The sequence below is a fragment of the Gymnoscopelus microlampas genome (assembly GCF_963454915.1).
Source record: "Gymnoscopelus microlampas genome assembly, chromosome: 5".
Lineage (NCBI taxonomy): Eukaryota > Metazoa > Chordata > Actinopteri > Myctophiformes > Myctophidae > Gymnoscopelus > Gymnoscopelus microlampas.
In genome coordinates this window covers 13,499,170-13,571,258 of record NC_139942.1, presented here as the reverse complement: position 1 = coordinate 13,571,258, position 72,089 = coordinate 13,499,170, and the positions used below count along the sequence as shown (strand labels likewise).

Sequence of the window (72,089 nt, the reverse complement as noted above, 5' to 3'; positions counted from 1 at the left end):
CAATCATATCTTTGATTTATTGAAGTGAGGGAATGTATTCTACTATTTCTTGATACATTTCCAGTAATCCCATCAGCGTGTTTTTGCAACGAGTTCTGACTTTTTGATGGTTACAGTCTGTAAGAGACATCAAATTTCTCTTTTGGGCCTTGAGTCCCAAGACTCAAAACCCAAAAGAGTCAGGAGTCGAACGCATTAGATCCAAGTAGACATCAAATATCTCTTTTGGGCCTTGAGTCTTGGGACTTAAGGCCCAAAAGAGAAATTTGATGTCTACTTGGATCTAATGCGTTCGACTCAAGACTCTTTGGGGGCTTGAGTCTTGGGCCATCTACTGGCCCTCTACTGGCAGTGACGTCACACAGTTCGGTGCTCTATATCCATTGCCATTGACAATGCATTGGGCGCTTAAAGTTAAATGTCTCAAAAACTACAAAAGATTTCAAAGTAAAAAGTTCAAGCATTTGTGTCCACAGTAAGATGAATTATAAAAAGTGTGAATGGAGTTTCTAGGTGAAAGCGTTGTTTGAGGTGCCAAAACTTTTAAAGGAGTACCCTTCGCTAAGCCCCATGCCACTCAAGTCTGTGACTGGTGGTGCGCAGTTATTCACACCCAGGCCTGGCAGCGTCTGGCAAACTTTGCTTCTCACCCATTGACTTGCATGTTAAATGACGGCTTTTCCCCTTAAAAATAATCGATCATTTCAGCAGCAAGAGCTTCAAAATCTCTTCTAAATCTAGTCAACAAGGCCTGCAATAGGCTATGCACTGGACAAATGTGCATGACATTATTTCAATAAACTAAAAACACGGGAAATGTTAGAGGGAGTAATAGCCATGGATACACGACGGTCGACTGTCTCGACCGTCATGGATGAACTTCAACCTGGTGTTTGCACTTTATCCATTTACGGCCCGTACATCTACAGAAACGTTCATATTTCAAATATAAAGTGCTTATCCCATGGCCACGGATGTTACATTTATGTACGGGTTCTCAAAAGTACCCGTATCATCCGTATTGTTCAATGAAAAGCATTTTAATCTGATCGGTGGCCATTTTCTCCATATGCGTTCAACTAAGCGACCGTATCGGTTGGTAGGTGTATTGCACTGATACATTATAACTCTATGAGAAAATGGCCACCGATCGGATTAAAATGCTTTTTATTTAACAACACAGAATATACGGGTACTTTTGAGAGTCCCGTGCATAATTTTAACATCCGTGACCATAGCATAAGCAATTTATATTTAGAAATTTGAACGTTTATATAGATGTACGGACCGTAAATGGAGAAAGTGCAAACACCAGGTTGAAGTTGATCCATGACTGTAACAGGAGTTTTCATGTACCGCAGGGTAAGACTACAGTAGCAGTTAATAAATAGACGAACAAATGAATGAATATACTTTAACGTGCGGAATTCGAAACAGGCAGCGCTGGGATTCTGAATTGTGTTACGATTACGGTGATTAGTATCATTGACACCACCTGAGCGAGTGAGTCGTGTAACTTTCCCAACGTTAAGCTGTGTTCAACAACACAGGCACAGCCATAACCTTCCAGTTTAAGCGCAGATTTCAGCTTGAGAAAAGAACCCTCCAGTTGTGGGTAAGTGAAATCTGTTGTTGCTGTATGTTGCAAATGATTGTGTGTGTGTGCGGGCGAAATAACATTGACAGCTATGGCAGTGGCAGGTGACGAAAGTTTGCCAGACCTGTGCCAGGCTAACAACGGTTGCTAAGCTGGCATTGGACAATCGCTTTTGGGGTGGGGTTTAGCGAAGGGTCCATTCTAAAACTACGAAACATTTAAAAGATTCGAATTAAGGCAAACATGTTCACAGTAAGATGAACATTTTAAAGTTTCAATGGGATTTCTGGGCTTAAGCATGTAGGACTAGTAGCCTGCCAAAGTTTGTACATTTCCCTTTAACATCTGAAAAAAGAGTGACGGTCAATGGCAAAATGGACAAGAGTTTCTAGGTGAAAGTGTTTTTTTGAGGTCCCAAAATCTTCCATCGGCCTTCCATACCTTTTTCCCTTTTAATGTCCATTTTGCCATTGTCCTACATACTTACACCTAGAGCCCCCATTCAAACTTTAAAATGTTCATCTTACTGTGGACATGTTTGCCTGAAAAGGAATCTTTGAAATGTTGCATAGTTTTAGAAATGCACTCCTTTAAAAGTTCAGAGATTTATAATGGAGGTCGGTGGACGATTTTGGGACCTCAAAAAAACATTTTCACCTAGAAACTCCATTCACAGTTCAAAAATTCCACCTTACTGTGGACATGCATGCTTGAGATTTTTTCTTTGAAATCATTTGTAGTTTTGGAGATATTTAACTTTAAGCGCCCAATGCGTTGTCAATGCGGCAATGGACATTTAAAAGCAGGCTTACAACTACATACTTACGCCTAGTAACCTCATTCATACTTTAAAATGTTCATCTTACTGTGGACATGTTTGCCTGAAAAGGAATCTTTGAAATGTTTAATAGTTTTAGAATTGTACTCCGTTAAAAGTTCAGAGATTTATAATAGAGGTTGATGGACGATTTTGGGACCTAAAAAAAAATACTTTAATCTAGAAACTCCATTCACAGTTCAAAAGTTCCACCTTACTGTGGACATGCATGCTTGAGATTTTTTCTTTTATACATTTGTAGTTTTGGAGATATTTAACTTTAAGCGCCCAATGTATTGTCAATGCGGCAATGGACATTTAAAGGCAGGCTTACAACTACATACTTACACCTAGTAACCTCATTCATACTTTAAAATGTTTGTGTGACATGTTTGCCTGAAAAGGAATCTTTGAAATGTTTAATAATTTTAGAATTGTACTCCTTTAAAAGTTCAGAGATTTATAATGGAGGCGGATGGAAGGTTAGGGTTAGGGTTAAGGGACCTCAAAAAAACACTTTCACCTAGAAACACCATTCACAGTTTTACTTTGAAATGATTTGTAGTTTTTGAAATATTTAACTTTAAGCGCCCAATGCATTGTCAATGGCAATGGATATTTAAAGGGAAAAGGGTACAAACTTTGCCAGGCTAAGTTAACAGAACAAGTCAGAACCTCTGTGGTGCAGTACGTGGTTTAGATACAGGACTTGCAACCAGAAGGTTATGTTGTGACACACACACACACACACACACACACACACACACACACACACACACACACACACACACACACACACACACACACACACACACACACACACACACACACACACACAGAGAGAGAGAGAGAGAGAGAGAGAGAGAGACATTAGTCGATGCAATTGAACAATCGGAGAGAGAGAGAGAGAGAGAGAGAGAGAGAGAGAGAGAGAGAGAGAGAGAGAGAGAGAGAGAGAGAGAGAGAGAGAGAGAGAGAGAGAGGGGGGGAGGAAGAGATAGAGGGAGGTGGGGTTTCTGGTGTACAAACTGGCTTCAGTGTCTCTGTCAGTGGTGGTGGCAGTGAGTTCACACCTCCTCCCCATCGCCTCCACCCTCCTGGTCGAGGGGGAGAAGAAGGCCCATCCTCCTCAACTGCTTTTGGTCTCACATACTGTGATAAACTTCTGTGTAACGTATAGATTTTTAAATATTTATTATTCTCTCTTAATAGGCGTGCATTGTATCATGTAAGATATACAAGCATACACTGAATATATATATATATATATATATATATATATATAAGTTAAAAAACAATGTTTGTGTGTCAAATGTAACCAAGTCATTGACAGCATTGTGGGACTATTGATTAGAAGCATAGCTCTCCGCCAGCCGTTGTTGATTGTAAAGCAGCTATTTTAGTATATAAAGGTGCAACTACAGCCATGTGCAGCTCTAGTGTAACTTCACTTATGTTGCTTTGAATTAGATCTGTTTGTACCAGGTTGCAAGCCTGGTTTATAAACAGAGCAACTCAACAGATATGAGCGACCTGTTTGACTTCTTCATCATTGGCTGTCCTTTAAGCCAATGGGGAGACCTCCCCATACTCTGAACAGCGGTCGTCCTCCCATGCTATGGCTTCATAACCTTACTAGACCCGCCTGCCTGCAAGGGTCTTATTTGTACCCTCTCAGAGTTAAATTAACACCGGTAAATTGCTGCGGGAGGGATCCTACGGAAAATAAACACATAGAAAACATGCAGCCCAAACTGCCCATTTTGTTCTATAAACAGCGGCGTACTGTACAGTAGTGGGGTCGACATGGACGAAGCGAACAGTGCAGCAGCAGCAGCAGCAGCAGCAGCATCGCCAGATTCTGTGAGAGAAGTAAGCAACCAGGTCTATGAAAACAAGCCATGCATACACGGCCGTGGCGCCCCAGCGAACACACACACACACACACACACACACACACACACACACACACACACACACACACACACACACACACACACACACACACTCACTAGAGTTGCACCGATCATATGACTTAATTCACGTATCGAGCATCGGATTCGGATATCACGTCACCGTTCCACTTTCCTATCCAACCTACAGTATGTGCAGACTAGAGACTGCAAACTCACTACAGACAACAGATAGATAGCCCCACTAAGGTACAATATGCAAGAGAATGGGATCACTTACAGTAAGTGACTTTAACCGTCTGCTGATCAGTCATGTCACTGCAGCAGCTGAGCTGAATGTTGTGGAGTCTCCACAGCATTCTCTCTGATATTATTGATGAGATGATTGAGATAGCCTTGTAAATCCATGCTTCTGCCCTTTATTAACTACACACAAGTAGCTGTGTGGGGGCAAACCTTAACCTCAGTAAGATAAGGTTATTTCTAACCTTATCCTCAGTAAAACAAATACAAGAATACCATAACCGCTGGTCCTCGAAAAAAATGGGGGCGAGTGTGTTTTGCGGTGAGACTTTACCATAAAATCACCTAAAATGTCCTCAAGTATAGTATAGTAATACAAACGTGTGTCATCGCAATCCGTCGTCGCGTCTAGTACATAATTGGCTCAGTTATCAAATCATAACATTTTTGTTTGAAGAAAAGCTCAAATATTGATTCAGATGCTGTAATGCAACTGTATTGCAAAATACGGTGTAATTCTGTGAAAACACAGAGTTTTGAAATGTATATTAACCAGTGGTGGAAGAAGTATTCCGACATTTTACTTAAGTAAAAGTAGCAATACCAACATACAAAAATACTCTGTAGCAAGTAAAAGGCCCGTGTTCGGTACAAAAGCATTGGCTTCAAAATATACTTAAAGAAAAGTACTAAAATGTTTTAAAATAGCAGATCTACAAGCTCACACCGCATGGCATCGCAACGTGTTGTGAGCTTGTAGATAGGCTATTTTCAAATAGCCAGCCTATGTATAAAATAGGGCTAAAGTGTTTGTTTTATAATATAATAATGTATATCTGCAAAGCAACTAGTAACTAAAGTTTTCAAATAATTGTTGTGGAGTACAAGTATACAATTCTCTGAGATGTAGTGGAGTAGAAGTAGGCACTGAAAATTGTCACATTTGGTGCAGAGAATCTGATGAACATAATATCATGGTGTGGGACTCAACATTTCCTTTAACCCTTTAAGACCGGGAACGCATCTGTAGGTATTAAGGTATTACAGCCTTGTATATCATTACGTAACAAACAATATTAATAATATGACTGCGCTGTTATTTGAAGCCTATCCTACAATTAAACTAAAAAAAGTGCTCCTCGGAGCACATGTCTCCGCCAGGTCAGGAAGGATATTGTGGGCCAGCAATGTTTGGAATTCGCCAATCAGGATGGAATATAAAGAAGCGCACGGAACCATCTTGCTCCCTTAACTCTAGAGGTCATGTGTACCGATTTGCATGATGTTTGGACAACATTTTTAGGAGTAATATAAAAAAGATAAGTGTTGCAAAAATCGGCCGCCTGGTGACGCTATAATAGGGCAATGTTAAAAGGGTGGTATTTGTTATTCAACGTAGTGTGAATCTGCGTGCAAGGTTCCACCGCAATCGGACGGTGCGTTCATGACTTCATGAACTTTAGATGTCAATGTTAGCCAATGAGGATGGAATATGAAGAATCAAACTCATCCATCCTGATCACATGAGATCATGTGTACCGATGTGTGTGAAAGTTGGATAAAATCTGAAGGCTTAATATCAAAAAATGTGTTTTACATAAGTCAGCCTGCTGGTGGCGCTATGAAAGGCGAAAGTGAAAAATGCAGGGCAGATTCTTTTCCGTGTCCTCTAGAGAGTGTGCGTACAAAGTTTGATGAAGATCGGTGCAGTTATAGTTAAAACCAAAATCGGACTGTTATAGCACCACCATGAGGCAAATTCTAAAACTTTCAAGTAGCATTTCTTCCTCGGCCTAGTGGGAATGTGCGTGTGAAATTTCACGGAAATCGCAAGCTGCGTTCATGATTTGAGGCATTTTGTTCAAAACGGAGCAATCCTGCAAAGTTTAGAAGCCAACTTTAGCCAATCAGGAGGGAATATGGAAAATCGGACAGATTCGTGGTGATCACATGACTATAGAGTTGCTGTGTACCGATTTGCATGACATTTGGATAAAATCTGTTCGAGTAATATCAAAAAAATGGGTTTTGCACAAATCGGCCTCCTAGTGGCGCTATAACAGGCCCATGGGAAAATTTTGAGGCAGAGGTTCTGAATTGGCATTCAGGGAGTGTGTGTGCGCTGTTTGGCTGCGATCGAGTCAACGGTGTCGGAGATTAGCTGTTCACAGACGGACGGACGGACACACACACTGACGGACGGACGGTAAATCATACTCTCTCGCCATGCCTTTGGCCTGGCGGAGACAACAATAATGGTAACGCATGTTTTGTCTTTTTTTTGTTTGTTATGTAATTATCTGTTATCGGGAAAGTATCGGGAAATATACAAATTAATATATTGGATCGGAATTAAAAAAAACGTGAGCTGATGGCATTTCCAGAATACACCGTGCCCTGTCGTCAAACAATGACAGCGAGCAGAGAGAGAGAACGTACGCTGAGGTAACCGGAACAATCGCCCCAAAACACACTCGCCCCCATTTTTTACAGAGGTTACGTGTAGGAGTACCTGGCGGCGACCGTTCCCAGGTCGCCGGATTTGATCCGGGGCGACCATGTTTTAGGGCGAGTACCTCGCTGAGGTTACCAAACGCTCCGTAAGATGTTATACAAGTTTATATGAGGCCATATAGCTATATATTGTTGACCGTGTTGTGGTGTTACTATTATTATTTGGCATCAGGACGGAGAGCTCAGTCTGACATTATTCTATTTGTCAAACGTCAGCCTCGTTAGTTAGGCTGCTGTAGCCTACGGATTAAACAAGTGTTCTGTGTTTAATAAACACATGTTTACAAAATAAAGTCTAATTTTCATTATCATTAGGGCTTTGATGCAAATTCTAAACATGATGGGTAAAGCTGCAGAAGTTGTGGCGCTTAAAGGAAAGCTTAATTTGGCTCTCCACTTAACTGCTGCGAAGCAAAATAGATAAATTAAAGAAAAATCGATCGACACATGCCCTCGACACGTTGACTTGCAAAATATGAGTCGTTTCACATCCCTAATTTAGCATGTGACAATATTGTGCTACTGTAGACATTTAAAGCGACTTTGGGTACTTAAAAGAGCGCTATATAAATCTGAGCTATTATGATGATAATAGCTCTTCATCAACTTCATCATCATCATTTTAACGTCCATGGAGCAACACACACACGCCGTGCATTTGCATTTCATGCCTTGTTTACATTACATTTTGTGCTGCAGATACAAAAAATGTTTTGCAGCAACCAGGCATAATATTGTGTCATTTCCTGTTTTTCTTTCTTCTCTCACTCTGTGACAGAGACTGACGCCATTTCGTACACTAGAAAACTCACCTCTCTCTCTCTCTCTCTCTCTCTCTCTCTCTCTCTCTCTCTCTCTCTCTCTCTCTCTCTCTCTCTCTCTCTCTCTCTCTCTCTCCGGGTGCAGTGCTGTCTCTCTGTCTATTTGTGGTGTGGGCTGTGTGCATCATGACGCACGTCCTGATGTATCTGTGTGTGGGGGATGCGCGTACACATGCATTATGTTATAGTTAAAACCACACTTATATGTGTGTGTGTGTGTGTGTGTGTGTGTGTGTGTGTGTGTGTGTGTGTGTGTGTGTGTGTGTGTGTGTGTGTGTGTGTGTGTGTGTGTGTGTGTGTGTGTGTGTGTGTGTGTGTGTGTGTGTATGTGTGTGACCTCAATGACATCTGTGTGAGAATTGGAGTATCCCTGCATTGGATTCGACTTGACTCGGACACTGTAGTAGTTTCTGAGGACATTATTACCAACTGTTTGATCTCAGTAAGGGCTACTGATAGAACATCATGTATCACCAGTCAATGCAAGTACCTTCTAATGTTACAACAGCAAAGACAACGCCAACACTGGACTGGTTTAAAACTACAAGAGAGAAAGCTAGCTTGCCTTCCTGCTGCAGATCACACCGTCTCTCATTATGCAGTTGATGAGGATATAGTCACCTTTACAGTCAAAGCTATAGATTACAGGTCCTTCCAACCAGACTCAATCTTTCTCTGTGGTACTAATACGTTTCCTCCTCATTGTCCGCACCGGGGACTGCCCATACTCCGACTAAGTGGCTGCCGTGTGCGGTTAGGGTTAGGGTTAGGTATAGGGTTAGTAACCGCCGTCTGCACCATGACCACAATCCAGTTACTAAAAGTATGTCACATATTCTGAATGGCTGCTATACTGTATAAGGGAATGTACATTGCTAGGCATGAGAGAATTGTTGACCTATTAGTTAAGGACATAAGTTCATATGGAAATGAAAAGAAAAGCATGTTTATAGAACAACACTATAATACTGCCTCACCAAAGTTGGTATGATGACTTTATAAGTTGTTAGATACTTCAACGTGTCCTTATATTATCATGACTTTACCCAAATACGGCTCAAGTGGAGTTAGGACATTTTTGACCATTAATGTGGAGATTTTGTTTTCCGTCTGACTTCGTCATCCTAATCAATGATGGATAAACCATGTAACTCCACAAGTTGGAGTTAGGTGGTTTGACCGACAGTTTTGAGGATCCAATGGACTTAGGCGGTTTAGTCAGAAGCGCTTTTTAATACTTTTCAATGGTTCAATATTTGTAAAACCCACACACAGACACAAAGGCTGTTCAATAGCACTGATTTATAAAAATAAAAATTAAAAGTTGAAAAATGGAGATAGTTGGTTTCTGCCCGACAGTGACAACATATTGATTGGCATATCGGCCTACAGTAGCCAACGGGACTCACCTGGGGGCGTGGCCTTTCAGGTTTCATTTGGAAAGCTAATAAAGCCAAAACCTAAAAAGTTGTTTTTAACCTATAATCATTGCCTTAACCCAAGGCCACACCTACATACAGGATACATCACTTCTAGTAACTGTAACTTCAAACTATGATGATGATGATCATCATCATCATCATCATCATCATCATCATCATCATCATCATCATCATCATTATTATTACACTTCGGTTTTGACTGCCTCCTCCTTGTAGCATACTGCCGCTGCAGAGAAACATTGTCAATTCAATTCAATTCAATTTACAGGGGCTTTATTGGCATGAGAAAACAGACGTGAACATTGCCAAAGCAAAACTGAAGCAAACAAATTGAAAATCTAAAATGTATGTAATATTAAAAGGGAATAAAGAGATGGGTCAAACAGAGCGTGTCACTTCGCATTAGAAAAACTAGCTTAGAAAACCAGACGAATTGCGCATTTGCTGTTAGAAGCAGGCCACTTCTGGTCCCCTAGTCTATCAATGACATGGTATAAAAATTCAACAAATAACTCTTTCACAGATCCAACGGTTAGGTTGAGAACATGCATTGTCAAACCATCCTTTATATCCTTCATCTCCATTCCAAAACACAACACAGTCACAGTCTTCTACCTCTCGATCCTTGTCATCAGGCTGACCAGGGACCCAGTACCTGATGAAGTACAAACATTGAACACGTTACAATATTGTTACATGTTTTCCCCTCTAAATATTTTGTTTGTTAATCATGACCTCAAATTATATTCTAGATATTAGTTACAAATGAACTGGATAGTGATAGTCAATAGGTATAATTGTCATATTAACATTTAATACCATTTAGACAAAGGCAGCAAAATATGTGAAATATAGTTAAAATGTTAAAGTTAAACATAAGGTAATGTCTTACGTTGGTGTGGTCAGTGGGGTTCCATCTACCCACTTCCAGACTCCTTCTTCGTCTCTGTCAGTCAAACCCAGCCACATGTTCTGGTCTCTGCCAGTAACTCTCTTAACAAGGTCCTGGACAGAAAAGCTGCTGGTTACTGAATTACAAACTGTAAAACAGATATGTTACAGCACGCATGCACGCATGCACACAAACACACGCACGCACGCACGCACGCACGCACGCACACACACACACACACACACACACACACACACACACACACACACACACACACACACACACACACACACACACACACACACACACACACACACACACACACACACACACACACACACACAAATCATACCTGTTTTTCTTTGCTGTTTATGACCATCAGATCTGATTGTCTGTCTCTACAGTATTGTCTACTAGCCTCCCATGTTTTCCAGTCAGTATAGGGTGAGACGTAATAATATACACCACCATCAAATGTAAATCCATATGATTCTAACAACAAAATAATAAAGTTAGCAACTGTTAGCTCATATCAATGGCAAATGATGAACAACATGATATAACAATTAATAAACACAGCGATGTCTCACTGACCACAGAGTCTCCTCCTCAGGTCATCTCGCTCTTTAGCTGCATCGTTACATCTGGACTGTAGCTGGTCTAGGGCTTTGACCAGGTTGTTTTTCTCTATATTCAATTCAGAATCTGCAAGAAGGAAAATCAACAAACTAATGAGCTTTACTGTTTGTACAACTTTGTTCTGATAATCTTCAATTGGTGGTGAGACAAAGGACCCTATTTTGGGGGAAACGGTGAACCGGTGTGAAGCTCAGTGAACGGTGCGGTGGGTGGGGCGTGGTGACAGATGTTTGGTATTTATTACACGGCTTGGTTGAATGCTTGATCCTGATTGATCAATCACTAAATTCAACGGTCTGTTATTTTTCTATAATGACCGCTGCTATCAATAACAGACTGCTGCAGACAATGCACATGAATGGTTGTTGCCCTATTCAACAAGGCAGCTGTGCAACACAAACACACAATGTTATTTTACAACTAAACAGTAGCTACACTAAAGAATGATTTGGAAAACCTTTGAGGTGAGAAATTGTAGTGACATAATATTGACCTGTTATACTGGACACACCTGGCATAGCAAACTAATGAACTAGAACATTCTTTACCATAAGCAATGAAATCCTTTTACAATCAATGAAATAATATTCAATATATAATATTGTTACATGTTGTTATTCATTTATTAATTGCTTTATTAAATAGCTGTGTAATTAGTGGAATAATTATTGGTGAGCAGGTCATTATATTTGAAATAACCCCCATTCAGGGTGATGAAGACCCTGTCTGTGTTTATTTCTCAACAATGACCGCTCAGCGCTCACTATTCATTTTTCTCCTGCTTATTGGACTAGATAAGAGAGGGGTATTCACGGTTAGGTTACATTGTGCTAAACTGTACTATTGATGGGTTTGCTGCAGGTGGATTCACAAGTTAATGACTAATAAAAATGTGCTTTTCATGACATTTAAGAGCAGTGCACTGCATGTGCTCAGGTCAAAGGGCCGGAGTAACCCTTTGTGGTGCCCAGGGCTACCACCCGGTTCGGTTAATTAAGGTTCTTGAGATACACAGTGACACACTTAAACACTCACTGAGATTTTATGAATGTATAGATAGATTGTCTACCAATGCAGCTACAGTTTCTGTTGCTACTACTAAAGCGATTACTGCATCTATTAACTCATTGTGCCAGGATTGCCAGAATTATTTCAGAATTAATTCTGAAAAGTTTTTTCACAGAAAACAAAAAGTGCTTAGGAAGCGAGATAAAGCCTTTTTCAGTTCTAAGTTAAACAAGGAGTGGATGGAGCTGCAAATCTTCAGATGATGATATCTTGGGTTCTGAACATGTTTTTTTTTTTTTTTTTTTTTTTACTATTTTTTCAAAAACACGTCAAACACGTCATTGGCACCCAGCGCCATAGCGGTAAAAACACGTGAAACACGTTAATGGCACTCAATGAGTTGTTAATATATTGAGTGGGATATAATATAATGCTAATGAATCGAAATTAAAACAAAAGTTGGCTTACAGAGAGAGAGTCGGAGACCAATGTTGAGGAGAGCTTGAACACCACAAAGCAATCCAAAACCCATTGCAAGCATCCTGTACCGTCTTCTGCCTGGACACACACACGCACACGCACACACAGAGTGTAAAGAGAGTAAAGAGGCAGTGAGATCAGTTAAAATTGTTCAACCTCTTGTTTAAAAAGTAAAAAAGTTATTCTTTTTTATTATTTTGTTGATCTGTATAGTTGTAGTAACATCTCTTACCAGACTGCAGCATCTTCTGTAGATGTTTCTGCTGAGCTGGAGTCTCAACATCATCATAAATGTCATCATCTTCTTCATCATCATCTTCCTCTTGGATATCACTGTTTCCAGAATGTAAAGCCACGGCCATTTCTACCTTCATGACTTTAACTCTTCCGGCAGGTATTTTACATTGTTCACCTCTTCACAACACACTGAAGAAAAGTGTCTTTCTTTTATTCAATTATGAGATGTCATAACATCCACCCCACCCCCTCCTTCCTCCTGTTGTTTCCTCATTCAAGCAGAGGCAGGGCGTTCACACCTCCACCCCTTGACCACTTCAAGTCTAACATAGTGTGATACATTTCTGTTCTTCACAATATATATATACTTTTATTTTTATTATTATATCTTAATATGTGACTTGTCAAGTCAAGTCAAATGTATTTACAAAGCACATTTAAAAACAACTCTCAAAATGCTTTACAGATCAGGAGGTAACAACATCACATAAACCAAAATTTAACAATAAGACATACATATGCTTATATAAGCAATAAAAACAACCAATTATAAATATCAGCCACATAAGTTGGGATCAAAAGTAAGTGAACAAATAATACATAAATAAATATATGTTGAGCCTGGACTTAAAGCCTGGAGCAGATCTGACAGGGAGAGCAACACTGTTCCACTGTATAGAGGATGAGACAGCAAGGGCATGGTCACCACTAAGCCGTTTAGTCCATGGGACAGGAACCCCAAGTCAGCTGACCCGAGGGGCCTGTATCATAACATATGAGCATTGTTGTCTCCGCCAGGCCGAAGGCATGGCGAGAGAGTATGTTTTACCGTCCGTCCGTCCGTCCGTCCGTCCGTCCGTCCGTCCGTCCGTCCGTGTGTCCTTCTGTCTGTGAGCAGCTAATCTCCGGCACCGTTGGCCCGGTCGCTCTGAAACTGTGCACACACACTCCCTGGATGCCAATTCAGAACCTCTGCCCCAATGTTCACATGGGCCTGTTATAGCGCCACCAGGAGGCCAATTTGTGCAAAACCTATTTTTTTTACATTACTCCTACAGATTTTATCCAAACGTCATGCAAATCGTTACACAGTATCTCTATAGTCATGTGATCAACACAGATCTGTCTGATTTCCCATATTCCATCCTCATTGCCTATGGTTGGCTTCCAAAGTTTGCAGGATTGGTCCGTTTTGAACAAAAAGCCTAAAACTATGCACGCAGCTTGCAATTTCCGTGAAATTTCACACGCACATTCCCACTAGGCCGAGGAAGAAAGCAGGTCTAATTTAGCAAAACACATTTTTGGAACAAAATGCCTCAAATCATGAATGCAGTGTCTGATTGCCGTGAAAGACCTAAGAATAAATGGCACCCTTTTCGCATTGGCCTATTATAGCGCCACCAGGAGGCCAGAATAACGTACCTGACCTGGCGGAGACCTGTGCTCCGAGGAGCACTTTTTCTAATTATATATTCAATACTCTGCTCAAGGTCTCGCTATGGGAGAGCGCTCTCTAGCGCGAACACGGAAGCATTATTTTGATAAACCTCCAGACTGAAAACTCCCTGGCTGGAAATCTGATTCGTTCCCCTGAAGCGGAAGTCCCGCCCTCCGCTCTATATAGCCAGGGGATGAACACTCAGTCCTTTCGTCTCTTCTCATGAATGAGCACAGAACGCATTTCCTCAGTTTTCACCACAGCCGATTTCTGCCTGGCCTGCGGCCTGATGGAGACGGAGCTCCTGCACGACCACCTCGCCGAGTTCCCGGGAGCCACCTTGCCGCTGCCCTGGACCCTCCTGTCGGGGTCGATCTGGGGGATAGCACGGGCGATACGGCGGGGGCCACAGTGAGACCACCCCGCTCCCCATCCCCGGCCCAGAGCTGGGGCAGCCAGATGGAGGCGGCCGACCCACTGTATAGCGTAGACCTTTCACGGTCCTCAGCGTGGGTGCACGCACCCTCAACTCCTCCCTGCTCCTGGGGGTCTCAGCGATGCACCTCTTCAATTAAGGCGGCCAGGAACGTCCCCACTGCGGAGCAGATGCGGGAGCTTCGACGGTGGAAAAACGAGGCCCTGCAGCTAAAAGCGTCAGCCCTGTCCGCCGTCGGCCGCGCCATGGCATTTCTAATGTCCATGGAGAGGGCAAGCTGGCTGGACCTCTCCTGCCTCCCCGAGGTAGAGCGAGTCAACATCCTGGTCTGGACCAGCCAGTAAGCCAACACGGCCTGTTCGGGGAGGCTGTCAACAACTGGACAGCCGCCCGAAGGGCGAGGCACAGACGCGAGGGGGTCCCAAGGCCCCCCGCCTCCAGCCCAACACGCCCTGCCGCCGCAACACAGAGGCCCTCCGGGACACCAGCGCATACAACCAGATCATAGTTAGGCTACATTAGTTGCATCTTTGATGCAATTGAACAATCATAGAAAAAGCTTTTCCTGGAATAGATTGACTGCATGAAGAACACCCTTTTTTTGTTGGTTTCTTTCTAAGACAAAAAAACAGAGGAACTCTCCACTTTGAAGTGTCATCTTCACCAGGATGTGGTCTGTCTTATGCAACAACATGTGATTGTTATTCTCATGCACATCAAGTGTCATTATGCAGTTATCTCACAATTTTTTTATAGCATTTTTGCATATATAAAACAACATTCCTTCCACATTGTCATAGTCATTTAATACTGGAGATTTCTCTTTAGACTGTAACCTTTAGACCTGTAGACCTTTTTTATTCTAAATAGCTGATCTACAACCTTACAACCATTAGCAATGTGACACACTGTGAGCTTGGAGAGAGAGAGAGAGAGAGAGAGAGAGAGAGAGAGAGAGAGAGAGAGAGAGAGAGAGAGTGTGTGGGGTTGGGTTTCTGGTGTACTGTACAAACTGGCTTCAGTGTCTCTGTCACAGTGGCGGTGGCAGTGAGTTCACACCACCTCCTCCGTCGAGGAGGAGAAGGAGGCCCAACCTCCTCAACCGCTTTCTGTCTCAAATACAATGATAATCAGTCTATTCATCATTCATAATGCTGTGCACCACCAGCAGAGAAAAGTACATTGAACCTAAGAGACATTTCTGTTTTATGAGCGTGTGTGACAGAGAGAGAGAGAGAGAGAGAGAGAGAGAGAGAGAGAGAGAGAGAGAGAGAGAGAGAGAGAGAGAGAGAGAGAGAGAGAGAGAGAGAGAGAGAGAGAGAGAGATTGGTGTACAAACTGGCTCCCTCCTGGTCGAGGGGGAGCCTCAACCACTTCCTGTCTCACGTACTGAAAAACTTTTGTGTAACGTATAGATAAAAATCACACCCTGTGTGAAGGTAGCGGCGCCTTTGATACATTTTGTCATCGATATGTGTTTATAATGTGTTTATAGCCATGTGTCACGTGAAGCTTGACCAATCACTTTGTTGACGCACCTGACCAATCAGAACGTTGACGCACACGGACAAAGTCAGGTATAGAGCGGCTAGCGCCGCTAAAAAAAAGATGTTTATTTGTCAAATGTAACCAAGTCATTGATAACACCTTCAGGAGGCTGCAATTCAAAATGGTCCCTGTCAAAGTCCTAACCTATCAATCAGTCAATAGCATTGTGGGACTATTGATTAGAAACACTCTTAGCGGTCTAACAAAACACCCAACATATTACGACAACCCTAGAAACAATAACAGTAGAAAGGTGTGCTCAGTGACAACATATTGATTGGCATGTAGGCCTACAGTAGCCAATGGGATTCACCTGGGGACGGGGCCTTACAGATTGCATTTGGAAAGCTAACAAAGCCAAAACCTAAAATGTTGTTTTTAACCTAATCATTGCCTTAAGCCAAGATCAAACCTACATACAGGAGACATCACTTCTAGTTGTAACTGTAACTTCAAACTATGATGATGATCATCATCATCATCATTGTCTCCGCCAGGAGACTATGTTTTCGTTCTCGTCCTTCCGTGTGTCCACCAAGCTAACATTGGTCAAGCTTCACGTGACACGTGACAATATGTTGAAAGGGTGTGCTTTGATTGGCTAGCGAGACGCATGATGAAATAGAGACCTATAAATAGGTGTGTCACTTCAAAAGATCAATTATATCTTTTGAAGTGAGGTAAGACAGGATTAATCAGGAACAGTACTGGCGGAGACCTGTGCTCCGAGGAGCACATTTTCTAGTTATTGTCTCCGCCGGGCCGAAGGCATGGCGGAGAGTATGTTTTCGTTGGATTTTCGATGTGTCCCCCCCCCCCTAGCGCGTTCCGAAGTGACATCAGTGCCATCAGCCAAGCTAACATTTAGTCAGGAGATATTAGATATTAGCAATAAAAAACATTGGGGAGGATTTTTGGTAAGGTGTCCAGTAATACATCTAACAAAGACTGAAATGCAGTTTCCCTAGTTTCCCAGTTTCCCCACACATATCCATCAGCCAAGCTAACAGGATTAATGGAGAGTATCTTTTCCTCGCCGTCCGTCTCTATGTGTCCGTCTGAGAACATCCAACATTGGTCAAGCTGCATGTGACATCACAATATGTTATATAAATAGGTAAGAGAGGATCAATCAGGAACCGTGCTTTCCAGTACAAATTACCCGACCGCACGCGGGTGTCCGTCTGAGAACACCTAAGATTGGTCAAGACCTGCCAGTGGCTGGCAGGTCTATATTACATATTCTGTTGTAATATAAATAGCTTAGACAGGATCAATCAGGAACAATACTTTCCAGTACAAACTGAGATCACAGCTGAGATCACACAATGCAAATAACTCTCATTACGCAAACCGAAGAAGAAGGAAATTATCGTCTGAAACCTCATGAAGAAGCTTGCCAAGCGCAATGCCGACGGCAGAAAGCCAAAGCTACCTTTGTTTTAATACATTGTGAGAAACTGATCAAGGCCAAGACACAACAGACAGGGTACAAACCCAATGAAGGGCGTTTATTCACCAGAGTGGGCCCAGAGGGCATTGGTTATACGTTTTGTTTAACTATAAATCATAAATCAAACATAAATGTTCTCCCCAGGTCGGGGTTCTTTTCCATGCGTCACAATGTCATCTTTTTACTCCACATGCATCGTACGTCAGTGTGTTTAATATCTCTCCCCGCAGGTTGCCTAAGAAGCAGAAGAAACAGTCCTTTAGTTCTACATTTCACCAGTAATTAGCATTGTCAGGGAATAACAGTGGATATCGCTTACCGCCTATGCACCCGTCCGTTCACCATGAGAGTCAGTGCTAGACTGGGCAGAGTGGCCTGTCTTGTAGTTTGGTGCCACACCTAGGTCCTCTCAGGTGCGGACAATTGGGGCTGATTCATGAGGGCTATTGGTAGGTACCGCCCCTCTATGACGCGCCCCAGACTGCTGCGCTGGCTGCAGGGCCTCTCTCTGCCTCTGTCTACCTGTCTCTCCATGGTGAGGTGCTTACCAAATAGGCGGTTTCCCAGCGATACGCCACAACATATAAGTAATAGATAAATAACCGTCTATTTTCTTCATCTTTTATTTCAAGATTTTTTTTATAAGTCGTAATATACACTTTTGCATATATTTTGATAAATGTTTACTAACTTTAACATTCACCTTTAAACAAACGATTTTTTTTTGAAGATATATCTTTTACCCTACCTTTAAGTTTTAGAAATAATTTCTAAAATCAGCCTCAGATCATCTCACCACTCAAACAGAGAGCGTCTCCTTCCCAAACCCCAATGGTTCTATTCAGCCCCCCGCCCACAGGAGTGGCCCAATTCACTCACAACTTGCTACAAAAATCGCTCATGAAAAACTATATAACCTCCTACATTCCATTTTCCACCTTCACATCTGTCTCCTTCTCTAATAATCATAAAGTGCTATATATTTCATCTCGCACTTTACTTCCGGATGGTTCGTTTTGCACCTTCTTTGCCACATCCGTCACGGGACAGAAACAAGCCCTGCCGTGCTCTATGGAAAACAGCCCAAAAGCGCGCCCAAATGAGCCCAAAATCGCTTACACACAAAGCAGACCTGGCACCCCATTTCAACGTCACAGCAACATGCAGCCAATCAGCGTCGACGGCAACGCAGCCTACGCCAATCATGTGTGAGAGATCTACAAGCTATGGGGCAGAGACGCCGTGTGCCATGCACCGTATCTTAGCAACAACGAAAGCGCTCACTGTCATTGGTCGTGTCACGCTAAGAGCAGTTCCCAGACAATGGCATCGCATGAGAGCTTGCTGTTGTGTTTATCTATGGCTGTAGCCATCAGTCAGTCGCAGCGTGGCTACCCCCCCCCAAAAAAAATCATATTTGAACTGGGGACCCCCCCAATTTCGTTTGACTCCGTTCCACAAGTCAATATTGTGAAAATAGCCGATCTACAAGCTCACAACGCCTCACGTTGAGAGGCGTTGTAAGCTTGTAGATCGGCTATTTTCAACATGTTTGCCTCTTTCTTAATTTATTTGACAATGTGGCCAATGTTTTATAGTATAGTTTGTTGACTACTTTTGCTGCAGTAATGCTCTTTTCCTTCACTTTAGCTTTTTTATTGTCTCCGCCAGGCCGAAAGGGATGGCGCGAGAGTATGTTTTACCCCCTGTCCGTCCGACGGTCTGTGGATAGCTAATCTCCCGCATCGTTGGCTTGATCGCAGCGCAACTGTGCACACACTCCCTGGATGCCAATTCAGAACCTCTGCCCCATTTCTTTCACATGGCCCTGTTATAGTGCCACCAGGAGGCCGCTTTTTGAAAAACACATTTTCTCACAGTACTGCTACATATTTTGTCCTAACATCACGCACATCGATACACAGTATCTCTATAGTCATTAAAAAAAACACGCTCTTTCAGATTTTTCATTTTCCATCCTGCTTGACTAAAAATGGCTTCCACAGTTTCCAGGACTGCTCCGTTTTGACCAAAATGCCTCAAATTATGAACACAGCATGCACTTTCCGTGCAACTTTGCACCCACATTCCCACTATGCCGAGCAAGAAATTCCACTTGAGATTTTTCTAATCAGCCTCATGGTGGCGCTATAACAGTCCGATTTGTGTTTTCACCTATACCTGCACCAATCTGTGTAAAACTTTGTATGTGCACTCTCTAGAGGTCAAGGAAAAACCTTTCCCCTACATTTCTCACATCTACCTTTTATAGCTCCACCAGGAGGCCGCCTTATGTACAACATATTTCTTTACATTACTCCTTCCGATTATATCTACATTTCACGCAAATCGGTACACATGATCTCTATAGTCATGTGATCAAGACGGATCTGTTTAATCTTTCATATTCCATCCCGATTGGCTAAGATTCACATCTAAAGTTTGCAAGTTTGCAAAATGCCGCAAATCATGAATGCAGCGTCCGATTGTGGTCAACTTTTCACGCACATTCACACTATGTTGAGGAACAAGTGCTACCATTTTAACATTGGCCTGTGGGGGGTCCCCACCGACTCTACCTGGCCCTTAGGTGGGCCCCACCTAGGCAATTCTATGTGGGGCCGAGGTGGGTCTTAACTGCTATGCCCATGCGGGCTATAAGTCGCTTCTACCTGGCCCTTAGGTGGGCCCCAACTAGCCACGTTTATGTGGGACCAAGGCGGGTCCTAACTGGGTTTGCCCATGCAGGCTTTAACTGGCTTCTACCTGGGCCCTAGGTGGACCCTAACCAACCAGAGTGCAGTGCCCATCGCTCCAAATGTTGTGACGTCAGGGCTCTCAATACTGCACATTGGTGGAGGAGGAGGGCCCGCAGGGCGCCCGCACACATCGCTGAACCAATGGTAGCCCACGGACGTTTCCTCTGGAGATTTCAAATCTGCCCCTCTATGCCACATATCATCCGCGCTACAGGGTCTTCACTGACCGAGCCACGGCCCCACTGGCCCTCATGACGCTATGCCACTTATATGCGCTGCCAAGTGGCCGCGAGCGCTACGTGGGCGTGGCGGCGGGCTAGACGCGAGGCCCTGCGTAGCAGGCCCTGCGTAGCAGGGCCGAGCTTCTAGTAGTAACAATGGCTATTCAATGGTTGATTTTATTGTGGTTGCTTACCACTTCTATATCTCATTAGTTATTGCTATAATAATAATATAATTACTATGACACAGTAACATGTTCTATTTTTAGTAAGAATTAGAACATAAGAATTAGAACATTCCCAACATTCCCAACACAAGTCTGCTGGCGGAGATTTGTGCTCCGAGGAGCACATTTTCTAGTTATTATTATTATTATTATTATTATTATTATTATTATTATTATTATTATTATTACACTTATTATTATTATTATTATTATTACACTTCACTTCACTTTTGGCTGCCTCCTTCTCCTACTGCAGCAGCATGGCCAGAGAGAAAGATTGTCAATTCAATTCAATTCAAAGAGGCTTTATTGGTATTAGAAAAAATATGTTTACATATCCAAAGAAAAAACAACAACAACAAACCAATCTAAAATTAAAAGATGTATGTAATATTAAAAGGAAATAAAGAGAAGGGTCAAACAGAGCGTGTCACTTTGCATTAGAAAAACTAGCTAACAAAACAAGAAGATTTGTGTATTGCTGTTAGAAGCAGGTCACATCTGGTCCCCTAGTCTATATGAACATGGTATTAAATGTAACAGACGGCTGTTAAGTTCATGTTATTCACATTCTATAGGCTCCCCTTTAAAAGCAAACATATAAACTACCACATGTAAAGCACGCATCAACACACCAGCTTAATACATTGTGAAAATTATGAATTCAACACAGAACTCTTTCACAGATCCAACGGTTAGGTACATTACATGATTTGGCGTACCATCCTTTATTATCTCCATTCCAAAACACAGCACAGTCTTCTTCTCCACGCTTGTTATCAGGCTGACCAGGGCCCCAGTACCTGATGAAGTAAGAACATTAAATACATTACAATACCGTTACATGTTTTCACCTCTAAATATTTAGTTATTTAATTATGACCTCAAAATATATTCTAGATATTAGTTACAAATTAACTGGGTAGTGGAAGAGACAATATGGTATAATTGTCATATTAACATTTAATACCATTTAGACAAACGCAGCATATATTAAATGTAGTTAAAATGTCAGTTGAAATAAAGAAAAGTGAAACGTAAGGTAAAGTCTTACGTAGGTGTGGTCAGTGGGGTTCCATCTACCCACTTCCAGACTCCTTCTTCGTCTTTGTCAGTCAAACCCAGCCACATGTTCTGGTATCTGCCAGCAACTCTCTCAACAAAGTCCTGGACAGAAAAGATGCTGGTTACTGTAGCACGAACTGTAAAACCAATTTGTTACAGCAAGCGTACACATACGCACGCGAGCAAACACACACACACACACACACCGACAGACGCACGCACGCACGCACGCACGCACGCACGCACGCACGCGCACACGCACACGCACACGCACACGCACACACACTACCTGTTTTTCTTTGCTGTTTATGACCATCAGATCTGATTGTTTGTCTCTACAGTATTGTTTGCTGGCCGCCCAAGTTTTCCACTCAGTAGAGACGTAATAACACACACCACCATCAAATGTAAATCCACATGATTCTATCAACAAAATAATAAAGTTAGCAACTGTGTGCTCATATTAATGGCAAATGATGAAAACATGATAGCAAGTCTCACTGACCACAGAGTCTCTTCTTCAGGTCATCTTGCTCTTTAGTTGCATTGTATCTGGACTGTAGCTGATCCTTCTGTTCAGTTACATTGTTATATCTGGACAGTAGCTGGTCAAAACTGGACTGTATCTGATTCTTCTGTTCAGTTACATTGTTATAGCTGGACTGTAGCTGGTCTAGGTCTTTGACCAGGTTGTTTTTCTGTGTATTCAATTCAGAATCTGCAAGAAGAAGAATCAACAAACTGATGAGCTTTACTGTACGTACAACTTTGTTCTGATAATCTTCAATTGGCGGTGAGACAAAGGACCCTATTTTGGGGTAACCGGTGAACCGGTGTGAAGTTCAGTGAATGGTGTGGTGGGTGGGGCGTAGTGACAGATGTTTGGTAATTATTACACAGCTTGGTTGAATGTTTGATCCTGATTGATCAATCACTAAATACAACAGTCTGTTATTTATAATGACCGCTGCTATCAATAACAGACTGCTGCAGACAATGCACATGAATGATTGTTGCCCTATTCAAGCAGGCAGCTGTGCAAACACAATATATTTTTACAGCTAAACAGTAGCTACATGAATGAATGATTTGGAAAACCTTCGAGGTGAGAAATTGTCAATGCAGTGACATATATTGACCTGTTATACTGGACACATCTGTTATAGCTAATCTAATGAACTAGATCTTTCTTTACAAGCAATTAAATCCTTTTATAATCAATATAATCATTGTTGTTACATTTTGTTATTAATGTATTAATTGCTCTATTAATACCTGCGTAATAAGTGGAATAATTAATGGTGATCAGGTCATTCTTTCTTAAATAAACCCCATTCAGGGTGATGAAGACTCTGTCTGTGTTTATTTCTCAACAATGACCGCTCATCATTCATTTGTCTTCTGCTTATTGGACTGGAGAAGGGAGGAGTATTCACGGTTAGGTTAGATTGTGTTGAAATGTATTACCAATGGGTTTGTTGCAGGTGGATTCAATAACGAGTCAATAGACTAATCAATTGATGGCTTTTCATGGCCATTAAGAGCAGTGCATTGGCAAGATCAAACTGATCTCTGCAGGAGGTGCAGAGTCAACAACAACAAACTAAAACAGTCCTCCAAGCAAAGGTTTTGTAAAAAATATTTTGGGAGGAAATAATACAGTTGTATATGTTTGACACTGGTCGTATGTGAAGCTTTAGAAACACAAGTCCACTCTAGTCTCATCATTAGTCTTCAACAATGGGAGGGATTTACTACGATCTACAAGCTCACAACACATTGGTTTTGACACCTTGTGCTCTTGCAGATCAGCTATGTTCGGTGCATGAAGTACAAAGTATAAATCATGCTTAAATATAGGCTTTAGTAAATCATTTATTTTGCTTGCAAAGGTATGGACCATATCAGTGCTGTACAGCAGTGGTTCCCAAACCTTTTAGCTCAAAACCCCAAAAAGACATCCCCAGGAAACAAACTAGTGAAGCAATCACGGTGTGACACATTGTGAGCCTGTAGATCGGTTATTTTCTTACTAATAAAAAAACTAACTTCGATATCTTAGATTTTTTTTTAAATGTATGAAATTCTCTTTACAAATGTTTGCAATTCCTTTTTAATTTCAGACTTAAAAATAAATAAAAATAAAAATACTTTAGACCCATGAAAATGGGACTGCGATCCAAACATCCAATGTTTTATTGGGAAACACTGCTGTACAGAATGAAGGCTCCCCCTACAGTGGAACAGAGTAGGCTGTACAGTATGCCTATATGGTGGGGTTTAACCAGTCATTCTCAAATTTTTTCGGGTCGAGGATCCCCAAATTGTTATGCATTTGGCTGTGTGGTCCCCCATTTTAAAAGTCTTTGTCCCCATAAGAGAAGATTTTGTCAACATTGTGTCATTATAGCTGATCTACAAGCTCACAGCGTATATCTAGGCTATTAAAAAGAAAAACATTTCTTTTTTTCATTTTGATTTAGGAAAAAAGTGCAATATATCCCTATACCATATCGCAATAAATTGAATTGTGACCTCTGTATCGTGATATGCATCGTGTCACCAACTTATTTGCAATACACAACCCTATTAAACATTATGCATTATGACATACAATAGTTTTGTGGGACACGAGCATTTAACCATTTTCTCGTGTGGGTTAGAATGCATTTCAAAAGGTTAAAATTAAGTTTTTCATCTTGAGGGAAGTCTATCTTGGTACCAACTAAAGTGTGTTGAAAATAGCAATGGACAAGTGAGCACTTTGCTATACACCGGTCCGTCTAAGCAGGTGGATGAAACATATTGTGCTGGAAAAACACAGCACTTTGCCTCCAGAAATGGTCAAGTTCCCCAACTGCTGTACGCTTCACCAGTCCACCCCAATCCTGACCCAATATAGAGGCCAAAGTATTCTAATCAACAGCCATCAACACTATTTCTGACACACATATAAATGTAAAGATAGTGTTTATAGAATGACACTCACACTTGATGACCAGACCAATGATGACAGCCAATAGAAGACTCAGCAGCACCAGACACACTGCAGCAGCTCTGGAATGATTGTTCTTTGACTGATCAGAGCCTGAAAAACATAAGACAAACCTATGAGGATACTACAGATGGTTTTAACAAGTTATGATGCTTTATGACAGATAAGTAATTTATGTTCTTAATTGACAAAATAATATGACACCAAGTAGAGTGGTTTGAAACAAAAATGTGTCAGTTCTTCCTTTGATGTGTAAAAAATATTGTGGTGTTCCAGATGTGTTAGTGAATCATTGTAGCATTTATTTGTACCTTCATTCTGCTCCTGTGCTGTGTTATTCTGCACAGCATCCTGCTGTGTCCCAGGGACAAGGTTAAGGTCGTCTGCAGTGACATAGATGTCTACTATCCTCTCTTCTCTCTCTCCTCTCTCCTCCATCTCCTGCTCCCTCTCTCTTCGGCCTTATCTGACCTTCTTTGTCAGGTCTGGTATGGCGTACACGTCCTCACTCATTCTGGTTCATCTTCAAACTAGATTTGTTGCGCAACTTGTTGGAGAACAGTAGTCACAAAAGAGGAAGTTCACACATTGTCTGTGACGTGCATGAGATAGGTAGCCTATATGTTCTAAAACTTCTCACTTCACACCCACAGGTTTCAGGTCCACTTCTACTGTTGTGCGTCATTAAAAGTTTTAGATAGATAGATAGTTATTTGAGAGTTCATATTTATTTATTTACTTACTATTAATTCATGAGCGGTTCATTAATTCATTAATTTATGTATGTATTCATTCATTTACTTTTGAGTTGAGCATTCAAAAGTACAGCAGCAGTCAGTTCTCTTGTTTACTGGTAAAACCAGACTCATGAGGAGGGGAACGTAGACATAAAAGGACACTTTCTCCTATGAAGACAGTTGGACACGGTGCTAGGGCACTGGTTGACATGTGCCTGCATGATGCATGACATATCCTTAATTGCTTTAAAGAGGTTAGACACAATGGAACAAATGTCATGTGAGCAACTGTCACAGGAAATGCTCACCACACTGCTTTGGTGAGCATTTCCTCAACAATGATCTTGGTGAATTCACTGCTACAGTATCAAACGATAGTATAGGTATTCCACTCTGAAGGGATTTTCATGAATGATAGCTACCCATCCATCCATCCATCCATCTTTTTCAATTAGTTTAGCCCATTTGAGCAGAATTTAAATTTTCCCACAAGTCCAATTTCACACCCTTTATCACATATCTCTGCTGTCCGGCCGCAATCAGCTAACTCCAAAATGCATTTTTTTCAGGAAATGAAAAAAATAAATATACGTTTTTCAGGAAATGAAGAAAACCTTATATTCTTAAAACAAAGCAATACTGCCTCATCAAAGTTGGTATAGTGACTTTATATATTGTCAGACACTTGCATGTATCATTATCACCACTTTAAGTGGAGTTAGGAGTTTTGTCCGAACAGCTGATGCCTGACAATAGGTCCAATCGCAGCGGAGAGAGAGGTTTCAAATGGGGGCTGGGGCTAAGCTGACTATGGACCTCCAAGCTCACAATGCATCACAACATGTGAATTAATGCCCTGATGCACTTATTATATAGGCCTGCAATAATAAACAGGACTTTAACTATTCCAATAACTTCTGCAAAGAGGGTTTCACAGAGTTGGAGTATCAGTAGAATTAGCGAGAGAAATGCTACGAACTCCTTTCTTGTCACATTGCTCTCCTCATTAAATACTTTTAATGAAGATTTTAGAAATAGAATTACTTGTTTTCATAACATTATCGTCGTTTGATAAATAGGTACACTGCATAGTTTTAACATATACGGGGGTAAAAACCCTGCGTCGTTACAGTTTGTTTATCAGCTGCTCCGCAGTAGATCTCCTCTGTCTGTGTGCGCTCACTGCGCTGTGCTGTGGAACAGCAGCAGGGAGAGGAGAGGGGGTGGAGTTGCGTGGTTTGACGGACTTGAGTAAAAGATGAACTATCTCTAAAATAAAAATAATATTTAAGGTGTTTTTAATCTGAGTTATAGAGGGGAATTATAATGAATTAATTAAGGTCTACAGTATAAGACTAGCCAGGGATCCTTTAAAAAAAAATATCACTTACCTCGACGGACCCCCTGGCGGACCCCTAACCGACGCAACGACGATATCCAACGCTATCCGACGCAGAGTCGGCCCAAAATCGGTGCGGTGGAAAGCTACCTTAACATAGTGTGATAAATGTCTGTGTTACACAATATATATTTTCTATTTGTATTATTATCTCTTGATATGTGACTTGTCAAGTCAAGTCAAATGTATTTACAAAGCAGATTTAAAAACAACTCAATCATAGAAAAATATTTTCCTGGAATGGATTGACTGCATGAAGAACAACTTTTTTTTGTTGGCTTGTTTCGAAGACAAAAAAAGTACAACAGAAACTCTGCTCTTTAAAGTGTCATCTCGACCAGGATGTGGTATATCTTATGCTGCAGGCCTGAACAATATGTGGTTGTTATTCTCATGCACATCAAGTGTCATTTTGCAGTTAACTCGCAAACGTTTTTATAGCATTGTTTAGCATATATAAAACAACAATCCTTCCACATGGTCATAGTCATTTATTATTGGAGATTTCTCTTTAGGCTGTGGGAAAACATACTGCGCTACATTTCTAACTTTGCTTTATATGTTTATTTATTTATTTTTTGTATTAGCCCCCCCCCCCCCCCCCCCCCCCCCACAGCTGATCTACAACCTTACAAACATTTGCAATGTGTCACACTGTGAACACTGTGTGTGTGTGTGTGTGTGTGTGTGTGTGTGTGTGTGTGTGTGTGTGTGTGTGTGTGTGTGTGTGTGTGTGAGAGAGAGAGAGAGAGAGAGAGAGAGAGAGAGAGAGAGAGAGAGAGAGAGAGAGAGGGGGGGGGGGGGGGGGAAGAGATAGAGGGAGGTGGGGTTTCTGGTGTACAAACTGGCTTCATGTGTCTATGTCACAGTGTAAGTGGCGGTGGCAGTGAGTTCACACCTCCACCCAATCGCCTCCACCATCCTGGGCCCTCCTGGTCGAGGGGGAGAAGGAGGCCCATCCTCCTCAACCACTTCCGGTCTCACATACTGTGATAAACTTCTGTGTAACACATAGATTTTTTTAATATTTATTATTCTCTCTTAATAGGTGTGCATTGTATCATGTAAATATACAAGCATGGTTTCCTTGATATAATGATCATCATTACAGTTTCACTGAATATTATGAGTAAAAAAAAAACAATTATTGTGTGTCAAATGTAACAAAGTCATTGATAACATTGTGGAACTATTGGACTATTAGACTATTAGAAACACTCTTAGCGGTCTAACAAAACACCCAACATATTACGACAACCCTAGAAACACTAACACTAGAAAGGTGTGCTCCGTAGAGCGCAGCTCTCCGCCAGCCGTTGCTTTTAAAACTAGATTGTAAAGCAGCTATTTTAGTATACAGAGGTGTAACTACAGCCATGTGCAGCTGTAGTGTAACTTCACTAAAGTTGCTTTAAATTAGATATTTTTTTCTTTCTTCTTTCACTCTCTCTCTCTCTCTCTCTCTCTCTCTCTCTCTCTCTCTCTCTCTCTCTCTCTCTCTCTCTCTCACTCTCACTCTCTCTCTCTCTCTCTCTCTCTCTCTCTCTCTCTCTCTCTCTCTCTCTCTCTCTCTCTCTCTCTCACTCTCTCTGGGTGCAGTGCTGCTGTCTCTCTGTCTATTTGTGTTGTGGGCTGTGTGCACGCACGTCATGATGTATCTGTGTGGGGATGCACGTATATGTGCATATGTTATAGTTAAAACCACTACACACACTATGTGTGTGTGTGTGTGTGTGTGTGTGTGTGTGTGTGTGTGTGTGTGTGTGTGTGTGTGTGTGTGTGTGTGTGTGTGTGTGTGTGTGTGTGTGTGTGTGTGTGTGTGTGTGTGTGTGTGTGTGTGTGTGTGGCTCCCATCTCTGCTGTGAAACCAGCTATATCCAAAATATAACATTTTCAGGAAATTATTCTTATTTTTCATAGAACAACACTATACTGCCTCATCAAAGTTGGTATGGTGACTTTATACATTGTCGGATACTTGAATGTGTCCTTATATTATCATCACTTTACCCAAATACAGCTCAAGTGGAGTTTTTGACCATTAAGATTTCGTTTTCCGTCTGACTTCGTCATCCTAATCAATGATGGAAAAAACTACTATCTCCAAAGTTGGAGTTAGGTGGTTTGACCGACAGTTTTGAGGATCCAATGGAGTTAGTAGGTTTAGTCTGAAGCGCTTTTTAATACTTTTCATTGGTTCAACATTTGTAAAACCCACACACAGACGCAAAGGGTGTTGAGGTGTTCAATAGCGCTGATTTATAAAAAATAAAATAAGCGTTGAAGAATGGATATGATTTCTGCCGACAGTGACAACATATTGATTGGCATGTAGGCCTACAGTAGCCAACGGGACTCATCTGGGGGCGGGCCTTACAGATTGCATTTGGAAAGCTAACAAAGCCAAAACCTAAGTTGTTTTTAACCTAATCATTGCCTTAACCCAAGATCAAACCTACATACAGGAGACATCACTTCTAGTTGTAACTGTAACTTCAAAGTATGATGATGAGTTAATCATCATCATCATTATTATTATTATTATTATTATAATTATTTTGTAATCACTTTGGTTTTGACTGCCTCCTTCTCCTTGAAGCATACTGCAGCAGCCTGGTGGCCAGAGAGAAACATTGTCAATTCAATTCAATTCAAAGGGGCTTTATTAGCATAAGAAAACAGACGTGTACATTGATAAAGCAAAAATGAAACAAACCAATTGAAAATCTAAAATGTATGTAATATTAAAAGGGAATAAAGAGATGGATCAAACAGAGTATGTCACTTTGCATTAGAAAAACTAGCTTAGAAAACCAGAAGAATTGTGCATTTGATGTTAGAAGCAGGCCACATCTGGTCCCCTAGTCTATATGAACAATGAAATGGTATTAAAATGTAACAAATGGCTGTTAAGTTCATGTTATTCTCATTCTATTGGCTTTCCTTTAATAATGGAAATATCAATATCAATTGTAATGTAATATCTATACAGTGCATATTGGGTAGAATTACAAGGCAGTTAAACCAAAGCAAACACATAAACTACCACATGTGAATGAATACACCCATCAACACACCAGCTTGATACATTGTGAAAATGATGATTTCAACACAGAACTCTTTCACAGATCCAACGGTTAGTTTGATAACATGCATTGTCCCACCATCCTTTCTTAGGCATATCTCCACTCCAAAACACAACACAGTCACAGTCTTCTTCCACGTTATTCTTGTTATCAGGCTGACCAGGGCCCCAGTACCTGATGAAGTAGAAACATTGAACACATTACAATACTGTTACATGTTTTCCCCTCTAAATATTTTGATGGTTAATCATGACCTCAAATTATATTCTAGATATTAGTTACAAATTAACTGGATAGTGATAGAAAATAGATATAATTGTCATATTAACATTTAATACTATTTAGACAAAGCCAGCAACTATGTGGAATATAGTTAAAATGTTAGTTGAAATAAAGAAAAGTGAAACGTAAGGTCTTACGTAGGTGTGGTCAGTGGCGTTCCATCTACCCACATCCAGACTCCTTCTGTCTGTCTGTCACTCAAACCCAGCCAGATGTTCTGGTCTCTGCCAGAAACTCTCTCAACCAAGTCCTGGACAGAAAAGATGCTGGTTACTGAAGTACAAACTGTACTTAACAGTAACACACACACACACACACACACACACACACACACACACACACACACACACACACACACACACACACACACACACACACACACACACACACACACACACACACACACACACACACACACACACACACACACACAAATCATACCTGTTTTTCTTTGCTGTTTATGACCATCAGGTCTGATTGTCTGTCTCTACAGTATTGTCTGCTCGCCTCCCAGCTTTTCTTCTCAGTAGAGACGTAGTAACACACACCACCATCAAATGTAAATCCATATGATTCTAACAACAAAATAATAAACTTAGCAACTGTTTGCTCATATTAATGGCAAATGATGAAGAACATGATATAACAATTAATAAAAACAGTGATGTTTCACTGACCACAGAGTCTCTTCTTCAGGTCATCTCGCACTTTAGTCACATTGTTATAGTTGGACTGTAGCTGGTCTAGGTCTTTGACCAGGTTGTTTTTCTCTGTATTCAATTCAGAATCTGCAAGAAGGAGAATCAACAAACTAATGAGCTTTACTGTACGTACAACTTTGTTCTGATAATCTTCAATTGGTGGTGATACAAAGGACCCTATTTTGGGGTAACCGGTGAACCGGTGTGAAGCTCAGTGAATGGCGTGGTGGGTGGGGCGTGGTGACAGATGTTTGGTATTTATTACACGGCTTGGTTGAATGTTTGATCCTTATTGATCAATCACTAAATTCAACTGTCTGTTATGTTTCTATAATGACCGCTGCTATCAATAACAGACTGCTGGAGACAATGCACATGAATGGTTGTTGTCAACAAGGCAGCTGTGCAAAACAAACACACATTGTAATTGTATAGCTAAACAGTAGATACACTAAAGAATGATTTGGAAAACATTTGAGGTGAGATATTGTCAATGCAGTGACATAATATTGACCTGTTATACTGGACACACCTGGCAGAGCTAATCTAATGAACTAGATATTTCTTTACCATAAGCAATTAAATCGTTTTACAATCAATGAAGTCATTTTGTTGTTACGTGTTGCTATTAATTTATTAATTGCTTTATTAAATACCTGTGTAATAAGTGGAATAATTAATGATGAACAGGTCATTATATTTGAAATAAACCCATTCAGGGTGATGAAGACCCGGTCTGTGTTTATTTCTCAACAATGACTGCTCACCATTCATTTATCTCCTGCTTATTGGTCAGGAGAAGGGAGGAGCATTCACGGTTAGGTTAGATTGTGCTGAACTGTATCAATGGGTTTGTTGCAGGTGGATTCACGAGTAATGACTAATAAAATGTGGCTTTTCATGACCTTTAAGAGCAGCTTATCGTGCCCGGGGCTACGACCCCGTTCGGTTAATTAAGGTTCTTGAGATACACAGTGGTGACACACTCAAACACTCACAGAGATTGTATGAATATATAGATAGATTGTCTACCAATGCAGCTACAGTTTATGTTACTACTACTAATTACTGCAACTATTAATACCTTTAGTGGGGTATATAATATAATGCTAATGAATTTAAATTTAAACAAAAGTTGGCTTACAGAGAGAGAGTCGGAGACCAATGTTGAGGAGAGCTTGAACACCACAAAGCAATCCAAAACCCATTGCAAGCATCCTGTACCGTCTTCTGCCTGGACACACACACACACACACACACACACACACACACACACACACACACACACACACACACACACACACACACACACACACACACACACACACACACACACACACACACACACACACACACACACACACACACACACACACACAGTGAGATTCACTCAGTGAGATCAGTTAAAATCTTTCAACCTCATGTTTAAAAAAATGTGATCTAGTCGTAGTAACATCTCTTACCAGACTTCAGCATCTTCTGTGGATGTTTCTGCTGAGCTGGAGTCTCAACATCATCATGGTTTATGTCATCTTCTTCCTCATCATCATCATCGTCTTGGATCTCAATGTTTCCAGAATGTAAAGCCATGGCCATTCCTACCTTTAAGACTTTAACTCTTCTTGTAGATAGTTTACATTGTTCACCTCTTCACAACACACTGAAGAAAAGAGAAGTGTTGTCTTTCTTTTATGAAATTATAAGTTGTCATAACATCCACCCCACCCCCTCCTTCCTCCTGTTGTTTCCTCATTCACAGTAGCAGAGGCAGGGCGTTCACACCTCCACCCCTTGACCACTTCCAGTCTCACATAGTGTGATAAATGTCTGTGTAATACAATATATATATTTTTATTTTATTTGTATACTTATCTCTTAATATGTGACTTGTCAAATCAAATCAAATCAAATGTATTTGTCACGGTCCGCTCCTCAGCCCTTGGACTTATCTATGTTTATTACTTTTGTCCCCGTAGTCTCCTAGCCTATCCCAGAGTTCACCTGTGTCTAGTTAGTCCTTGTCTATATGTATGCCCATGTGTGTTTGGTCCTTTGTCAGTTCGTCGTCATATGTGATGTGGTTAAACCTATAACTAGGAATATGTATATTCCTAGTTGTACCAAGTCCTTGAGTATTTTGTCATCGTGATTTTCCCAGTGTGGGTTTTTGTTAATAAACACCCTTTGCATCCTTACTTCTCTGCCTGTGCCTTGTCGTTCTGCACCTGAGTCCTACACCTCCAGAACCTCATCGTGACAGTACGAACTGACCATTATGGACTCAGCAGAACGACAGCTTTTTCGGCAGAAGGTACAGGAGTTTGACTCTGCTGTGAATAGCCTCATCGCTTCGCCTCCCAGCCAGCATGCTGAGCTGCTGGGGAGGATTTCAGCCCAGCAGCAATGGTTCGGTGAGCGGCCATGGGTGAGCCACTTTGTTCCTCACCTCGATGTGATCCGGAGGAGGCTGAATGGCTTTCAGCTGTCCAGTTCTGGTCCCACTGCTTCTCAGCCTGCTTGTGACCAACCCCAGTCAGTTAGACTCGGGTTTGTGGGCCTCCAGCCTGCGTCTGCGTCTGCCTGCTCTTACCAGCTGAAGCCCCCGATGGTGAGCCTGATGGCCTACTTCAGTAGCAGGGTCAAAATCCCGGTCTATGCTCCTGAGCCAGCCCTAGATCCATACCTGGGCACCTGCTTGGCTCGGGGAGGACTGCGTAGTGCCAACCAGATGGGGAGCACACCGCAGCCCAGCACGCCGCAGCCCTGCTCGCCGCCGCCTAGCTCGCCGCCGCCCAGCTCGCCGCCGCCCAGCTCGCCGCCGCCCAGCTCGCTACCGCCCTGCTCGCCACCGCCCTGCTCCCAAGCAGTGGTGCCCACTTCGCCGATCTGCTGTGTGGCTGCTCTTGTCTGGTCGTCCTGCTGTTGGTCCTCCCGGGTGTTTCCAACTGCCTGGCCGTCTTCCAGACCTGCCCCACCCTTCGGTTCTACCGGGTGTCATCTGCACTGTCCCAGTCCAGCCACCAGGCCATCCGCCTGCGGTCCTTGTCCCCAGACCCCTTTTCTCTGGTCCCTTGCCCCAGTCTCCCTACTCCAGATTCCCTCCACCCACCCCACTCAGCGTTCCATGTCTAAGTGGTGGGACGTCTGGAAGCCGTCCCTTGAGGGGGAGGTACTGTCACGGTCCGCTCCTCAGCCCTTGGACTTCTGGATATCTGTGTTTATTACTTCTGGACTTATACTTTGTATTCCTGTTCTGTTTTGGTCTTCTAGTTCTGTGTAGTTTGTTGCCTTGGTGTTTTGTGTCTTATTATTTTGTAGTGTTGTTCCAATTGTTTCCTGTCTGCTTAGTTATCCGTACCTGTCTTGTCTAACCAGTCCTGTGATTCCCAGTGTTTCCACCTGTGTCCCCTTAGTCCCCTAGCCTATCCCATTGTTGATTGTCTGTTGAGTTCACCTGTATCTAGTTAGTCCTAGTTAAACCTTGTGTCCTTATATATTCCTAGTTGTACCAAGTCCTTGAGTATTTTGTCATCGTGATTTTCCCAGTGTGGGTTTTTGTTAATAAACACCCTTTGCATCCTTACTTCTCTGCCTGTGCCTTGTCGTTCTGCACCTGAGTCCCACTGTACACCTCCAGAACCTCATCGTCACAGTATTTATAAAGCACATTTAAAAATGTTTTACAGATCAGGAGGTAACAACATCACATAAACCAAAACCATCTACATAACAATAAGACACAAACAAACAATCAGCTATGAACACAGTAACAACATAAATAACAATTATGAATATCAGCCACATAAGTTTGAATCAAAAGCAAGTGAATAAATGTTGAGCCTGGACTTAAAGCCTGGGTCAGATCTGACAGGGAGGGCAACACTGTTCCACTGTATAGGGGATGAGACAGCAAGGATATGGTCACTCACCGATAAGCCTCAGTTTAGTCGGGACAGGAATTCCAAGTCAGCTGACCCGAGGGGCCTGTATCATAACATGAGCATTGTTTCCTCAATATAATGATCATTACTTACTATTTTCACTATTTCTGACAACTTTCATTCCATTTCCTGAAAATGAACGGTTTGGGGCATACAGGGTTTACACCCTACTGCGACAATATGCAACCAGATCATAGTTAGGCTACTTTAGTTGCATCTTTGATGCATTTGAACAATCATAGAACAAGGTTTTCCTGGAATAGATTGACTGCATGAAGAACATTGTTTTTCTCTCTCTCTGTTTCTAAGAAGAAAATAGAGGAACAGAGGAACTCTTCTCTTTAAAAATAAGTATGTGACCAGGATGTGGTCTATCTTATCCTGCAGGCCTGAACAACATGTGGTTGTTATTCTCATACAAGTGTCATTATGCAGTTAACTCGCAAATAGTTTTCATATAACAGCATTCCTTCCACGTGGTCATAGTCATTTAATATTGGAGATTTCTCTGTAGGAAAACATACTGCAATACATTTCTAACTTTGCTTATATGTTTGTTTATTTATTTATTTTGGTGGTATTTGGTATTTTGGCAGAATTTGAAGACATCAAACAATACAGGCTTATGCTGCAATCAACAATTTGTTACTGTAACAATGGTTCTCCAAGTCCAACATGTTCATATCAAGGACCCCCACATTAATATGTATTTGGCCGTGGAATCCCGTCTGAAAATATTTTGTTTTAAATATTTTGTATTAATATTATTAAACTTCTGTGTAACGTATAGATTTTTCAAATATGTATTATTCTCTCTTAATAAGCGTGCATTGTATCATGTGAGATATACAAGCATGGTTTCCTCGATATAATGATCATCATTACAGTTTCACTGAATATTATAAGTTAAAAAAACAATGTTTTTGTGTCAAATGTAACCAAGTCATTGATAGCATTGTGGGACTATTGATTAGAAACACTCTTAGCGGTCTAACAAAACACCCAATATATTACAAAACACTAACACTAGAAAAGTGTGCTCCGTAGAGCGCAACTCTCTGCCAGCCGTTGCATTTAAAACAAGATTGTAAAGCAGCTAGTTTAGTATACAGAGGTGTAACTACAGCCATGTGCAGCTGTGTAATTTCACTTATGTTGCTTAAAGTAGATCTTTTTTTCTTTCTTCTTCTCTCTCTCTCTCTCTCTCTCTCTCTCTCTCTCTCTCTCCGGATGCAGTGCTGCTGTCTCTCTGTCTTTTTGTGTTGTAGGCTGCGTGCATCATGACGCACGTCATGATGTATGTGTGTGTGGGGGATGTACGTACATGCTGTGCATAATGTTATAGTTAAAACCACACTTGCTATGTGTGTGTGTTGTGTTTGTCGCTGTGTTTGTGTCTGTCTGAGGATTTGCAGACTGCTGTCAGAAAAGAGAGTGTGGAGTGCTTTGCGAGATAATAATTTACAATGCTCATGTATAAACAATGTGACTGAGATGGATTGCATGTTGTATGAAGGCATAATTTCTAATATATTGTTTTTTCCTAAAGCTATACTGCCATCTCTGCTGTCGGGCAGAAACCAGCTATTTCCAAAATATTAACTTTTCAGGAAATGAAAAAAAAGCATGTTTATAGACTAACACTACTGCCTCATCAAACTTGGTATGGTGACTTTATACGTTGTCAGATACATTAATGTGTCCTTAAATTATCATCACTTTACCCAAATACAGCTCAAGTGGAAAAACAACTATCTCCAAAGTTGGAGTTAGTTGGTTTGACCGACAGTTTTGAGGATCCAATGGAGTTAGGAGGTTTAGTCAGAAGCGCTTTTTAATATATACAAACGGCTGTTAAGTTCATGTTATTGTCTCCGCCAGGCCGAAGGCCCGCTGTGTGTCCCCCCCCTAGCCAAGCTAACATTGGTCAAGCATCACGTGACACGTGACACGTGACAATATGTTGAAAGGGTGTGCTTTGATTGGCTAGCGAGACGCATGACGAAATAGAACCCTATAAATTGGTGTGTCACTTTGAAACATTGTTTACATGTTTCAAAGTGACATCAGTGCCATCAGCCAAGCTAACATTGGACATGTTTGTGAGCTAACATTGAACATGTTAGCTTGGCTGATTGAACATGTTTGTCACATCGAAAAAACATTTCTGTTTTTCGAAGTGAGGTAATCAATAGCTTAGACAGGATCAATCAGGAACAGTACTTTCCAGTACAAACAGAGATCACAGCTGTGATCACACAATGCAACTAACTCTCATTACGCAAACTGAAGAAGCTAAACAAGAAGCTAAACAAGATGTGAGAAAGTGGACCTAATTATGTCTGTTTCTCCTGTGAACGAATGCTCCATAGAGAAACAGTGGTAAAGTTAAAACCTGCAAAGTACACAGCAACAATAGATACTGTAAGTCACCTGGACAAAGACTATTTAACAGTTATTGTAACAAAAAATATCACTTACACCCCTTTTGTTATAACTTATATTTACAACTTCCATTTGGTGGGTATATTCAATACAAATACAGAATTCCATAAACACAAAGTTTGTGCCTGTGCTCTAGCCATTGAGGGATGGGAATGTTTCATGTCCGCAGTGTCATACGACAATTTGGAATCGTTTTGTTAAAAATATGAAAATACAAATTGTGAGAAAAGTGTATATTTAACCCAGTATAGTGAATCTTATCAAGTTGAGTGAATGATTACATCCCTAGTATCAATACATTCTAAAAGGTACTGTAAGGGATTCCACATGGTAACATGGTAATCCACATGGCAGAATTTGAAGAAATCAAACAATACAGGCTTATGCTGCAATTAATAATGTGTTACTGTAACAACGGTTCTCAAACTTGTTCATATCAAGGACCCCCACATTAATATGTATTTGGCCACAGACTCCTGTCTGAAAATAGTTTGTGTTAAATATTTTGTATTAGGGACATATCACCCCCCCCCACCTACCTACCAGACCTTTTTTGTTTTTAAATAGCTGATCCTACAACCTTACAACTATTTGCAACTTGACACATTTATTATCATTATTCTCTCTTAATAGGCATGCATTGTATCATGTAAGATATACAAGCATGGTTTCCTCGATATAATGATCATCATTACATTTTCACTGAATATTATGAGTAAAGAAAAACAATGTTTGTGTGTCAAATGTAACCAAGTCATTGATAACATTGTGGAACTATTGGACTATTAGAAACACTCTTAGCGGTCTAACAAAACACCCAACATGTTACGACAACCCTAGAAACACTAACACTAGAAAGGTGTGCTCCGTAGAGCGCAGCTCTCCGCCAGCCGTTGCTTTTGAAACAAGAATGGGTTCGACTTGACAACTTAGAACATCTTGTATCACCAGTCAATGCACAGGGATACGTTGTTGTGTTACAACAGCAGAACAACAACAACACTGGACTGGTTTAAAACTACAAGGAAAGTTAGCTTGCCTTCCTGCTGCAGATCCCACCAGCATACAATATTAAAAATGTATGCAGTTGATGAGTATATAGTCACCAGATTACAGGTCTTTCCAAACAGACACAATTGTTCTCTGTGAACCCTAATACGTTTCCTCCTCATTGTCTGCATCATGACCACAATCCAGTTACTGAAACTCGGTCACATTCTGATGACTGCTATGTATACTGTATAAGGGAATGCACATGGCTCAGTTTTATCATCTGACAAAATGTATAAGCACTTTCTGTTTCATGTTCAAGTACAAAAATGATAATGATGCTTTTTCTGATTTTACAGCTGACCCTGTTGATGAGGACAGTAATGGAAGTGGGATTTGACCACAGTCCGGAAGAGGCATTCCTTACCACAGTGCTTAAATACCAACGTCTTAAGGATGCAATTATATAGCTTGGTTTCAAAATGTAAACTGCTTGTATTCATATTTGGAAGCCTTCGGAAGGCATTGGCTAAATTCTGTTCAGTGTCTGTGATAATTGGCAGTCGCCATACATGGAGGAGGCTATATGCTTCCTGTACCCATGATCTGTATCCTGAATAAAAGTGTGTGTGTGTGTGTGTGTGTGTGTGTGTGTGTGTGTGTGTGTGTGTGTGTGTGTGTGTGTGTGTGTGTGTGTGTGTGTGTGTGTGTGTGTGTGTGTGTGTGTGTGTGTGTGTGTGTGTGTGTGTGTGTGTGTGTGTGTGTGTGGCTCCCATCTCTGCTGTGAAACCAGCTATATCCAAAATATAACATTTTCAGGAAATTATTCTTATTTTTCATAGAACAACACTATACTGCCTCATCAAAGTTGGTATGGTGACTTTATACATTGTCGGATACTTGAATGTGTCCTTATATTATCATCACTTTACCCAAATACAGCTCAAGTGGAGTTTTTGACCATTAAGATTTCGTTTTCCGTCTGACTTCGTCATCCTAATCAATGATGGAAAGAACAACTATCTCCAAAGTTGGAGTTAGGTGGTTTGACCGACAGTTTTGAGGATCCAATGGAGTTAGTAGGTTTAGTCTGAAGCAATTTCTAATACTTTTCATTGGTTCAATATTTGTAAAACCCACACACAGACGCAAAGGTTGTTGAGGTGTTCAATAGCACTGACTTATAAAAAATATAATAAGCGTTGAAAAATGTATATGATTTCTGCCGACAGCGACACCATATTGATTGGCATGTAGGCCTACAGTAGCCAACGGGACTCACCTGGGGGCGGGGCCTTACAGATTGCATTTGGAAAGCTAACAAAGCCAAAACCTATAAAGTTGTTTTTAACCTAATCATTGCCTTAACCCAAGATCAAACCTACATACAGGAGACATCACTTCTAGTTGTAACTGTAACTTCAAAGTATGATGATGAGTTAATCATCATCATCATTATTATTATTATTATTATTATAATTATTTTGTAATCACTTTGGTTTTGACTGCCTCCTTCTCCTTGAAGCATACTGCAGCAGCCTGGTGGCCAGAGAGAAACATTGTCAATTCAATTCAATTCAAAGGGGCTTTATTAGCATAAGAAAACAGACGTGTACATTGATAAAGCAAAAATGAAACAAACCAATTGAAAATCTAAAATGTATGTAATATTAAAAGGGAATAAAGAGATGGATCAAACAGAGTATGTCACTTTGCATTAGAAAAACTAGCTTAGAAAACCAGAAGAATTGTGCATTTGATGTTAGAAGCAGGCCACATCTGGTCCCCTAGTCTATATGAACAATGAAATGGTATTAAAATGTAACAAACTAGAGGGTCGGGGCGCTGCGCGCCCCTCCCCCCTAGCCGCTGCGCGGGGCTTTGTGTTTGTTGGTCTCTATAATATATAAAGCCATAATAGGAGATGTTCCCAATGGAGCTATGCCCAAATATGGAGTGTGTTGTCTGACCTCACTTGGGTCTCGTTGGGCGGTTATATAAAGCCATAATAGGAGATGTTCCCAATGGAGCTATGCCCAAATATGGAGTGTGTTGTCTGACCTCACTTGGGTCTCGTTGGGCGGTTATATAAAGCCATAATAGGAGATGTTCCCAATGGAGCTATGCCCAAATATGGAGTGTGTTGTCTGACCTCACTTGGGTCTCGTTGGGCGGTGGTCGGCGATGACGCTAAGGAACAACATGGCCAACTGTAATGTTGTGAGTTTGTGTTGGCCGCAATTAATTATGCTGCGAGGGGGCAGATGTGTGCTGAGCAGTATGAAGTGGCCTACAGACTGCGCGTAGTAATTCTGCACGTTGTGGCGTGTCTTGTTAGTGACATTGATATGTTGTTTTTGTGTTTAGTCCCACACAGTGGCAGGTTTTTTTGGGGGGTTTTGGGTTTAGAAATGTATATATAGATAGATGGCTGTTAAGTTCATGTTATTCTCATTCTATTGGCTTCCCTTTAATAATGGAAATATCAATATCAATTGTAATGTAATATCTACAGTGCATATTGGGTAGAATTACAAGGCAGTTAAGCAAACACATAAACTACCACATGTGAATGAATACACCCATCAACACACCAGCTTGATACATTGTGAACATTATGATTTCAATACAGAACTCTTTCACAGATCCAACGGTTAGTTTGATAACATGCATTGTCCCACCATCCTTTCTTAGGCATATCTCCACTCCAAAACACAGCACAGTCACAGTCTTCTTCCAAGTTATTCTTGTTATCAGGCTGACCAGGGCCCCAGTACCTGATGAAGTAGAAACATTGAACACATTACAATACTGTTACATGTTTTCCCCTCTAAATATTTTGATGGTTAATCATGACCTCAAATTATATTCTAGATATTAGTTACAAATTAACTGGATAGTGATAGAAAATAGATATAATTGTCATATTAACATTTAATACTATTTAGACAAAGCCAGCAACTATGTGGAATATAGTTAAAATGTTAGTTGAAATAAAGAAAAGTGAAACGTAAGGTCTTACGTAGGTGTGGTCAGTGGCGTTCCATCTACCCACATCCAGACTCCTTCTGTCTGTCTGTCACTCAAACCCAGCCAGATGTTCTGGTCTCTGCCAGAAACTCTCTCAACCAAGTCCTGGACAGAAGTACAAACTTAACAGTAACACACACACACACACACACACACACACACACACACACACACACACACACACACACACACACACACACACACACACACACACACACACACACACACACACACACACACACACACACACACACACACACACACACAAATCATACCTGTTTTTCTTTGCTGTTTATGACCATCAGGTCTGATTGTCTGTCTCTACAGTATTGTCTGCTCGCCTCCCAGCTTTTCTCCTCAGTAAAGACGTAGTAACACACACCACCATCAAATGTAAATCCATATGATTCTAACAACAAAATAATAAACTTAGCAACTGTTTGCTCATGTTAATGGTAAATGATGAACAACATGATATAACAATTAATAAAAACAGTGATGTCACAGTCTCACTGACCACAGAGTCTCTTCTTCAGGTCATCTCGCTCTTTAGTGACGTTGTTATAGTTGGACTCTAGGTTGTTTTTCTCTGTATTCAATTCAGAATCTGCAAGAAGGAGAATCAAACTAATGAGCTTTACTGTACGTACAACTTTGTTCTGATAATCTTCAATTGACGGTGAGACAAAGGACCCTATTTTGGGGTAACCGGTGAACCGGTGTGAAGCTCAGTGAATGGCGTGGTGGGTGGGGCGTGGTGACAGATGTTTGGTATTTATTACACGGCTTGGTTGAATGTTTGATCCTGATTGATCAATCACTAAATTCAACGGTCTGTTATTTTTCTATAATGACCGCTGCTATCAATAACAGACTGCTGCAGACAATGCACATGAGTGGTTGTTGTCCTATTCAACAAGGCAGCTGTGCAAAACACACACACACACACACACACACACACACACACACACACACACACACACACAATGTCATTTTACAGCTAAACAGTAGCTACACTAAAGAATGATTTGGAAAACATTTGAGGTGAGAAATTGTCAATGCAGTGACATAATAGTGACCTGTTATACTGGACACACCTGGCATAGGCGATTTAAAGAACGGGATCTTTCTTTACCATAAGCAATTAAATCCTTTTAAAATCAATGAAATCATGTTGTTGTTACATGTTGTTTTCAATTAATTAATTGCGTTATTAAATAGCTGTGTAATAAGTGGAATAATTAATAGGGAGCAGGACATTATTTTGAAATAAACCCCATTCAGGGTGATGAAGACACTGTCTGTGTTTATTTCTCAACGATGACCGCTCACCATTCATTTATCTCCTGCTTATTGGACTGGAGAAGGGAGGAGTATTCACGGTTAGGTTAGATTGTGCTGCTGTTTTATCAATAGGTTTGTTGCAGGTGGATTCACGAGTAGGCTAATAACTAATAAAATGATGGCTTGTCATGACCTTTAAGAGCAGTGCATTTTGCTCAGCTCAAAGGGCAGCGGTGGCAACAGTGATTTTAATGTGTCTGTCTTTGTGCAGGGCGTTACTGAAAATGAGAGCTTGTGCTCAGCTACTACCCTGGGTAAATAAAGATCTAAAACAAGTGTGTTCTGGTCCACATTCATGGAAGAAAAGCCTCAGAAACATAATGTATCTCAAGATCAAACAGATGTCCTTGTCAACAACAACAAACTAAAACAGTCCGCCAAGCACAGGTTATGTAAACATTATATTGGGAGGAAATAATACAGATTATGATTGACACTGGTCCTATTTGCAGCTTTAGACACGCCACACACACATCATTAGTCTTCAACGATGGGTGGGATTTACTACGATCTACAAGCTCACAACACATTGGATGTGACGCCTTGAGTGCTTGCAGATCAGCTATGTTCGGTGCATGAAGTACAAAGTATAAATCATGCATATTGAATTATAGGCTTTAGTCAATCATTTATTTTGCTTGCAAAGGTATGGACCCTGTCAGTGCTGTAGAGCAGTGGCTCCCAAACCTTTTAGCTCAAAACCCGAAAAAAGACATTGGATGTTTCCCCAGGACCCAAACTAGTGAAGCAATCACGGTGCTGTGACGCATTGCGAGCTTGTGGATCGGTTATTTTCACAACTAATCAATAAAAAATTAAAATTAAAAAAACTTCTTAGATTTTTTTTTTAAATGTTTGAAATTCTCTTTACAAATGTTTGCAATTCCTTTTTAATTTCAGACTTTTTATGTTTGGAAATATTTTGAAATGATAAAAAAAGATTTTGTAGCAAAAAAAAGAAAGGACATTGTTTTACTTAAAATAAAACATAAACATGGGACTGCGACCCAAACATGGGTCCGACCCACTGTTTGGGAAACACTGCTGTACAGAATGAAGGCTCCCCGCTTACAGGGGAACAGAGTAGGCTATTCAGTATGCATGTGATGTAGGGTGTTTAAACCAGTCATTCTCAAACATTTTTGTGTCGAGGATCCCCAAATTGTTATGCGTTTGGCTGTGCAGTCCCCCATTTTAAAAGTCTTTGTGCCAGGGAGAACATTTTGTCATTGTAGCTGATCAAGCTCACAACGTATAGCATCGAAATCGATTGTGAGCTTGTAGATTGGCTATTTTTTATTTGTTTAGAATCTTTTTACATTTAGATTTTTTGACAGAAATTGCAATATATCGCCTCGCTTACAATATTGCAAGATATTGAATTGTGACCTCAGTATCGTGATATGCATCGTATCAACTTATTGGCAATACACAACCCTATTCAATATTGTGCATTGTGACATACAATAGTTTTGTGGGACACAAGCATTTAACCATTTTCATGTGTGGGTTAGAATGCATGTCAAAAGTTAAAAAATTAAAAAATATGTTTTCCATCTTGAGGGAAGTCAATCTTGGTTTTGCCTCCGCCAACTAAAATGTGCTGAAAATAGTAATGGACAAGCGAGCACTTTGTTATACGCCGGTCTGTCTAAGCAGGTGAATGAAGCATATCGTGCTCATGTCCCCAAAACACAAAATACACACAGGCAGAGAAAAACACAGCCTCCAGAAATGGTCAAATTCCCTAACTGCTGCACGCTTCACCTGAGACCTGACCCAAAATAGAGGCCAAAGTATTCCAATCAACAGCCATCAACACTATTTCCGACACAAATATAAAATGTAAAGATAGTGTTTATAGAATGATACTCACACTTTATGACCAGACCAATGATGACAGCCAATAGAAGACTCAGCAGCACCAGACACACTGAAGCAGCTCTGGAATGATTGTTCTTTGACTGATCAGAGCCTGAAAAACATAATACAAACCTATGAGGAAACTACAGATAGTTTTAACAAGTTATGATGCTTTATGACAGATAAGTAATTTATGTTCTTAATTGACAAAATAATATGACACCAAGTAGAGTGGTTTGAAACAAAATGTGTCAGTTCTTCCTTTTATGTGTCAAAATTATCGAGGCGTTCCAGATGTGTTAGTGAATCATTGTAGGATTTATTTGTACCTTCATTCTGCAGAGCATCCTGCTGTGTCCCAGGGACAAGGTCAAGGTCATCTGCAGTGACATAGATGTCTACTATCCTCTCTTCTCTCTCTCCTCTCTCCTCCATCTCCTGCTCCCTCTCCCCTCGGCCATATCTGACCTTCTTTGTCAGGTCTGGTATGGCGTACACGTCCTCACTCATTCTGGTTCATCTTCAAACTGTAATCATTGCGCACTTTGTTAGAGAACAGAAGTCACAAAAGAGGAAGTTCAAACATTTTCTGTGACGTGCATGAGATAGATACGTGTTCTAAAACTTCACACTTCACAACCACAGGTTTTGCAAACGCTGAGAGAGGTCCAGGGCGTTTTCCTTCAGCTGTTGTGCATTATTAAAAGTGTTAGATAGTTATTTGAGAGTTCATATTCATTAATTAATTATGTATTTATGAATCCATCCATCTTTTTCATTTAGTTTTGCCCATTTGACCAGAACTTAAATTGGGCCACGAGTCCAATTTCACAGGCTTTATCACATATAGCAAGAACAAGCATAGAGGGCCACCTGTTTTCTTTACCCTTTATTTGCATTCACAAGCTTTTAACCTAATCCCACATAGCCTCAGTAAGCACTTTGAAACCCAGAGCATGTGAGTTCACATAACACATGCATGCTGCATGTTCCCTTTACTCTCTGCAGTGTACAGTGAGATGCATACTAAATTCAGGAAATGTTATTCCTGTATTTTCCTGGATTAAAGTTTCAATCTCGGGTGCTTACAGTCACCTTGCGTGAGTACTATACCGTTAGAAAACAAACAAATGAAAACGGTGGCTTATCAGGCAATACCAGAACTTTTGCTGCCAATGTGGGCATGTGAAAACGGTGTCTCCCATTGCGATTCCACCAAGTTATGCTAATTATTTAGCTGGAAGTGAAAACATGCCTATAGTGTGATAAATGTCTGTGTAACACAATAATATATATTTTGTATTTGTATAATTATCTCTTAATATGTGACTTGTCAAGTCAAGTCAAATGTATTCATAAAGCACATTTAAAAACAACTGTTGAAGTGCTTTACAGATCAGGAGGAAACAACAGGATACTAGTTCAGTTTGGCTTGAGGCTAGCCGTATAGACGTTGTTACAGTCTGGCTCAGAGACTATAACAAAAAGGGGAGACGACACGGAGGAATACATAAATAAATGCAAAGTTTATTTACCAACTAGTGAAAGAATAATAATTAAGTAATACGTCAAGTTTCCAAATCATAAAGGCAGGGAAACTGCGGCCCACTGAAACTGAACCCAATAACTGAACATAAGGAACTTGAACACAAAGGCTCTCCGGTGTGGCCACACGCCTGTGACCTGGATAGGATTAGAACTGTTGTAGAGTGGGGCTTTTATAGAGTGAGGAGACAATTGGCCCCCTTCCACTGATCATCTCAGCCTCCACCCTCCAACCCAGCACTGCAATGGAATGTTAAAGGCACACACACACATAACCCTATAGCAAAGGCCCAGGGGGCCGTCACAACGTTCAGGGTAAGAAGAAGGTTTTACCTTCTATAGTTTCTTAAGTTCCTGGTTTGTTTCATTTCTTAAGCTGTCAAATGTTATTCAGTTCTGTTATTTGGAGCTTTGTTTTGGCTAGTGTTTATTTTTTGAACTATTATTTTTGCCCGGGCCTGCACAGTGAATTGCCCTGCACTTTGGCGAGGTAAATAAAATACAAACGCCTGCATTGGTGGACTTGTCAACTTTTTGGAGCCTTGGCCGTTCGAGCCTTTTCACAACACCTTTTTTTTTGTTGGTTTGTTTCTAAGACAAAAGAGGAACTCTCCACTTTAAAAATAAGTCTAAGTGTCATCTTCACCAGGATGTGGTCTATCTTATGCTGCAGGCCCGAACGATATGTGGTTGTTATTCTCATGCACATCAAGTGCTATTAAGTAGTTAACTTGCAAATAGTTTTTATAGCATTTTTTATCATATATAAAACAACATTCTTTCCACATGGTCATACAGTCAGAGGATGGCTGATCTGAGAGAGAGAGAGAGAGAGAGAGAGAGAGAGAGAGAGAGAGAGAGAGAGAGAGAGAGAGAGAGAGAGAGAGAGGTCAACAGAGAGAGGTGGGGTTTTTCTGGTGTACAAACTGGCTTCAGTGTCTCTGTCACAGTGGTGGTGGCAGTGAGTTCACACCTCCTCCCCATCGCCTCCACCATCCTGGGCCCTCCTGGTCGAGGGGGAGAAGGAGGCCCATCCTCCTCAGCCACTTCCGGTCTCACAGTAACATACTGTATAGATGTTTTTATAATTATATATTTTTTCTCTTTTTTTCCTCAATTTTTTTTATCCCGCAATTTTGTAAAACTTATTTTTCACCTGGTGGCAATTTTCTAAGTGATCCTGGGCGCTACACTCCCGTCTCCAGCCTAGGGAGGCCAGGGCCGAGCTCATAACTGACCTTCTACACACACACACACGCACACGCACGCACACACACACACACACACACACACACACACACACACACACACACACACACACACACACACACACACACACACACACACACACACACACACACACACACACACACACACGCAGACTGTATTCTATCAACAAAGAGTTGTGAGGATAAATCATACAGCAGCCATGAATGTATAATGTGATATTGTTTGCTGTTCTTACACACACATTTGTTTCTTGCATTGATCTGAATTAACGCTGTTCATGGCAATGCTATATATCGTTCGAGAAGTAAATATATGTACTGTATAATTATGATCTAAATTAGTTCTTTCGCAGTCTCATTGTTTATACAAGAGAATTGTAAATTATTATCTTGCAAAGCACTCCACACTTTCTTTTCTGACAGCAATTCCTCAGACATAGACACACAAACACAGCGACAAACACAACACACACACATAGTGTGTGTGTTGTGGTTTTAACTATATGCACGTATACGTGCATCCCCACTCACACATACATCATGACGTGCGTGCACACAGCCCACAACACAAATAGACAGAGAGACAGCAGCACTGCACCCAGAGAGAGAGAGAGAGAGAGAGAGAGAGAGAGAGAGAGAGAGAGAGAGAGAGAGAGAGAGAGAGAGAGAGAGAGAGAGAGAGAGAGAGGTCAACAGAGAGAGGTGGGGTTTTTCTGGTGTACAAACTGGCTTCAGTGTCTCTGTCACAGTGGTGGTGGCAGTGAGTTCACACCTCCTCCCCATCTCTGTCATTCACTCAGCTGGGGCTGACAGGGACGTGCACACATAGACACTAGGTGGTGCTAGAGCACCTGCCGTTTGCCCTCTGGACAGCAATGTGCCCTTTTGAAAGTTCGTTTTTAAAGTGTTTTTTTTTTTTTTTAACAGTGTACAGTATGTGGCCCATGGTAACGTCGATCAATTCTGGATTAAAAGCTTCTAATATGCCCCAAATGCGCGTTATAAATGTCGTCAAAAACATCCCCACACGTGCCCCGCGGCACTCTCGTACGTGCCCTGCAGCCCCTCCCTTCCCTGCTCTCAACGTGAACGCGCAGCGCAGTGCAGAGCAGAGCAGGCAGCCACTCACTCAGGCAGAGTGAAGCCAAGCAACACAGTCAGTGTTCGTCCCCTGCGCGGGTTTTCTTTCACTTCTCTCTTTCATTCAGTTTTTGCACTGATTGACAGCCACCAGGTAACAAATACAACGAGTGTATTGTTTAATCCCCTAAAATCAGATGCCAAACTATAACTTCACTCTTCTTTTCTTCAATTTCTTGCATCCATTTAGTCTCGTTGTGCAGAAAGTCTCATTCAGCGCAGCTGTGCCTTAATTAGCGTTTTCCAGTGGTGGAAAAAGTACTCACAACATTTCTAGTAAAAGTAAAAGTATCAATACTGCAATGTAGAAATACTCAAAAAAGAATTTACTTGAGTAAAACTACAAAAGTATTGGTATCAAAATGTACTTAAAGTACCAAAGTTAAGTAACTTAAGTAAAAAAAAAAGTGCTCATTATGCAGAATATCCCATTTCACAAGTTTTGAAATGTATAAAAATCTTTTGAAAATAGCAGATCTACAAGCTCCCAATGCGTCATTATGAGCTTGCAGATCTGCTATTTTCAAATGGCTGAAATGTATAGGGCTGAAGTGATGAAATGTATGTTTTGTAATAATAATCTACTAAATCTACAAAGTAAAGTTTTCAAATAATTGTAGTGGAGTAAAAGTAGAATATTTGCATCTGAGATGTAGTGGAGACAGTAGAAGTAAGTGTATTGAAAATGGGAAATACTCAAGTAAAGTAAAAATGGCTCAAAAAAATGTTGATTTATATTGGTCAAACAGAACCGAATTAGACCCGAATTAGACCCGAATTAGACCGAGTTAGACCCGAATTAGACCGGAATTAGACCGAGTTAGACCCAAATTAGACCCGAAAAATTTTGCGCCCGCGCGCTTCGCGCGCGGGCGCGTGTTGTGGGCGCCACAGAAGGTGCCCTTTTTTTTCACTTGAGCACCTGCCCCTCTAAATGTCTGTGCACGCCACTGGGGGCTGACAAGTGTGTATCATTGCACTGGCAGTCAGCGCTGCTTAATGTTGCTCGTTAATTAATTTGCTCCAGGTGTGTAAGCTCAGTGTCGAGTTGTTTAATAAGCAGGCTCTTACAACGACGTAACGGACAGTATTTATTAAGCAACAGCAGGTCAATGAATGAACAACAACCCCGGTAGCTTGAGAATGATAGCCTAGCTGCTTCCGCGTTAGCATGCACTATGAACCCTGACGTCACATCCGCATCACAGCCAATAACATTCCATATTATCACATAATACCACATCTCCCTTTCTGAGAACAAAGCGTGGACCACCTTTGTCTCTGCAGGTCTTAAGGGGTTTATTCTGCCCTTTTTGCTGGAAGACCTGTCCCTATTGCAACATGCAAAATACAAATAATATAGCTTAAACATTACCATACTATGAACAATTACTTTAGCAGACTGTGTTCTACCAAACTTAAACCTTTTGGTTTCAGGCAAACGTAAACAGTAATGCATAACAATTTCACAATCACATTTCACTCTCTTTTTTTTTTTTTTACACAATAATAGCTGCAATATCACATGTCACAAATCAGTTCTCTCTGTTTTCCTTTTGTCTAATTTTTTTTTTTTTTTTTTTTTAAACAAATCAATCACAAGTCAAGTCTGTGTGGTTGTCTAACCTCTCTCCCAGACCTGGTTCGCACAGTCTCTGTGGGGCCCTCTCCGCTGGGTGATGTTGCCTCTGGTGGAGCTGGCTCTGGAGTAGGTGAAACTTCTCCCACCGGCTCATCAACGTCGAATCCCCCACCGTTTGTCTGCAGCGGCACCAAGTGATGCCGGTTTCTCCTCAGTGTGCCCTGAGGCACCTGGACAAGATAAGAGCGAGGAGTGTTGTGTCGCGATAGCACCGTGCCCTGGACTTTTGCATCGGTGATCCACACATCCTCCCCAGGCACTAGTGGCTGCAGGTCCCTCGCCCCATGTCTCTTGTCGAAGGATCTTGCGTCGTTACTCCTCTTCACCCGTTCTTTGGCATCCAGCGCGGTGTAGTCAGGCAAAGCTGGATTTAATAGGGCTGGTAGTGCAGGAACCGTAGTGCGAAGGCGGCGCCCCATCAACAGCTCAGCTGGGCTATAGCCGTTCTGTAGAGGGGTTGCTCTGTAGGCCAGCAGTGCAAGATATGGGTCTGACGCCTTTGTCAGCAGGTTTTTTACTGTTTGTACAGCGCGTTCCGCCTCCCCATTGCTCTGAGGAAACCTGGGGCTGCTGGTGACGTGCTCAAAGTCATAATCTGCTGCAAAGGCTTTGAAGTGGCTACCTGAGAACTGGGGCCCGTTGTCCGATTTAAGACATTCACAAATCCCATGACGGGCAAACATGGACTTCAGGTGTACCACCACATCTGTGGACCTCGTGAGTGACAGCTGTGCAATTTCCACATACCTTGAAAAATAATCTACTACTAGTAGATAAGTCTTGCTATTCAGTGTGAACAAGTCAGCTCCCAAGGTTTGCCAAGGCCTGTCTGGCATCTTGGTTGGCATCAGCGGCTCTTTGACGTTCGTCCTTTCCTGGATGCAGGTCCTACATTTTAGCACCATCTCATTTAGCTGGCTGCTGAGTCCTGGCCACCACGCTGTCTGCTTGGCTCGCCCCCTACACTTTGTCACCCCCAGGTGTCCCTCATGCAGTCTCTGCAGAACATCGTCTCTCAAAGCTGATGGGATGACGAGCCTTGTGCCTCGCAATAGCAGTCCATCATGCACGGTCAGCACTGCTCTCTCTGCCCAGTACTGTCTCAACACCCCCTGCAGTTGGCTTTTGTCTGGCCAGCCGACTTTGCAGTACGTCATCAGTGCAGAGCATGTGCTGTCCGCCTTTAACTGCTCACGTAGGTTGCTCAGATAATCCCCACTGACAGGTAGGTTGCTGATGACAGAGTCTACATAGATATTGGTGTCCTCTAGTAGGCTTGTTTCTGTGTGCGTTCCCGTGGCTCTCAGAGGAGCACGAGACAGGGTATCGGCTGTCCATAAGCTTTTGCCAGGGACATGGTTGACCGTGTAATTGTATCTCATGAGCCTCATCCTGAATCTTTGGATTCTTGGTGGGAGGTCATCCAAAGCTTTCCCTCCTAGCAGACTCACCAACGGCTTATGGTCAGTTTCCAGTTCGAATGGTCTGCCCAGGATGAAGCAGCCAAATCGTTCACATGCCCATGTTGCGGCCAGTGCCTCCTTTTCCACTTGAGCATATCGCTGCTCCGTTGGCGTCATTGACCTGGATGCATATGCCACAGGTGACCACTTGGCGTCACTCTTTTGCAGCAGGACTGCCCCCAGGCCAAAAGAAGAGGCATCAGCTGAGATTTTCAGTACACTGTTTGGGTTGTACAGTGTGAGCACTGGTGTGGATGACAGTTCTGTTTTTAACTGATCAGAGGCTGCCTGCTGCTCTGTCCCCCAGTACCAGTGGTTCTTCTTGGACAGCAGGTCACGCAGCACCTTGTCTTTTTCAGCCAGGTTAGGCAAGAAGCGTCCCAGCTGATTGACCATGCCCAGAAAACTTCTGAGTTCACTGACATTTTTAGGTTCATCCATCTCCTGTACTGCTCTCGTCTTCTCTGGATCTGGCTTCACCCCATCTGCTGAAATCACATGACCCAGGAACCTGACTGTGTGGCGTGTGAGCTCACATTTGTCCATGTTAAGCGTAATGCCGGCCTTTTGTGCTTTCTGCAGCACTGCATGTAGCCGCACAGCACTTCCTGTGTCTTCCCCCAGACCAGTATGTCATCCATGTGACACAGCACCCCCGCTAGGCCACTGGTCACTTCGGTCACCATCATCCTTTGGAAGTGTTCAGGGGCTGATGATATGCCAAAGGGTAAGCGATTAAAATAGTAGCGCCCAAATGGCGTGATGAAAGTGGTGTATTTAGCAGACTCTTTTGTCAATGGTATCTGCCAAAAGCCCATGTTGGCATCTAATTTGCTGAATACTGTTGCACCAGCTAGCATGCCCAAAGTGTGCTCAACAGAAGGCAGGATAATTTTTTCTCTGCACACTGCTTCATTCATCTTTGTGAAGTCTACACAAATGCGAACAGCACCTGATTTCTTTGGAACCACCACCATTCCGGCACACCAATCAGTCGGCTCCTCAATCTTGGTGATTACGCCCATCTCCTCCATACGGTCTATCTCCTCTTGCACTTTCCCCATAAGCGGCAGAGGGACTCTGCGTGGTGTGTGGAGAGAGAAGGGCACAGCCTCTGGCTTCAATTTAATTGAGTATGGCCTCTGAACAAGACCTAAGCCGCTACACAGCTTCGGATACTGTTGTTTCAATGTGTCCATGGTGATGCTGTCAACCCTGCACACAAGCTGAAGCTGTTCTATGGCAGGCCTCCCCAACAGTGCAGTGTGCAGGCCTTCCACAACATAAATGTCCTCTGTGGCTGTCTTTTTGCCGCTGCGCAGGGTTTCTCTGGCTACACCCAGGACAGAAAGCACATTACCACCTGGCCCAAACAATGGGCGTGTTGACGCTGCCAGGTGCTGCACATCATGCCCCCCTGTTATGTTATGGTACACCTCAGCTGGCAGGGCAGTGACATCAGCACCAGTGTCAATTTTAAAGCACACCTTTTTCTGTCTCACTTGAAGCTGTACTGTCCAGGGGTCTTTTCCAGCATCCACAGCTCAGAAAAATCTGTCTTCATCCTCTGTAGTGACAGCATTCAGAGATTTTGCACTGCTTCTGCATACCTTGCCATAATGTCCCCTTTTTCCACAGTTATGACACGCAGCATCTTTTGCAGGGCATTCCCACTTTCCATGTGAGGGCATTTTTCCACAACTTTTACAGGCGTTTGAATCAGGCTGTGACCATGCATTGGGTTTATATCTGCCTTGTGCTTGTGGCTGAGGCTTAGAGGGAAAGTTGGGCTTTCTGTAGCTTTTAGCATGAACAGCATCAACATTGGAGCACTTGGTAGCACTGTCATTTTCCCCTCTTAAGTCAGACTGCTGTCTTCTAACTTCCTCTGATTGCCTCGCCTTTGTGATAGCAGTTTGAAGGGTTAAGTCTCTGTCTAGCTGCAGCTTTTCAGACAATGAGACGTTTCTCAGGCCAACCACTAACCTGTCGCGGATCAGCTCATTCTGTAATAGTCCATAGTTGCAATGTTCAGCTAATCCATACAACGCAGTTATGAAGGAATCCACCGTTTCTCCCGGCTGTTGCACACGCTGATTAAACTAGGCTCTTTCGTAGATTACATTCTTTTTAGGCACAAAAAATGCATCAAAGCCTGTCTTGACAGACGCGTATGCCTTCCTCTCATCTTCGGTTAGCGTTAGCCCCCTTAGCACATCTTCGGATTCATCACCCATACAATACACTAACGTGTTCACCTGGTGTTCGTCCGACGTTGCATTTAAGTTGCTTGCAAGCCGAAAGCGATCGAATCTTCGGATCCAACGCTCCCATTCTTGAGGTTTAGTGAAATCAAAAGGTTCTGGAGGCTGTATGGTGAACGTAGCAGTCGGCGTAGGTCGAGCCATGTCCTCCTCGTCACTCATTCCTCCGCACCAAAACGATTCGCTCCTCTTTTTTTTTTTTTTCTTTCTTTTTTTTTTTTTTTTTTACTCCGTTTACAAGTCGCCCAGTTCTGACACCATGTCGAGTTGTTTAATAAGCAGGCTCTTACAAGACGTAACGGACAGTATTTATTAAGCAACAGCAGGTCAATGAATGAACAACAACCCCGGTAGCTTGAGAATGATAGCCAAGCTGCTTCCGCGTTAGCATGCACTATGAACCCTGACGTCACATCCGCATCACAGCCAATAACATTCCATATTATCACATAATACCACACTCAGAAGCTCATTTAAGACTAACCTCCGCGACCGTTTTGGTTATAGCCCCCCCCCCAATAAAAGCAACCTGGTATAATATGACTGTGCAGTCATAATTTCTTGTTTATGTGACTACGATGGATTGCATATTGTCTGAAGACAACATTTCTAAATATAGTTTCTAATATATTTTTTTTTCATAAAAGTCTTAGTGACTGGTAAACCAATTTAGACCATATACAGTAAATATATTTACTTCTCGAACGATATATAGTATTGCCATGAACAGCGTTAATTCAGATCAATGCAAGAAACAAATGTGTGTGTAAGAACAGCAAAGAATATCACATTATACGGTCATGTTTGCTGTATTATTTCTCCTCACAACTCTTTGTTGATAGAATACAGTTTGCGTACACACATTGTGTGTGTGTGTGTGTGTGTGTGTGTGTGTGTGTGTGTGTGTGTGTGTGTGTGTGTGTGTGTGTGTGTGTGTGTGTGTGTGTGTGTGTGTGTGCTGCTGCGCGCGCGCGCACACACACACACTTGACTCGGACACTGTAGTAGTTTCTGAGGACATTATTATCAACTGTTTGATCTCAGTAAGGGCTACTGTTATTGATATAGAAGTTAGAACATCATGTATCACCAGTCAATGCACGGAGGTACCTTGTAATGTTACAGCAGAAACAACAACAACACTGGACTGGTTTAAAACTACAAGGAAAGCTAGCTTGTCTTCCTGCTGCAGATCACACCACCATACAATATTAAAAAATGATGCAATTGATGAGGATATAGTCACCTTTGCAGTCAAAGCTAGATAACAGGTTCTTCCAACAATCCACAATCTATGTATACTGTATAAGGGAATGTACATTGCTCGGCACGACATACTCGTTGACCTATTAGTTAAGGACATAAGTTCATATGTTTCATCATCTGCCAAAATGTATAAGCACTCTTGTGTTTCAACTGCCATGTTGATGTGCAATAATGAAAATGATGCCTTTTCAGATGTTACAGCTAATACACCCTGTTGATGAGGACAGTTGTAGAGAAGTGACAATTTTAGAAGTGGGATGTACATTTGGAAGAGGCATTCTTTGCCACGGTGCTTAAGTACCAACGTCTTAAGGATGCTATTATACAGCTTGGTTACAAAATGTAAACTGCTTGTGCTCATATTTGGAAGCCTCTATAATGTCCATAAATCAGTTGTGAGAGGCCTGCAGATTGCAGGAATGCCCAAATAAAGAGCTAAGGCATTGGCTAAATTCTGTTCAGTGTCTGTGATAATTGGCAGTCGCCCTATATGGAGGAGGCGATGCTTCCTATGCCCGTGATCTGTATCCTGAATGAAAGTGTGTGTGTGTGTGTGTGTGTGTGTGTGTGTGTGTGTGTGTGTGTGTGTGTGTGTGTGTGTGTGTGTGGCTGTAGTCTCTGCTGTCAGGCAGAAACCAGCTATGGCCAAAATATTAACTTTTCAGGAAATGGGAAAAAAGCATGTATGTCACCAAACGTATCATATATGATACACACATTACACAGATTTTGTAATAAATCAGTGTAATCAATACTTGGACCAAGAACTTGTTGTATCATATCTGACACATCCCCACTTCCCCCTGGACCATACCATTTGCACTGCAGGTAGTTACAGAGCCTCAGGTGGTCTGACCGTCTGACCCAAAATGGCTGCCATCAGCTAAACAGGAGAGGTTGATGCACTACTAACAAACAATTCTTTTTTAAGCAGTTCGGGTAAGTTTTCCTAGTATATCTTTACTAATATTTTGAAATAAGTGTTGGATAACTTGCATGCACTTTTGAGCTCTCAAAATGTAGCATTTGAGGTTGTTTTTTATGATGTCAAAAGTGTTTGTATCATTTTAGATACTACAGGTCTATAGTCCTTTACGATTTGTATCATATTTGATACTACAGGTGTAAAAGAAATGTTTTTTTTGTAATGTTAAAACCGACTTTTTTTTTTTTTTTTTCCAAATTTTTATCCCACGATTTTGTAACCCTATTTTTTTTACACCCAGTGCCAATCTCTATGTAATCCTTGGCACTACACTCCCTCTGCCAACCTAGGGAGGCCAGGGCCGAGCTCATGCCTCCTTCAATGCATGAGAGCCAACTGACCTTCTTATCACCTGACAGGGGAGAGTTTCCCTGGTTGGACGTAGCGCGTGGAAGGAACACGTTATTCCAACCAGTTCCTTTCCCCTCCATCAGGCGCCACGGCTGGCCAGGGGGAGGCAGTAAAACCGACTTCAAATACCCCTTGAATCAAATATGATACAACAAATAAATGATACAAAGGAATGTTAAAAAAATAAAACAAAATCAAAAATGTTTTAAGACCCAATAAAGTGTCCCTTTTCAAAATTTTGGAATTTTCTGACCTTTCCTTCATAGTTCAGGTTCTACAGGGTTAAAACACTAGTGCCTCATCAAAGTTGGTATGGTGACGTTATGGCCTACATTGTCAGATACTTGAATGTATCCTTATATTATCATCACTTTACCCAAATACAGCTCAAGTGGACGTAAGAAGGTTTTTGACCATCAATGTGGAGTTTTCTTTTCCATTTGAATTTGTCATCCTAATCAATGATGGAAAAAACAACTATCTCCAAAATTGGAGTTAAGTGGTTTGACCGACAGTTTTGAGGATCCAATGGAGTTAGGAGGCTTAGTCAGAAGCGCTTTTTAATACTCTTCATTGGTTCAATATTTTTAAACCCCACACGCAGACACAAAGGGTGTTCAATAGCACTGATTTATAAACATTTCAATAAAAAATTGAAAAATGGAGATAGCTGGTTTCTGCCCGACAGTGACGACATATTGATTGCCATGTAGGCCTACAGTAGCCAACGGGAGCCACCTGGGGGCGGGGCCTTAGTGAAATATCCCTTTAAGTTCAGGTTATTCTCATTCTATAGGCTCCCCTTTAATAATGAAAATATGAATATCAATTGTAATGTAATATCTACAGTGCATATTGGGTAGAATTACAAGGCACTTAAACCAAAGCAAACACATAAACTACCACATGTGAATGAATACACCCATCAACACACCAGCTTGATACATTGTAAAAATTATGATTTCAACACAGAACTCTTTCACAGATCCAAGGGTTAGCTTGAGAACAAGCATTGTCAAACCATCCTTTCTTAGGTCCATTCCAAAACACAACACAGTCACAGCTTTCTTCTACTTTACCAACGTGCTTGTTATCAGGCTCATCAGGGGCCCAGTACCTGATGAAGTAGAAAGATTGAACACATTACAATACTGTTACATGTTTTCCACTCTAAATATTTTGTTTGTTAATCAAAACTTCAAATGATATTCCAGATATTAGTTACAAATTAACTGGATAGTGACAGACAATAGGTATAATTGTCATATTAACATGTAATACCATTTAGACAAAGGCAGCAAATATGTGAAATATAGTTAAAATGTGAGTTGAAATAAAGAAATGTGAAACGTAAGGTAAAGTTTTACGTAGGTGTGGTCAGTGGGGTTCCATCTACCCACTTCCAGACTCCTTCTTCATCTCTGTCAGTCAAACCCAGCCACATGTTCTGGTTTATGCCAGCAACTCTCTCAACAAAGTCCTGGACAGAAAAGACGTTGGTTACTGAAGTACAAACTGTATAACATTTATGTTACCGCACGCACGCACGCACGCACGCACGCACGCACGCACGCACGCACGCACACACACACACACACACACACACACACACACACACACCTGTTTTTCTTTGCTGTTTATGACCATCAGATCTGATTGTCTGTCTCTACAGTATCGTCTGCTCTCCTCCCAGGTTTTCCACTCAGTAGAGGGTGAGACGTAATAACACACACCACCATTAAATGTAAATCCACATGATTCTAACAACAAAATAATAAAGTTAGCAACTGTTTGCTCATATTAATGGCAAATGATGAACAACATGATATAATAATTAATAAAAACAGCGATATCTCACTGACCACAGAGTCTCTTCTTCAGGTCATCTCGCTCTTTAGTTACATTGTCATATCTGGACTGTAGCTGGTCAAAACTGGACTGTATCTGATCCTTCTGTTCAGTTACATTGTTATATCTGGACTGTAGGTTGTTTTTCTCTGTATTCAATTCAGAATCTGCAAGAAGGAGAATCAATACAAATAATGAGCTTTACTGTACGTACAACTTTGTTCTAATAATATTTTGAAATAAGTGTTGGATAACTTGCATGCACTTTTGAGCTCTCAAAATGTAGCATTTGAGGTTGTTTTTTATGATGTCAAAAGTGTTTGTATCATTTTAGATACTACAGGTCTATAGTCCTTTACGATTTGTATCATATTTGATACTACAGGTGTAAAAGAAATGTTTTTTTTGTAATGTTAAAACCGACTTTTTTTTTTTTTTTTTCCAAATTTTTATCCCACGATTTTGTAACCCTATTTTTTTTACACCCAGTGCCAATCTCTATGTAATCCTTGGCACTACACTCCCTCTGCCAACCTAGGGAGGCCAGGGCCGAGCTCATGCCTCCTTCAATGCATGAGAGCCAACTGACCTTCTTATCACCTGACAGGGGAGAGTTTCCCTGGTTGGACGTAGCGCGTGGAAGGAACACGTTATTCCAACCAGTTCCTTTCCCCTCCATCAGGCGCCACGGCTGGCCAGGGGGAGGCAGTAAAACCGACTTCAAATACCCCTTGAATCAAATATGATACAACAAATAAATGATACAAAGGAATGTTAAAAAAATAAAACAAAATCAAAAATGTTTTAAGACCCAATAAAGTGTCCCTTTTCAAAATTTTGGAATTTTCTGACCTTTCCTTCATAGTTCAGGTTCTACAGGGTTAAAACACTAGTGCCTCATCAAAGTTGGTATGGTGACGTTATGGCCTACATTGTCAGATACTTGAATGTATCCTTATATTATCATCACTTTACCCAAATACAGCTCAAGTGGACGTAAGAAGGTTTTTGACCATCAATGTGGAGTTTTCTTTTCCATTTGAATTTGTCATCCTAATCAATGATGGAAAAAACAACTATCTCCAAAATTGGAGTTAAGTGGTTTGACCGACAGTTTTGAGGATCCAATGGAGTTAGGAGGCTTAGTCAGAAGCGCTTTTTAATACTCTTCATTGGTTCAATATTTTTAAACCCCACACGCAGACACAAAGGGTGTTCAATAGCACTGATTTATAAACATTTCAATAAAAAATTGAAAAATGGAGATAGCTGGTTTCTGCCCGACAGTGACGACATATTGATTGCCATGTAGGCCTACAGTAGCCAACGGGAGCCACCTGGGGGCGGGGCCTTACAGATTGTATTTGGAAAGCTAACAAAGCTAAAACCTATAAAGTAGTTTTTAACCTAATCATTACCTTAACCCAAGATCAAACCTACATACAGGATACATCACTTCTAGTTGTAACTGTAACTTCAAACTATGATGATGATGATGATGATGATCATCATCATCATCATCATCATCATCATTATTATTATTATTACACTTTGGTGTTGACTGCCTCCTTCTCCTTGTAGCATACTGCAGCAGCCTGGTGGCCAGAGAAAACATTGTCAATTCAATTCAATTCAATTCAAAGGGGCTTTATTGGCGGGAGAAAACAGACGTTTACATTGCTAAAGCAAAAATCCAACAAACCAATTGAAAATTAAACATGTGTGTAATATAAAAAGGGAATACAGAGATGGGTCAAACAGAGTGTTTCACTTTGCATTAGAAAAACTAGCAATAGAAAACCAGAAGAATTGTGCATTTGCTGTTAGAAGCAGGCCACATCTGGTCCCCTAGTCTAAATGAACAATGACATGGTATTAAAATGTAACAAACGGCTGTTAAAGGGATATTTCACTTTCAAAAAAACTTTTGGTATTTTAGTCGTCTACTCAGGCCTTTCTGAGCCCCCCAGACAGTTTTTAAGTTGCTCAATTCAGTATTTATATATTTGATATTAATTTGATCAGACACGCCCCCTTCCTATACAAACCCATTGTAACTTCAAACTCCATTTTAACCATGTTAGAATGAATCATCAAAAACACCCGTCCTTGGTTCTGGTGACTCACCCTGCCCTCCTAATGCGTGAGGGGGGCGTGTTTTTCCGATGAAATATTTCATTTATTTTATTTTATTTTTTTATTGTATTTTATTTTTTTCATTTCCCCCCAAAACTATTAAAGATAAATAAAAAAAGTAATTGAAAAAACACGGCCCCCTCGCGTATTAGGGTGGCGGTATGAGTCACCAGAACCAAGGACGGGAGTTTTTGATGAATCTAACATGTTTAAAATGGAGTTTGTAGTTACAATGGGTTTGTATAGGAAGGGGGCGTGTCTGATAAAATTAATATCAAATATCTAAATACTGAATCGAGCAACTTAAAAACTGTCTGGGGAGCTCACAAAGGCCTGAACAGATGATACAATGACCAAAAGTTTTTTTGAAAGTGAAATATCCCTTTAAGTTCAGGTTATTCTCATTCTATAGGCTCCCCTTTAATAATGAAAATATGAATATCAATTGTAATGTAATATCTACAGTGCATATTGGGTAGAATTACAAGGCACTTAAACCAAAGCAAACACATAAACTACCACATGTGAATGAATACACCCATCAACACACCAGCTTGATACATTGTAAAAATTATGATTTCAACACAGAACTCTTTCACAGATCCAAGGGTTAGCTTGAGAACAAGCATTGTCAAACCATCCTTTCTTAGGTCCATTCCAAAACACAACACAGTCACAGCTTTCTTCTACTTTACCAACGTGCTTGTTATCAGGCTCATCAGGGGCCCAGTACCTGATGAAGTAGAAAGATTGAACACATTACAATACTGTTACATGTTTTCCACTCTAAATATTTTGTTTGTTAATCAAAACTTCAAATGATATTCCAGATATTAGTTACAAATTAACTGGATAGTGACAGACAATAGGTATAATTGTCATATTAACATGTAATACCATTTAGACAAAGGCAGCAAATATGTGAAATATAGTTAAAATGTGAGTTGAAATAAAGAAATGTGAAACGTAAGGTAAAGTTTTACGTAGGTGTGGTCAGTGGGGTTCCATCTACCCACTTCCAGACTCCTTCTTCATCTCTGTCAGTCAAACCCAGCCACATGTTCTGGTTTATGCCAGCAACTCTCTCAACAAAGTCCTGGACAGAAAAGACGTTGGTTACTGAAGTACAAACTGTATAACATTTATGTTACCGCACGCACGCACGCACGCACGCACGCACGCACGCACGCACGCACGCACGCACGCACGCACACACACACACACACACACACACACACACACACACACCTGTTTTTCTTTGCTGTTTATGACCATCAGATCTGATTGTCTGTCTCTACAGTATCGTCTGCTCTCCTCCCAGGTTTTCCACTCAGTAGAGGGTGAGACGTAATAACACACACCACCATTAAATGTAAATCCACATGATTCTAACAACAAAATAATAAAGTTAGCAACTGTTTGCTCATATTAATGGCAAATGATGAACAACATGATATAATAATTAATAAAAACAGCGATATCTCACTGACCACAGAGTCTCTTCTTCAGGTCATCTCGCTCTTTAGTTACATTGTCATATCTGGACTGTAGCTGGTCAAAACTGGACTGTATCTGATCCTTCTGTTCAGTTACATTGTTATATCTGGACTGTAGGTTGTTTTTCTCTGTATTCAATTCAGAATCTGCAAGAAGGAGAATCAATACAAATAATGAGCTTTACTGTACGTACAACTTTGTTCTAATAATCTTCAATTGACGGTGAGACAAAGGACCCTATTTTGGGGTAACCGGTGTGAAGCTCAGTGAACGGTGTGGTGGGCCGGGCGTGGTGACAGATGTTTAGTATTTATTACACAGCTTTGTTGAATGTTTGATCCTGATTGATCAATCACTAATTTCAACAGTCTGTTTTTCTATAATGACCGCTGCTATCAATAACAGACTGCTGCAGACAATACACATGAATGGTTGTTTCCCTATTCAACAGGCAGCTGTGCAAAACAAACACACAATGTAATTTTACAACTAAACAGCAGCTACACTAAAGAATGATTTGGAAAACATTTGAGGTGAGAAATTGTCAATGCAGTCAGTGACATAATATTGAGTACATGCAAAAAAGTACATATAAAAGTACATGCTTTGATAAATCGTTAAAGTACAAGTAAAAGTAAAAGTAGAAGTACATTTCTTCATTTTGATATCAATGAATTGTTGTAATATTTTCACAATGAATTTATAGGACCTTGTCACTCTTGTTTCAGAGAAGTACTGTAAATCTCTGAAACCACCTGCACTGCATGCACTGATGTGCTTGCTTGTAGAACCACTACGTTATACAAAGCTTGCAGAAACACCTATAAAACATAGACTTTACTGAGAAACCAGAACTAAATTATTTTACTCCTCGTACACCCATACAAGATGTAACAAAGAGGCGAGCAGAGGGGGAAGCCAGAAACACTGCTAGTGTGAGAGCAGACGTGTGGCCAATTGCATTTTAGGGAAGAAAAAAACAGCCAACCTCAAGGCCAAACCACACCAATGCAACTAGTCGCAACTCCTTGCAACAAAACCGTTAAAGGTCAACCGCAGCAATGCAACTCCTTGCAACTGCCATTGGGGATAATGGTTGCAAGTAGTTGCATGGTGAATCATTGGTGTGGAGTGGGCATAAAAGTACTCAGTACTTTACAGCCTTCCTAGAAATGTACTTGAGTAAAAGTAAAATATTTGTCTTGGAAATGTATTCAAGTAAGAGTAATAAGTATCAAAAAAATCTAATACTCAAGTAAAGCACAGATCCTCAGAATCTGTACTTAACTACAGTACTGAAGTACATTTACTCAAGTCCACTCTATTCTCATCATTAGTCTTCAACAATGGTTGGGATTTACTACGATCTACAAGCTCACAACACATTGTATGTGACGCCTTGTGCACTTACAGATCAGCTTTGTTCGGTGCATGAAGTCCAAAGTATAAATCATGCTTATTGAAGTATAGGGTTTAGGGCTAGTACACTGTAGGATATTTGCTCCGATTATGCTGTCGGGGACCTTTTTTGGTATTCACCGACCAAACCCCCGATCTGACGCAGATCGGGCTGTGATCGCCAAGGTTTTGATCGCTGTGTGTCAAAGGCTCTGCGAGAGGATCTGCCTGCGATAATAGCGCTCGGCGATGCCTTCCCGAGCATTTCTAGATATCTAACAGGTTTGATATTTGGCCCTGTCGCTGACTGGACATCATACAGTATGAATGAAGTTGCGATCACTCCGCGCTACAGCCAATGAGAGCACATTACAGCCACCATGGCTAGGGGAGGGTCGCTGGACCTGACCACAACAATAAGTCCCCCGCATTGTACCGCAATATTACTGTCTAGTCCTGTATCCTCCTATAATTCTACAAAGCTCTGTGAGCGAGTCCCCAAAAATTCTTCTGTCCGATTCTCCTCAGTGGCTGGAGCAATTGATCTGCATTTGCACACCATTGGCCATTACCATGTGCACGGAACACCAAAGCCTTTTTTTGCTATCTGTTTATTAGCATTTTTGTGTTCGCTGGCTCCCGGTTTACCAAATCATGTGCGTGAAACAAGCGGACCATGAAGTGTGCTGAAAATAGCAATGGAAGTGTGCACTTTGTCCGTCTAAGCAGGTGGATGAAGCATATCGTGCTGTGAGTCCCCTAAACACAAAATACACGCAGGCAGAGAGAAACACAGCACTTTGCTTCCAGAAATGGTCAAATTCCGCAACTGCTGCACGCTTCACCTCACCCAAAATAGAGGCCAAAGTATTCCAATCAACAGCCATCAACACTATTTCCAACACAAATATAACATGTAAAGATAGTGTTCATAGAATGATACTCACACTTTATGACCAGACCAATGATGACAGCCAATAGAAGACTCAGCAGCACCAGACACACTGCAGCAACTCTGGAATGATTGTTCTTTGACTCATCAGAGCCTGAAAAATATAAGACAAATCTATGAGGATACTACAGATGGTTTTAACACGTTATGATGCTTTATGACAGATACGTAATTTATGTTCTTAATTGGCAAAATAATATGACACCAAGTAGAGTGGTTTGAAACAAAATGTGTCAGTTCTTACTTTGATGAGTCAAAAATATTGTGGTGTTCCAGATGTGTTAATGAATCATTGTAGGATTTATTTGTACCTTCATTCTGCTCTTGTGCTGTGTTCTTCTGCACAGCATCCTGCTGTGTCCCATGGTCGAGGTCAAGGTCGTCTGCAGAGACATAGATGTCTACTATCCTCTCTTCTCTCTCTCCTCTCTCCTCCTGCTCCCTCTCTCCTCGGCCATATCTGACCTTCTTTGTCAGGTCTGGTATGGCGTACACGTCCTCACTCATTCTGGTTCATCTTCAAACTAGTTTAGTTGCGCACTTTGTTAGAGAACAGAAGTCACAAAAGAGGAAGTTCATACATGTTCTGTGACGTGCATGAGATAGATATGTTTCAAAACCACAACGGTGAGAGAAGTAAAGTCCAGGGCGTTTTCCTTCTGCTATTGTGCGTTATTAAAAGTGTTAAATTGTTATTTGAGAGTTCATATTTATGTATGTATTTATTAATTAATTAACTAACTAACCAATTAATTCATTATTAATCTATCCATCCATCCATCCATCCATCTTTTTCATTTGAGCAGAGCTTAAATTGGTCCGCAAGCCCAATTTCACAGGCTTTATCACATTTATAGGCCTCCGTCGGTCAGGGTTGACCATGGTTTTGCACATCCTACGGGTCTGGTCTGGAGCAGCGTCTCTTATGACTGAAGAGCCCTATGCGGGAGTGGCAGTCTCGGTCACAGAGATCGCATATGTATGTGGTTGTTGGTCTGTCTTCGTTGTTCCGCTCTTTTCGTCGGGCCCTCTTGTCTTTCGCTGCGTCTGACAGGTTTTTTTCTCCTGTCATGAGGTGTTGGTATATGGTACTTCTCCACTTTGTGCGGTCAGATGCAAGAGTTTCCCAGGACTTGGTGTTGATGTCAAGGGCCTTCATGTCTCTCTTACAGACATCTCTGTAGCGCAGGTGGGGACGACCTGTTGTTCTCCTCCCACATGCCAGTTCTCCATAGAGGAGGTCTTTGGGAATGCGACCGTCCTCCATACGATGCACATGGCCCAGCCAGCGCAGCCTGCGCTGTCTGAGCTGTGTGTACATGCTGGGGAGACCAGCACGTGTCAAAACATCAGTGTTGCACACTTTGTCTTGCCAGGATATGCCCAGGATGCGGCGGAGGCTTCTCATATGGAAGGAGTTGAGTCGTCTCTCCTGCCTGGCATAGGTTGTCCACGTCTCACTGCCATACAGTAGCGTGCTGACAACGCAGGCGTTGTACACTGCCATTTTGGTTTTAACTGTCAGCTTTGTGTTTTCCCACACTCGTTTGGTGAGACGGGAGAGTGTTGTTGCTGCTTTCCCAATCCTCTTGTCGATTTCAATGTCCAGGGTGAGGTTGTCACTGATAGTTGACCCGAGGTAGGTGAACTGATGGACAGCATCTAGTTCATAGTTGTCGATGGTGATGACTGGTGGGGCCTCAGTGTTCTGTCCTAGAACATTTGTCTTTTTCAGGCTGATGGTCAGTCCAAAGTCTTTGCAGGCCTGGGAAAAGTGGTCCATCAGCTTCTGAAGCTCGTGCTGAGTGTGGGTCGCAACAGCTGCGTCATCTGCGAACAGCATGTCTCTGATTAGAGCTGTGCGGACTTTGGTCTTTGCTCTGAGACGGTTGATATTAAAAAGGCTGCCATCTGATCTTGTGTGGATGTAGACACCCTCTGTTGCAGAACCAAAGGCATGCTTCAGGAGCAGAGCGAAGAGGATGCCAAAGAGTGTGGGAGCCAGGACGCAGCCTTGTGTGACAGGGTCAAAGCAGGGGGGTGAAACCAAATTGTAACATTTTTTATTGATGATGAAAAACCTGTATTACGCACTTAAAAACATCATTCTCTTAACTATATTTCTGCACTGCATGTTTTATGGTTGACAATGTATTTCCCCCCGGTCCCCGAGCCACTTGACATTGGACTCCCCTATAGGCTGTGTGACATTGGCCTTGTGACAGCGGACGGCCAATGTCCCCAGGTCACGCTGGTGGCAGAGCGAATGAGGGCGGAGTAGGGTGTGGCCCACCTTATTCAAAAGTGAGCGCGAGCCACTTGGACAGCAGAGAGACAGGCATACAGGGCAGTGTGGAAGTGACAGCCAGAAGGGACGGTTGTGCACAGGAGGAGCAGACATACCACGGAGCAGAGGTGGGGAATACAGTGATCGCGGCACGTACCAAGCCACCAGCAGCGGACGGTGAGCAGACGGCGCAGTAGCAGCAGAGACGGGGAGGACAGACAGACGAACCAAGGAACGGAGGAGAGGTCCAGTGGCGATAACGTTGCGCGCTTCACACCCTCAAAGCCAGACGTACAGTCTGGCGGGCGAGTAAGTGTCCTTCTATGCAACGTTACCTTTATAAACCCACGGTCCTAAACCTCATATGTGAAATATACCTGAACAGATGAACTGGTTCTAGTTTCTATGATTGCAGGCAATACGCACGAAGACAAGAAGAGACAGCGATTCCTGGCCTAAACCCCCGCTCCAGTTAAACCCCATATAAGGACATTCCCACCTTTTGCATTGAACCGTGATGAGTATATGACATATAGCAATTGAATTGGCACTTGGCACTTTACTGCTTCAGTAATAGTTGGCACTTTAACGCTAAATTCATTATTTATTTGCTATAGTTTGCACAAGCCCTGTCTGTTTTTAGTGTTTGGTGATTGTCTGTATTCCTGTATTTTAGTTAGTTAGTGGGCGCATTAGGAGGTTGAGGTTTTAGAATTAGTGTTATATTTTGTTTATGCTTTTCAATATTTTATGGCTTATAGACGCCACTGTATTAGCTTAATAAAATAGATTACCTTTTTATACAAACCTGTTTCCGTCCAGCTTTCTCCAAGGGATATGTGTTGAAGTGTTGTTCTCATTTAAAAGTATTGTACTTACCTGGGTAAACTCGAACCTGTGAATAGCCTAAGAAAGAGTGTTACAGAGGACCCTACCTCTTAAATAAAAAGGTGGCGTAGTCTTGCAGTACCTAACAAACAGTATTATTCTCACAGTAATTACGCACCCCGCACTTTACCGTGCAACTGATATTTTATTGTTGTGAGTTTAATGTGTATTGTTATTTATTTATTATTGAGACAAAGTAAAGAGTGTCAGCATTCTAAAAAGAAGTGGCAAGTTACATGTGACAACCTGGCCACCGTCACATATTTGGCGTAGCGCGGCAGGACTGGGTAGAGAACAACACAAAATCCCTAAGAGAAACTGTATTGAAATTTTGCTGTTTTGCTGCTTTTTGTTTTGTTTTGTTTGGTTGAATCAAGAAAGTAATGATGATGATGCCAGTGTATCCAGGGGCACCGTGGCTACCTAAGTTTTCGGGCATAGAAGGTGAGGAGAAATACAGGGAATGGAGAGAACAGATTAAAGGATTATTGGGCACTCAGGATTTAACAGAGGAGAAAAAAGTTGCTTTTGTAGTACAGACCCTTACTGAGGAAGCTAAGCGACAAATTAGTGTAATTGACAAGGAAGATCGCAATACAGTGGCCAAAGTCTTTAAATGTTTAGACACGTTGTATAAAACATCTGTTTCTGCTTCCCAAGCTCGTGCCTTGTTCTATGGCTGTGCGCAACGCGCAGGCGAAAGTGTGCAGGCTTATATTTTGAGGCTTAGAGAGTTGTTCTGCGGGCTGCGGCGGCTCGACCCAGACACCGCTCCCTCCGATGCCATTCTGCGAGAGCAGTTACTTGTAGGACTGTCTGAAGGCCCTCTGGGTCAAGCCTTAAGAATATATGCCCGTCGAAACCCCACAGAAGACTTCGCCGCCCTAAAAAATGAGGCCTTCCTACTAGACACTGAACATAGAAGAGAAGGGACTGCTGAAATCTTGTGCCATGCTGTTAAACCTGTCTCTATCCCAACACCCTCACAGGAATCTGAATGGAGAGAGAAACTGAAACAGGAGATTATGGAAGACGTCAAATCGCAAATGCAGGGGTTTACGCAGGAGCTCATGAAAGAGATCAGACCGCTCCTTCGACCCAACACCACCGATACACGACCTCGCGGTTCGCCTCCATCTGAACGACGCCGGGAGCCGTACCAACGCAACGAGTGGGATGAGGGAGGTAGGCCGATCTGTAGGAGCTGTAGGCAGTCTGGGCACATTGCTCGCTTTTGTAAATCTGACCCCAATCATTTAAACTAGTACGCCCTGTCGCCGAGGTCCGGGAGACAGGGGTGCAGCGCGCACTCGCCAGATCAAGGGCTAATGAAGTGTTTATTGGGGACTGTCCGACTATTGGGATCACTATGGGAGGAGTCCACTTAAGGGGGTTACTGGATACTGGGTCACAAGTCACATTAATGCAGCAAAGCTTATTTGAGGAAAAATTCTCACACCTAACGTTGGGAAATGGGCCCCTTGTTTTTAAATTACGCGCCGCTAATGGTCTTGACTTACCGTACACTGGCTATGCCATATTGGACCTAGAGCTGGAGGGAATGAAGATCCCAGGGAGAGGAGTTGTAATCGTGAAAGATGAACATTGTACTCAACCGCTGATTATTGGGATGAATGTCGTGAACGCTGTATGGCATGCCCTCTTTAAATGGCCTGGGAGGCCTGTGTTTCCATGTCAGCAGGGAAGGACGCTGTGGAAGGACGCATTCGCCACCTGTAGGAGGGTGGAGGCAGTGACGAACGAAGATGGGTCCATCGGTTATGTGTGGCCGGTCGGCCGGCGGAAGATTCGAATCCCCGCGCAGAGTGAAGTGATGATCTGGGGCCGCGCTTGGAGAGGACCAAATGGAGCGGACTACGAGGCCTTGATGGAAGCCTTGCCGGATGGAAAAGATTTGGGAGTGGCCCGTGCCCTCGTCACGGTGCGCCACGGACGTGTTCCCATACGAGTGTGCAACCCACACGCATATAGTCTGGTCCTGGACCGCCACCAGAAGCTGGGGAGGCTGTACCCGGTGGAAGAAGCGGATGTCCGAGGCGGCAGGGACCTGAGCCTGTCCCTGGGGACCGACGGAGAGGTGGAAGTGGCCGTAATCAGTGTGGAAGATGATGGACCACTGAAGACCCTGCCCGAAGAGATGGAAGTGTTGACGGAGCGTGATGACCTGCCGGAGGCGCAGAAGAGAGAGTTACACGAGATGTTGTGTCGGTGGAAGAAGGTGTTCGCCATCCATGACGAGGATTTCGGACGGACGGACGTCGTGCAACACCAGATACCGACCGGAGACGCGGCACCCATACGAGAGCGACACCGGCCGTTGCCGCCCTCCATGTACCGGGAGATGAAGACCCTCCTGAATGAGATGCTGGAGAAGGGAGTCATCAAGGAGAGTTGCAGTCCGTGGGCGGCACCTATCGTACTGGTCAAGAAGAAAGATGGCAGCTGGAGGTTCTGCGTCGACTACAGGAAACTTAACGCCGTGACGCACAAGGACGCCTTCCCCCTACCCAGGATAGAAGAGACGCTCACCAGCCTGACGAAGGCGCAATGGTTCTCCACGTTAGACCTGGCCAGCGGGTATTGGCAAGTAGGAATGGATCCCCGGGACCGGGAGAAGACCGCCTTTACGACCCCGCTGGGCCTGTTCGAGTTTCAACGCATGCCGTTCGGGCTTTGTAATGCGCCCGCGACGTTCCAGAGGCTGATGCAGCAGTGTCTGAGTGGTCAGGTGACAGAATCCTTGCTGGTATATCTTGATGACATTATAGTATATTCACCTGACTTCTCCTCTCATCTACAGCACCTCGAGCTCGTCTTCCAACGCCTGTGGAGACATGGACTGAAGCTGCGGTTAGACAAATGCAAACTTCTGCGGAGGGAAGTGCAATTTCTGGGCCATGTCGTGGACAAAGAGGGAGTGCGGCCCGATCCGGAGAAAGTGGTGGCAGTGCGGGACTGGACACCACCCTCAACGGTCCGCGAGGTCCGCGCGTTTCTAGGTCTAGCGGGTTACTATAGGCGTTTCGTGTCCTCTTTTGCTGCTATAGCACGACCCTTAAACAACTTATTGATAGGAATCCCAAATGACGTAAAATCCCACCAGTGTAAAGTCGAGTGGACTTCGGAGTGCCAGCGGGCGTTTGATGCGTTAAAGAGTGCCCTCACACAAGCCCCGGTGTTAGCGTATGCGGATTATACACAGCCTTTTGTGGTTTACACTGATGCGAGTGGCCGTGGGTTGGGAGCGGTTCTAGCCCAGGTCCAAGACGGTCACGAACGTGTAATAGCTTATGCAAGCCGCAGTCTCCACCCGACCGAGCAGAATGACGCAAATTATAGCTCGTTCAAATTGGAGCTTTTGGCCCTTAAATGGGCCGTGACCGAGAAGTTTAAAGATTATCTCACTGGCGCTCGATTCACAATATTCACGGACAATAACCCTGTTGCGCATCTCCAAACGGCTAGATTGGGAGCTGTGGAACAACGGTGGGCTGCTCAACTTGCGTCGTTTACTTTCGACATCAAGTATCGACCGGGCAAAAACAACGCCAACGCTGATGCCCTATCGCGGTTCCCAGTGCAGCCTGTAGATGTGGCGGCTGTACAATCGACGCCAGCAGCCCGGGAGGATGAGTGGAGAGAGACGCAGGATCGGGATCCAGATGTGCAGGTGGTGAAGAGGTGCGTGGAACGGGGGAGAGCCCCTAATATGGTGGAGAGGAAGAATTGGACTCGGGGAGCGCGGCAACTGTTACGCCAGTGGAACAAACTGATTATACGAAATCATGTGTTATATAGGAAGGTGACCGATCCTTATACCAAAGAACAATACTCACAGATCATTTGTCCAGGTTCACGCAGAGAGGAGGTATGGAGAGGAATCCACACGGCCGCGGCGCATGCTGGGTTGGAGAGGACCTTGGCCCAGCTGCGACGTCGGTTCTATTGGCCAGGCATGGAGGGAGCGGTGCGTCAGCTACAACAGGGTTGTGTCGCCTGCAGCCTGCAGAGGAACAGGTCAGAGCCTCGGGCCCCCTTACAACCCTTTGAAGTCTCATATCCACTAGAAGTAATAGCCATTGATTTCCTCACATTAGGTAGGCCTGCTGATGCGTGGCAAAACATTCTGGTAGCTACTGACTTATTCACCCGTTATAGTTGGGCTATTGCCACCCGAGACCAGACTGCGCACACCACTGTCCGTGCGTTATGGACGCATATTATCCAGCCGTTCGGCTGTCCGGCCCGGTTCCACTCAGATCGAGGCCCCAACTTCGAGTCCGAGTTAATGCACCATTTATGTCAGACTTATGGTATTGCAAAAAGTCGCACCACTCCGTACCACCCGGCTGGGAACGGTGGAGTGGAACGATTTAATCAGACATTACTGAACATGTTGCGATCACTAGACACTGATAAACAAGGAAGATGGAATGAGCACTTACCCGAGTTAGTTCATGCTTATAACAACACGATCCATAGTGCTACGGGTTATGCCCCCGCCTACTTAATGTTTGGCCGACATTTGAGGCGCCCTATAGATGTCCAGTTAGGAGTGCAGTCAGCGCAAGAGCGCATGGGAGTGGGTGGCTGGGTACAGGACCACCAACA

The 72,089-nt window shown here is 42.2% G+C and overlaps 3 protein-coding genes and 1 long non-coding RNA gene across 4 annotated transcripts; all 4 read right to left on the bottom strand.

Annotated features, from left to right (window-relative positions):
• Positions 1 to 21,352: 21,352 nt before the first annotated feature.
• Positions 21,353 to 45,076, bottom strand: LOC311044925 (uncharacterized protein; the record flags this gene model as incomplete). The annotated part of the gene is made up of 13 exons (XM_084056735.1): positions 21,353 to 21,491; positions 21,743 to 21,855; positions 22,043 to 22,176; positions 22,259 to 22,471; positions 24,743 to 24,841; positions 25,060 to 25,202; positions 33,637 to 33,919; positions 40,997 to 41,106; positions 41,352 to 41,464; positions 41,635 to 41,768; positions 41,877 to 41,966; positions 44,580 to 44,678; positions 44,896 to 45,076. 13 exons carry the CDS (start codon positions 45,074 to 45,076, stop codon positions 21,353 to 21,355), a joined length of 1,851 nt encoding a protein of 616 aa, XP_083912861.1.
• On the bottom strand, positions 29,575 to 32,613 carry LOC311046278 (C-type lectin domain family 17, member A-like). Its single transcript, XM_084058496.1, has 6 exons — positions 32,417 to 32,613; positions 32,098 to 32,187; positions 30,930 to 31,040; positions 30,694 to 30,827; positions 30,390 to 30,502; positions 29,575 to 30,144 (listed from the first exon to the last, which is right to left on the bottom strand). Exons 1-6 carry the CDS (start codon positions 32,547 to 32,549, stop codon positions 29,991 to 29,993), a joined length of 735 nt encoding a protein of 244 aa, XP_083914622.1. The 5' UTR covers positions 32,550 to 32,613; the 3' UTR covers positions 29,575 to 29,990.
• A 12,739-nt stretch (positions 45,077 to 57,815) lies between the features above and the next one.
• Positions 57,816 to 58,457, bottom strand: LOC311046295. The gene is made up of 3 exons (XR_014600858.1): positions 58,314 to 58,457; positions 58,072 to 58,211; positions 57,816 to 57,931 (listed from the first exon to the last, which is right to left on the bottom strand). It is a non-coding gene; the product is annotated as an uncharacterized lncRNA (long non-coding RNA).
• A 1,386-nt stretch (positions 58,458 to 59,843) lies between these two features.
• On the bottom strand, positions 59,844 to 64,789 carry LOC311044924 (CD209 antigen-like protein A; the record flags this gene model as incomplete). The annotated part of the gene is made up of 7 exons (XM_084056734.1): positions 59,844 to 59,894; positions 61,135 to 61,168; positions 61,419 to 61,531; positions 61,684 to 61,823; positions 61,926 to 62,078; positions 64,278 to 64,376; positions 64,594 to 64,789. The coding sequence occupies 7 exons, from the start codon at positions 64,787 to 64,789 to the stop codon at positions 59,844 to 59,846; spliced, it is 786 nt and encodes a 261-aa protein (XP_083912860.1).
• Between the last annotated feature and the right edge of the window lie 7,300 nt (positions 64,790 to 72,089).

Excerpts from the sequence above, each read along its gene's own strand:
- LOC311046278 (XM_084058496.1), bottom strand. The coding sequence starts at position 32,549 with ATGGCCATGGCTTTACATTCTGGAAACATTGAGATCCAAGACGATGAT. Across the intron at positions 31,041-32,097 it reads TGGTCTCCGACTCTCTCTCT|ATTCTGAATTGAATACAGAG; the intron begins GTAAGCCAACTT and ends TCCTTCTTGCAG. Across the intron at positions 30,828-30,929 it reads CCTGAAGAAGAGACTCTGTG|AATCATATGGATTTACATTT; the intron begins GTCAGTGAAACA and ends TTTTGTTGTTAG.